The sequence below is a fragment of the Dendrobium catenatum genome, unplaced genomic scaffold, assembly GCF_001605985.2.
Source record: "Dendrobium catenatum unplaced genomic scaffold, ASM160598v2 fragScaff_scaffold_864, whole genome shotgun sequence".
NCBI lineage: Eukaryota > Viridiplantae > Streptophyta > Magnoliopsida > Asparagales > Orchidaceae > Dendrobium > Dendrobium catenatum.
Genome location: NW_021319326.1, coordinates 222,069 through 294,157, shown reverse-complemented (window position 1 = coordinate 294,157; position 72,089 = coordinate 222,069). Strand labels below are relative to the sequence as shown.

Here is a 72,089-nt window from a genome sequence, read left to right as displayed (position 1 = left end):
ATAGACAAAATTTTGGAGTTAGACATGAAATTATCCCTCAAATTATTTTTGTTTTTTTCTTTCTAGAATCTCTCATGAGACCTGTTTATGGTGACTATCTATGGTAATGTCAGGTGAAGTTTATAAAGAATTCCTAATGATATTGTAGTCCATAATTTGTTAGAGGTTGTAGAATTGTCCTATCTCTTAATGTTATTTTACTGCTATGAGATTGGATAGGTATCAAATATGTGCAAGATTCATAAAAAATTATCAATTTGTATTATTTATTTGTATTCATTTCCTGGTATCATCTTGGATACATATGCTTCACCATAACAAAAAAAAAAGCTTCACCATAACTATTAATATTAATTTCTTTGCAGGATGGCATTTGATGGAACATTTATTTATTCCTTTATATTAAAACATAAAAATAAACATAAATCTGTCATAAATGATAATTTAATACTTATTTATTAGAAGTAACTAATAGAAATTCAAGACATTTAAAGCATTTGTTTGATTTGAAATCATGCACAATCGAAAATCATATTGTACTTGACAAAACTCAATTAAACATATAAACCAATAACCAGAAATTAGAGATTAAAAAATTGAATATGGTAACAGATCGCTCAATAGTAGTAGTGTAACACTAAGCCTCACTCTTGTATAAGGATATAACTAACCTCAAGTCATATCATGGGACATGCAAGCTCATTTATGATCATTTTGGGTATTTTCTTTATATATCCTGCTCGCCAACTTACTATCTAGCAATGCTTGCAATTTGTTTAAGGAAAGGTAAATGATCAAGTATGTATCGTTGGCCTTTTTTATTATCGAATGGCTTCATGAATTATTCTTTGGTAGTCACTCCTTTATGTTGCATTTGGTCTAATTCTTGCTGAAAATAACTCTTCTGCCAACTTACACCATTACTAAACAATCTACCCTCCTTGCCCTAAATGATCATGCTTATAGATCATATTCTTCTTTGATTATCATAAAATTTAATAATTAATTTAGTTTCATCATGCTAATTTTCATTGACCATAACAATTTTGTTTTTATTGTTATTTTAAGCAACATTGAGCTATAAATTAATATAGATTTTTTTTTTTTGTTAACTCTTTGTTTGTGCATAATAATCATCAAAGTAATGCTTATCTATGTATTTCTTGGTTTATGTTTCAGAGTCCCTATTCAATGCTTTTGCGACAGCAGCTTTCTTCAAGTTTGTAGTTTTTTCTATTTTTGAGATGAGGTACCTTCTCGCTATTTGGAAGGCAAGTAGACCCTTAAGCAATGGTGAAGGTTGGGAGGCAATGAGACGTGAACTATCAGTCCTCTACAGCCGTTTCTGTAAGACTTAATTTGTATTCTTGCATGTGCGGTTCAGTCTTATTTCTTTCTGCATTTCATCAATGTCCTAAAACACAACTATTTGACTATATTCACATCAAGATTTATATCTTTGTGTGCATTTTACTTGTTTATTTGTTTGTTTATTATTTTTTAAATTTTTTTATCCAATTACAGATGGCATCCTTCTTGGCGGAATTCTTGTAATGTATGAGTTCCATAGTTTCCTGCGCCCAATCCTTTTCATTATGTATTCATTTTGGATACCACAAATCATCAATAATGTCATTCGGGATACAAGAAAACCTTTGCACCCTCATTATATATTAGGCATGAGTGCAACTCGTCTTGCAATTCCTTTATACATATTTGGCTGCCCAAGCAACTTTATGCGCATAGAAGTTGACAGGGGTTGGTGCATATCACTATGTATATTCATGGGATTTCAAGCATTGATTCTTCTCCTTCAACATTATCTGGGTTCTAGATGGTTCATTCCTCGCCAGGTATGTAAGTTTATTTGATTTATTTTTTAAATAAGCTAGGAAGGGCATGTTTAGTTACTTTTTAACCTTGGAACTCTTTCAACCCAATCTTACAGGTTCTTAGTTCAATAAATGGTTTCTGTATAATTTGTCTTTCAAGTATATAGGATATAAGTGCATGGAGAGGAAAAAAATTTATGAAAAAGCTATACCCTTCTCATTTAATGAAAAGGAAAGTTTACAAAACGATGCAAAAGAAAGAAGAAAAATAATGCAAGTAAGCTGGTCAAAAAAATAGAATTATGGCAAAATAAAAAATCATTTCTTGAGGATTAGTATTCAAGCGTTCTGTGCAATTATTTCGTTAATTTTATTGATATTATTATGTAGATGTTGTTGTTATAGTATTGATATTATTATGATTAACATGTTTGATCTAGAAGAATATAAGATTCGTAATATCAATCTAAAGGAACCTCTGTTTTTTTTGTTAGAAATCTATATAGCATTTCTTTCATTCCATGTTTGAGAAGAAGAAAACATTCCACAAATATCTAATTTTTTTCTTTGTATATTCTTTGTCAAGTTGAAAGCACAAAGCCCAAGCTAATAATAGGAGATGAAATGCCAGTAAGATTATAGTCTCTTCCAAATATTAGATATGAAGTGACAGCCAAAGAAGACGAAAAGCATCTTAAAGATTCCCAGATCAAGTGTCACGGAGACCAAAGTGATAATACTTTTGTGTAGAAGCTAAATATTGCTACTTATTTTTCTCATAAAAAGGAGTCATTCAAGAAATTCAATTTAGAGAGGTATAATCAATTTTCAAATCTAAGAGGAATTAATTTTTGAGTATCCTCATCAATAAGAAAAGAGTAGAAGGAACTAAAAAAGAATGTAGATGAGGAAAGAATCCAAAAGGGGATGTCCTTTTTTTTATTTGGCTTAAATTATTTAGTATTTGATAAGACAAGTTCCTTGCGATCCTTTGAATGAAATTGTGTGATATCTTTCCAAAGATCATGCCATGCTGGACCACTGAAGTGATAAGATGCTACAAAGGGGTTAGAATTCCTATAAAAAATAAAAAGTCTGTGAATTGAATAACGAAAGGGCTGCTGATTTTTCTCTCCAAAAGTTGGTAATTTTACCATGACGGGTGTTCAAAGAGTTGTTTGACAAAAATGAATAAAAAACTTAACAAAAACTTTGATAAAATTTGAACATCGAGAGACTTTACTTGACCAAAGGTCTAAAGGAGTCAGAGTAGTTGATGTAACTTTTATGAATAATAGAATCAGCAAATGAATCATTATTAGACTATATGGATTATCAAATCCATTGACCTAGGATGGACAAATTTATACTCTTGAGATCCTTAATAACAAAGTCCCTCGTATTTTTAGGTTTGCAGAGTTTCTTCCACGTAATTTGATTAATGTCACTACCTTTTTCGTTACCTCCTAAAAAAATTCCTTTTGATATTATGAATCTTTTTGATAGCCTAATTTGGAATCTAGAAGAAAAAATAAGACAAGAATAGAAGATGATATGGAGTTAATAAACACAATATTAAGACAATTTTATAGTAAAATTAGAGGTTATAGGATGAGAAAGATTATACTAGAGGGATAATATGATTAGCGCATATTGAAGATAAATATGGGGAAATAGATTTTAGGGAGTTTATTGCATATTTGAGCTGACGGCTCTCCCAAAAAGAATTATTGGAGCTGAAGTATTGATGAAGTTGACTCAAATAGTTGGTAAGTTGCTACAGACTCTTTTTGGGGCTGTAGGATTGATGACGTTGACCCAAATAGTTGCTAAGTTGCTAATGATGATATGATGTTGATAAATTATGCCTTAATAGCCCCAATTTAAAGAAAGTATTGTTATGAAAGTTATAGTTAGCGCTTGTTTGGTTTCTCATAATTGACATTTTCGTTTTTTTATTATTTGTTTATGTCAAAAGTTGAAGAGTCTAATAAATCTGATAAAATTATCATATTTTATATCGTTATATTATAAAATAAATATGCAAATGGACACACAAATAATTGAGGAACAATATAGAGCTTATAAATTTGTGGGCACTAAGGTAGGTTTTCACGTGCGTTGATTTTGAACATTGTAAATGTTGGCTATGTAGGGGCTATGGTTATCAGAGGAGATTGTTGTGTTGTACTGGCTGAAAGCAATAGTGATTGAAGTTTGCATGAGATGGATATGGCATAAGGATTGTTGGAGATGGTTGCAGTGTATACTTTGTGATGAGATTGCTATTCTGCATCTAAAAGGGAAGGAATGTGATATCAATGAGATTATGGTATTGTAATGCAGTTCTTGATGTGGTGATGAATATAATACAAGAGGCTTTTGTGTTGTTTTGAAGGAGATGGTGGCACAATAGAGATTAAGGTACATGTCTTAATGTAAAGATGACAACGTTACAAGAGTGGTTGTAGCCCACTTTTTTAATGACAGTTGCTCATAGGATTTATCTTGGCTTTAGAACCTCTTAGGGCTTCGAATCCTAGAGATCCTTAATGATGGTCGTTTGTAGATTTACCTCATCTTTAGTCTCCCTAGGTTTGGAAATTCACCTTGGTTCTAGGCTCTCCTAGGCTTTAAAAATTCCATATCTTAATGATAATCTCTCGTAGGATTTTCACGGGCTATATGTTCCTCCAGATTTGAAAACTCCTATAACTTTGAATGCCTTAAATGAGAGATATATAGGCTTATTTATAGTTTTTAAGAATATCATTTAAATCTTTTTTTATAACACTTTTAATAGCCATTGTTAATAAATAATTTTTATTGATCAAAATTTTGTCGATCATATTTTGAGGATTTGCTTCTTAAATTTAGGGCTGCTAAAAAGCGAGGATGATACCGCACCATTTTTGTTTCAAAATATTCGTCTCTATTTATTGCAAGAAGATTGCGAAAGAAAGGTCTATTGACGTTGCAATGGATTTATAATGTTGAAATATTCATAAATGAAGTACGCAGTAATGAGCACACGTCAGCATGATTTTAACATTTTGGTATGTTGCTCTCGACAACAGCTTTCCTAGGGATGGCTCAGCATTTTGGAGGCCAACAGTGATGGCAATGGTTGAGCTTTATGTATGTTGTATTCTAATAGAGTTATTGATCCAATTGGCTAGGTTGGTTTCGCCCAAGTTGGGATGGTTAGGTTCAGGGCCCTCTGGTCATTCACAATCACATAAAATTGGTGTTAATGAAATTGTTATGCGAGTTGATCATTTTAGCTATATTTATTTGGTTTCCAAGCTCATTAAGCATCTGAATTAATTATCATGGTCAATTGAGGACCAAAGGGGTTATTTTTAGTTGCTTCAGGATCAGTACCTCGCATTGAAAATTATGTTCCATCAAATGGGATCTGTATGATTGTCTATAGTTTATTAATATATTATATTCTTTTGTTTCACTCTAGGGGGTGGAAATTTATTTATGTAGGCAGAATTCGAACCCATAACTTTGCAACAACTTCTAAAGATCTTTATAAACTGAACCAAATGTTGGATATATAAATTTCTGGCACCCACAGTACAATATATTCTTCTCCTTTAATTACTTAAATTTTTTGCATATATGCATTCGACATAAATATAGGTACATACAATATGAAATGTAATTTACACATTATAAATGACAATAATATTTTAAAATAATTTATACACCATATTAATTCATATAGTTTTGTATTCTATATTATACATGGATAATATATCATATGAAATTAATAAATTTTTATCTAATATATGAGATTATATATCATATATTTTAGTATAATTTATAAATGTGCATTAATTTTTAATATAATGTATATAATTTAAATATTTATTGTAATATTTTATGTCATAAATTATATTATTAAAATTATGAATTAATTTACGTGGATGTGAAAGTGATGCTATAATTTCAAAAAGATAAAAGATTATCACATTTAATGATTCCTAGAATTGATGCTACATAGATTGAAGTATTTGCATGCCGTAATGCATAGAAGACATGCACATTCTTTTTAGCCCCTCTAAAAAAATCATTTTTATAATTTACCCTTATGCTAAAACTTAAAAACAGACACATCCCCCCAATTTACCCATTTTTGCATTCATTTAAGTGTCTAAAATAGGCATATACATGCTAGCTCTGGTCCCATAGGATATGCTTGTAATGGAGATAAATGAATTATATATAAAAAGCTAATGACACCGTCTTTCCATTTTGCCCCTTGCAGAATATCTCTTAACCTTTGCTTCGACAGAGTTGAGTGTGAGAGCCACAGTAAATGGCGTTCTCTATGCAAATGAAGGCTTCGTTTGGGACGATTTTTTTATTGCTTTTTAAGACATAGTTCATGTATTAAAACTTTATTTTAAGAAGCAATAAAAAAGTTGTCCTAAACGAAGCTGAAGCTTTTTAACCACCTCCATTAATTATATGGCTTTTGCGCATCCATAGAACCTGAAAAATTACAAAACTAGTCATATTTGCTTGTTGTCTGCCAACTTAGTTTCTTTACATGAAAATGTTATCACCTCAGTGTTTCTTATGTTAGCCATTTTCCAGATATTGCCCGAGAAATATAGCTATACAAGGAGACCAGAGAACAATACCACCCAAGCCACTGACTGTGTCATCTGCATGACAGCAATTGAACTGACTCAGCGATCAAGTGACTACATGGTACTGATATTTCCCGTCCCTCGCAATTTTCTTGAGGTTTTTCTTTTTCTTTTTGTGCAGATTATCAAAATGCATGGTCTTTAAATTTCTTAGGTGTCTACTTAGTCCAATTCACAAATTTTGAACCAAATTAGTTTTACCATAAACTTTGCCATTTCCTTGGATAGAAACTGGTAGATATGAATGCTTTCGGCATTTTGGATTTTTTGCAGTTTATCGAACTTCTTAATATTTGCTTAAACTAATGCAACTGATTATAAAAGATCATAAATGCCCGCCTTCCTCTATCAAATTTTGTCGAAAAAAATAAAATAAAATTGACGCATTATCAAATTGTGGCCAAAATAATAAGAAAAATTTGCAGTATGATCAAATTGATTCAAATTTGGTGAGTTGGGGTGCCAAATTGGAGAGATTATTCTGTGCGGATACCGAACACAGCTTGCCATCCAGAGGCGAATCAGGTGCAGCCATGTCATCCAATACCGAGCAGTACCGAGCTCGGTACCAAGTAGGAGGTGATGTGGCGTATTTTCATGGGGCTCTAAACGGCGTTCGGTGTCCGCACAGAATAATTCATCGCCAAAAAATTGGCACATAAAAAAAACCTTTGCTTATATTTTCAAGTGTTCAAAATCGCTTTGGTAATGCAGGTGACACCATGCGATCACTTCTTCCATTCGGGCTGCTTGCAAAGGTGGATGGACATAAAGATGGAATGCCCTACCTGCAGGCGTTCACTTCCCCCAGCATAGTAAACACCTCAGTTAACTTTACCCTCCCAACTTTTTGGCCTGCAGATGGCAATTGGATGCAAAAGATTTCACTCTGCAGTCAGAGGACCATTGAAGCCTTTCAAAAGAGCTTGGGAAAGTAAAAAGGGAAATCTCTCTCGTTTATAAAGAGGTCTAGCATAGCTCCACAACTGTACAGTTGCATTGTACAAAATTAGGCCTTTTAAACGACTCTGATAATGCCATCCTGTATATGATTATTCTTCCACAACAGTATTTGGGATGCCATAGCCGTGAAAGAAGTAGCTTAGCATCATCCTTCAAATTATGTTGGGATTTGTGTGGTTGAGTTGGGGGTTCAAAATGGTAAATAAATGAAAGAAAATGTTGTGAGCAAAATTTTGCATTCTATTACAGTTTAATTAGAAGGCTCTTGTTGTTGCAGGGAAACCTCTTGGTTATATTTTATGCATTAGCAAGCTTACTGTAATGTTTTAACGTATAATTTAATAAATATTTATCAAGCCTTAACTATGGAGTATTTCATAACATGTTATTTTCTTATAATAATACTCTCCGTTGAACTTATATATCAATTAGTTGTGTTTTATCATATAGGAAAAGTTAGATGGCCTAAGTTTTAGGATTTATTTAGGATGATTGTAATTTTTTTATAAAGATGGTTGTGAAGTTATTATAATGAAAGGTTTTGTTTGGGACAATTGCCTCACTAGTTTTTAAGCATTTTTTTAGTTAAAAAATTTAGAATTAAAAAAAGAAAAATGTATTAAAAAATTGTTTCAAAAAGCAGTAAGAAAAATTTCTTTAAAGGGGTAGCTTTCGTACTGCTTTGTAAAACGATTTTTTTGTATACGAAAAAGTTGTTTTAAAAGCAATAAAAAGGTTATCCCAAAAAAAGTTAAAGTAGCTCTTGATAATATTGTTAAGATAAACTTCAATAGAGATATTGGAAGGAAAATGATGTAATCGATAATAATATTAATACAAAGTAATGGTGAAAGAGAGGGTAAAAGGTTCAGAGGTTGCCAAGTAGTACAATGTGCTAGTTGCAACACATTTATTAGTCTTTCTTGAGCTGCTATCTAAAAAAATTAGGGGGATTTACATATGCATCATTTTATATCATGCTATTTGCATATTTAATACTAAGGTTATTTATAGGTGATAGACATGAAATATTAAAATTTTAGGTGTGAGATATATAAATAGCATGTTATAAAGTGGTATGTATATAAATCCCTCAAAAATATAGTAAGAGGGATATATATATTTGAATGGATGTGCAATATCATTTCTATAAATATGGGAGGGTGAACCGTCAAAGTAATGAAAGAGGATAGAGAAGGCATGGGAGAGAGAAAAATAATGGACAGTTACTTGTTATTTGGGTAGAGGCATCTAAATTTAAAACCCAAGATCTACTAGTAGAGACACCTGCAGTTGTTCTAGAGAAAGGGATGGCATGAAATGCTAAAATAGATGTTTGAGATTATTCAAATCATAAATTATAATGTTTCTAAAAGATAGCAATGTATTTGTAGCAGGAAATACTAGGAGGATTGGGTAAGGGCTAGATTGATTGTAGAAATATGTTGGATTGTGGAGGGATACCAAATCTTTTTACCAACATTTAAAGGATGGTTAATTCAATTGAAATAAGGGTGGGAGGAAATGCATCATGATTTTTGTCATGATTGCCACTAGTCTATGACATCCAAAGCTCTCCTCAACACCTCTAAAGCTAGTTTCTAAGGGGTGGATTGGTGAAGAGTCAAAGGTCAAGGAGTTGAGAGCTCAATGATGCAAAAAAGCTCCTAAAGAAGTGCCTAATGATAGGAACCATGGAGTTTACCATTTATTGGGATTAGGATCCCTAGAAACCCTGCAAAGAATGACTTAGATTGGAGATAATTTTAAAGATGAGAAAATCATCCTTCTGATTTTGCCAAATTATTTGATCAAAGTGAAATGCTTGCTATTTTGAAACTAGATAGGAAATACAAAGTGAAATGCTTGCTATTTTGAAACTAGATCTTTGAATTGATATTTTTACCCCCTGTGCAAATTAGTAATAACCCCCTGTGCTAATTAGTATTTTCACCCCATGTACTAATTTGTATCCCTCATTTATAATTCTCTGCTTGCTTGATAGCTGATAAGATCTCACTCAAACTCATACTTTAGCAATCATAAATCATAACTATTGCAATGAATTTAATAACGCAACTTCCATGATATAAGAAATGTTCATTGTAATATCATTATTGTGAAGTGAGCAATTTTTTTTTCTCACTAAGCTTAATGCTATATCTGGTCAATAAATTCCAAAATTCTCAATAACATTTATAAACATTTTTTATTTATCGATTTATTTGATCATCAAATAAACTTGATAATAAAATAATGCATTAAGTAACTCATCAATTTCATAAACTTATTTGCATATGCATCATTATGAATATAAAGTTTAATGAAATTGGCTAGAATCCACAAATTAAACAAAGTAATATCTATAAAAATTGATGAGCTAAATCTTATTGTTTGGAACACTCATTGCTTCATACTCCTAAAAAATAACTATTTCTCTCGAGAGTATAATTTTTGCATATGAAATGCTGGATCTTCTAAAGGAGTATAGTTCAGCTTGACTTGTATAATACAACAACAACTACTACTACATCAAGCCTTTTATCTCGTTACATAAGGTTGGCTACCTGAATTATTTTTCTCCATTGTATAATGTTAAGAGTCGGATTCTCATTTAAATCCTAATAAAGAAAAGTCATTTCTAATATTTTTAACCTAGTCTTTTGAGGTCAACATCTACCTATCTTAACATAAGTCAAATATAATATATCTACTCTCTTTACCGGGTCATTAGATGGCCGTCATTTTATGTGTTCAAAATATCTAAGGCGACTATCTCTAATCTTATCTTCCACTGGAGCTACTTCAACCTTTCTAATATATGCTTATTTCGTATCTTATTTCTAAGAGTAAAGCCACACATCCACCTAATCTTACTCATCTCTACAACACTTAACTCAATATTATGTTTCTCTTTTAATGGCCAACATTTTATACCATAAAACATTGTAGGTCTCACCACCATCTTATAAAATTTTACCTTAAACTTGACTCATTTAGGTCTCACCACCATCTTATAAAATATTCCCTTAAGTTTGACTCATTTAATCAATGAAGAAAATTATATTGAATACATTTTGCAAATAATTTTAAATATAAACAATAATTTGGGAGAAGTTCAACTCTAGAATAATAGTAGAAAATAGCTTTTATTCATTCTTGGTATAGAATGAACTAGCTTTATAGTTGGATGTACTTCTATTATCTCTCTTACTGTCTCCTCAAAAAATAGGAATGCTTTCTTTCTTTTAATTTTAAATGTAATAGACTAAGAGAAGTATGTATAATGAATTTATAGAAGTCATCTTAGCTCTATGCACCAACATGTATTTAAAAAAAAAAATTAGAAAGTGAGATTGGCAAATTATATACTCATTTCCTTAATATAGGCAATTGATATAAAAATATACACTTACATCTTTATTCATGAGCTACAATAAAAAATCTCTATTTAGGAGCATCTTTTTGCTCCTATAGCTTAGCATCTTTGAAACTCTCTCCGTAAGAAACTCAACACATCTTTTTCCTCAGTCTATGATGGCTTTATAAGCCAAGTATTATAATATTGTTGCATATCTATTTATAGTATATTGACTTGGAGCATTTTTCTTTAGGACAGAAGCCTCATAATGTATCATATCCTCCTTTAGCTCTCTTAGTTTTCTCTCCTATGATATCCTAGCTCATTAATATCTAAAAGACACATCCTTATTTTTTATCATGAGAACTATTTTAGTGAACCAGTGTTATGCTTGTCATGGCTGAGGAGGACATCATTGTTCAAATAATAAATGCATTTAGAAGGTAGCTTTAACATGATAACTAACGTACAACTGAAGTCTCACAGCAAAGGGATTTTCGATTTATACTATAAAATTTATTTTCAATCATAAAAGATAAATAAAAAATATTAGCAAAGTTCTAAGAATATGAGTATAGAAAGATAGTTGTCGTGGATTTTTGCCATGCTGAAGACCCATGCTTAATAATTTCTAAAAATAGAAAATGTGATGAAAAGAAGGTCAAGATGTAAACATGTTGAGTCGAGCTTGAGTCACCTCCAATTTGAGCTTAAACTTGAACAACTCATAAGTTGGCTCACAAGTGAGCTTATTTATTAAGAAAAATAAAAAATCATTCTTATTCAATCAATTATTACAGTAACATGACAAAAAGAATATGAAATTAAATTATAAATAATAAGAAGTCATTTAAAATAAAGATGAGATATATAAATTTTAAATTTTTTTAACAACTTATATAAAAATTATTGAATTCAATATATTTTAAGTGTCTTCTATTAACATTTTCTTGAACGAATTGATTCACTAGATGAGAATTCGAGCTGGAGCTAGCCCAATCTCTAATCACTAGCTCATCGAGTTCGCTTAACAAGTCATTTATCGAATTGACCCTGACTCGGCTTAACCAATTTGCACCTCTAATTATAATATAATAATCAATTTAAAAAAATTGCATGAAATATTTATCTATATGATCATCCTACCCAAATCTATTATTATTCTAATAGTAATGAGTATCCTTGTCAACTCTATTATGATAATTAGTTATAAAAAGAGTCATGCAAGTGGAGAAAGAGGATACCACTAAGGGAAAAATAATTATTTAACGAATAATACGGACACCAACTCAAATTATATGAGCAATAAATATTCATAAGCTCTTTCCGCGAATATTATTTTATTATAAATAAGCTTTGTGAGATGTGATGCCTAATGTGTCATGCTTTATTATCTGTTATCGATAGTTGTTGCTAGTTTGTTTTTTAATTAATTAAATATTTAAGATAGGTACCATCACGAGGAAAAAAATCAGCTTTTCCGCGCTCGTCAAGGAGGTGCGGAGCAGAGTGTAATGCATTAGGCCCGGAGAAAACGACGAGAAAGACGGAGAGAGATTAGGGTTTGGGTTCTGTTGTCTCTAGAGAATCAGCGAGAGTTCTCTGCAGGATGCTGGCTGCCGCCATTTCATGGCTTTTCTTTGTCAGTTCCATTTTCTGTCTTGTCGCTTGCCTGGTCTCTGCTGTGCCTAATGGTGAGCTATCCGTCATACATATATATTTGTTTCAGTTGCTTTGCTCGTGGATAGAAGAATGCTATATATATGCTGACTAGAAATGTGCAATTCCTTAAATGGGATTTTTTTTTCTTGGATTATCTGGTGGATTGCTAAGATTGGTTAATTTTCTTTCGTATTTGTGAGAAAAATCTTTCCTTGTATGAGGAGTAGGATGTGCAGGAAGAATCATATAATTTATCTGTCATTCTTTATTTCTTTGTTTGTCTTAAATTGCTTGAGCAATTGAGCTCTGGGCTTTGTTTCAGATTGTGAATATATAGTTTGAATTGCTTACTTGGGGATGTGGTGTTATGACATTGGTGTAATTCAAACTATGAAATGTGAAAAAGAGTAAATTTGATTGGAGCTGAAAATATGGATAGATGAGTTTAGTGAAATAGGCTAATTTAGGGTCATTATTGGCTGCAGAAGAAATCATTAGGTGGTCTTCGGGGTTGTGCAAATGAGTAGATTTTATTAATTGAATGTGGTGATTGATGGCCAGCTTTTGGCATCCTATGTTTGACCTCACCCTTGCAATTTTTCCATTTCATTGGCACACAACACTAGCAAATCTTTAGGCATTATCATGCACCAAGTTTCCACTCAATCATTGGTTATTACTTGGGATTTAATTGCTCTTGGACATTGTTTAGTCATGATAGAAGCCCACTAAAATACCATGGGATTTAGAAATGACATGACCATTTGATCTCAATCGAATCTTGACCTTAATGGTTCATCTCATCTAGAGCCATATTAGTTATAGTCATGTGTGACCTAGTGTTACAGTCTGAACCTAATCAACCAAAATCAACTAATGCTATTGAATGGTACGCCGAAGCTTTGTTCTCATTTTTTCTCTCTCTTTGTTTGAAGAATATTTATAATTATTTTGTTTATGCAGAACCATTTGCGATTCGCATTAGTTGTGGCGCTCGTGAGGATATTCGAACCAAACCAACAAATACTTTATGGTATAGGGACTTTGGTTACACTGGTGGAAGATACACAAATGCATCAGTTACAAGTTCTATTGTTCCACCGCTTCAAACACTTCGCTACTTTCCTCTATCTGATGGTCCAGAAAATTGCTACAACATCAACAGGATTCCTAATGGACACTATGCAGTGAGGATATTTTTTGCATTAGTGGCAGATTCAGACCTGCAAAATGAGCCAGTTTTTGATATTTCTGTTGATGGCACTCAGACATACTCTATGAAGCCAGGATGGAGCAACAGTGAGGATCAGTCATTTATGGAAGCACTGATATTTGTGACAAAGAGAAGTCTATCTGCTTGTTTCCACAGCACTGGTCATGGAGATCCTTCTATCCTTTCAATTGAAATTCTTCAAGTAGATGCAAATTCATATAATTATGGTCAGTCAAGGAGCCAAGTAATGATTCTTCGAACTGCCAAGAGATTGAGTTGTGGTACCGGAAAGGCGGCCTTTGATGAAGACTACAATGGTGACCATTGGGGTGGAGATAGATTTTGGCTGGGAACTCCATCTCTTAGCCAAGGCTCTGATCAATCTATCTCAACTGAACGAAGCATAGCTGAAGCATCACTTCCACCTAACTTTTATCCGAAAAAGCTCTATCAGTCCGCAATCATAAGCACTGATCGACAACCTGATCTAACATTTGAAATGGATGTGGATCCAGGAAAAAATTATTCAATATGGTTTCACTTTGCTGAGATTGACCCAAGAGTAACAAATGAAGAAGAAAGGGTATTTGATATATTGGTGAATGGTGATGTTATTTTTGAGAATGCTGATATCATTCGTATGACTGGAGAGGGTTATACTGCACTAGTCCTAAATAGGACTGTTGCTGTTAGTGGAAGGACTTTAACAATTATTTTGCACCCTACGAAAGGATATGCCATTATTAATGCTATTGAAGTTCTTGAGATTATTCCATCAGAGCTTAGAACTTTACCAGAGGAAGGTACGTGTGCCTCAGCAATATAATATGGTAATAACAAATATATAACTTTTAGTCATTAATCTTAATGAGATTTTCTGATCGCATATAACCTAAAAAATTACTAAATTATATAATATGCTAATAGAAAAATTATAACTGTTACTCCTGAATCTTATAACTTGAATTCAGGATTCTGATTTACACCAAAAAAAAAAAAACATAAATTGTAAATGAAAAGTACAATAGATAGTTGATCTTTGGACTCGGTTCCTTTTCTGCTAAGATCTACTTAATGAATGTAAAATTTGTAGAGTAGCACTTAACAATAGCCCTACTCTTGACGTTTTATTTGAAAATTTTTAATGGTTCAAGTCCATTAGAAAAACGCTTGGAATGTGACCCAGCGACATGCATGAAAGTTTGTTGTTGGCCTTGAGGACTAAGTTCTATTAGACTTTTGACATTTGCTTGAGAATTTCAACAAAGTTTTGACCATAACTTTTTGATGATGCTTTTAAATTTTGGTTGAACAGCACCAAAACTCACGATAAAACCAAAATTGAAAAAAAAAATGATTTGGTTTTAGATGCGTTTAAATCAAAATATATTTGAAAAGTACTGAAATCAATCTGAATTTAAAACCTTGATTAGCATGTGTTTGGCTTTCACGTTAATTATAGATGATAAAGATTTAAAAGTGCTGAAATCAAAGGAAATATTATTTGAGTAGTTCTTGATTACATGGAGAGTATTCTGATGATGTTTCTAATTAATGTTATTGTTATTCCATAGTCAGCACTCTGCAAACTTTAAAGACATCTCTAGGTCTTCCACTTCGTCTTGGCTGGAATGGTGATCCATGTGTTCCCCAACAACATCCCTGGAGTGGAGTGGACTGCCAATATGATAGCAAGAGTGTGAGATGGGTCATAGATGGCCTGTACTTTCTCAATCTTATGCTTTTCAATGTTTGGCTTATAGCGATCTCGTATTCTCTGTTATCTTGTTTGAAACGGCTTGTAAATATTTCTCTTTTCTTATTGAAATTCTTTTCAGGTTTTCTTTTGTTCATGCTTTTTTGCAAGTTTGTATTTAAAACATTGACATCATAATTAACATTTGGGCATGAAGTGTACAACAAAAAGCATTACACCTATTTCCATGGTTTCATTATGATGGGGAACACGCTTGCGGAGAAAATTGTGCATCTCTGAGAGTGGCAGTGATTTTATTTAATAAAACCCCACATCATAGCATTACCAAGTGAAGTCTTACCTTTTGTGCTTGAGGAAAGATTTTTTTGGTTTGCAATTTGTTTGCTTTCAAACCTTGATCCTATTAATTAGGGTCTGGTCCTTCATTTCTTTCCTATATTTCCTTCTGGAAGTTTGGGTGTTTGTATAATATAGATTAGGAATGCAACAATAATTAAAATATGACAGTATGTTTTATACTTTTATTACTCCACGTGCTAAGCAGGATAAATAAGATCAAACCATAAGGTCTTCAGGGTCAAGTTAATTGAATTGAGTTTCAAAAGACAGCACCATCTCATGCTACTTTTTACATATTAGTTTATATATATATATATATATTTCATGCTCCCTCAGTTAGCCTACAAATAGGATTGTATGTTGTACATTACACAATAAATAGAAATTAGTTCTCTCTCTTTCACTCTTTCTCATTTGCTTTCTCAAATATATTCAGAAATTTATGCTTCATCCGCTCATACGGCTCCCAAGTAGCATCATAACCAGGTAGGTTTTTCCACTTAATCAACACTTCATTACTTCCTCCCTCCACCCTTTGTACTCTTACCAACTCCGGTGGTTCCAAGATCACCTCCAAATCTTCTGTCAGTGTCATTGGTAATTCTGCAATTGAGGTGTGATCCTCTATAGCTCTCCTCAATTGTGCGTGGAATACTAGATGTATGGTTGCGGTCGGGGGTAGCTTCGATCGATAAGCCATTGCATCGATCCTTTCTACTATCTCAAAAGGGCCTAAGTACTGCGGAGCTAGGTTTTCATTCCTTCTACTAGCCACTGTCCTTTGCCTGTAGGATGAAGCTTCAAATACACCTTATCCCCTACCTCAAACTGAATATCCTTTCGGTGCTCATCAGCTTGCCTTTTTATAATCTACTGAGCCCTCAACAGATGTCTCTTCAATTCCTCTAGTATCCTATCCCGATCTTCCAAGTACTATTACTGATGTGCTATTCTGCCCAAAGTGCACCAAGTGAAGCGGATCCCTACCATACAACACTTTGAAAGGAGTTATCTAAGACGCCGAATGGTATGAATTTTTGTATCAGCACTCTTCCCATGCCAATCACTTAGTCCACAACCGAGGTGTCTCTGAAACAAAGCATCCCAGGTATGTCTCTAAGCTCTTGTTGACCACATCTGTCTGTCCATCTATCTGAGGGTGGTAAGCGGTGCTCCTCTTCAACACAGTTCGTTGCAACCTGAACATCTCCCTCCAAAAGTGACTAAGGAATATCTTATCTTGATCGGACACTATAGATTCTGGTATCCTGTGCAATCTAATAACCTCTCTAATGAAAGAGAACACCACTGCTACTGCCATGTAAGAGTGTTATAGCAAAATGAAATGAACATATTTGCTTAATCTATCCACCACCACCATAATAATTGTGAACCTCTCTAATTGAGGTAGCCTGTATATGAAATCCATAGAGACCTCTTCCCACACTCTGCTTGAAAGGGCCAAAAGTTGTAGCAGCCCCTAAAGCCATAGTCATATACTTGTTCCTCTGGCAAACCTCATACCTGGTCACCATTTCCTCTACATTCTTGTGCATCCTCTTCCAATATAATTCAACAGCCAATCTCCCATATATCATCTATACACCTGAGTGACCCTCAATACCACTCTTGTGAAACTTCTGTAGCAAGTGTGGAATATGAAATTGAGGTTTGTGGCAGCATAAACCTCCCTTGTTATAGAAGTTTCTCCCCATCTACGGAATAGCCAAGATGACTACTCTCATCCTTCAACATATCCCTTTCTGATCCTTCTCAGCTCCTTGTCCTGCACACTTTCTTCCTTAATAGCCCCCCATTCGAACATCAACGATATCAAAATGGCTAATTCCTGGAGCTCCCCCACGCATCTGAATAAGGCGTCACCCGCCTTATTTTCTAGCCCTCGACTATACTGGATCTCGAAATCATATCCCAACAACTTTGATAACCACCTCCGATGCTCCTTGGTCACCATCTTTGCTCTAGTAAGTACTTCAAGTTTTGATGGTCGGTCCTGACGATGAAATGCCGACTCAACAAGTACGGCCACCACTTCTGAATAACTAATATAATGGCCATCAATTTCCTCTCATAAATCGATTTTAGCCTAGCTCTAGCTGTCAACACCTGGCTAAAGTACGTTATAGGTTTATGATTTTGCATGAGTATTGCCCCCAGCCCATATTCTGAGACATCAGTCTCCATCACGAACATTTGGCTGAAATTGGGTAGTGCTAGGATTGGAACCGTGGTCATGAGAGTCTTCACTCTCTCAAAAGCTTGAGTAGCTACCTCTCCTCACAAGAAGCTATCATTCTTCAGCTGCTTTGTTAGAGGCCAGGTGATAGTGATGTATCCCCTCACGAAACTTCTGTAGTATCCTGTCAATCCTAAGAAACCCCTTAGCTCCCTCAGGTTTCTAGGTAAAGGCCATTTCAACATTGTCTCAATCTTGGCCTGATCAGCGTCCACCCCCCTTCTTGGGATACCATGTGCCTTAAGTACTCCACACTCGCCTGTTCTAAAAAGCATTTATTCAGATTGGCCCAGCTGATGCTCCTGTAACTCCTCTATGACTGCCCTTAGATGCTCCAAATGTTCCTCACTGGACTTGCTATATGAAAATATGTCATCAAAGAAAATCAGAACAAACTTCTTGAGGTACGGTCGAAATACATTGTTCATGAGGGACTGGAAGGTAGCAGGGGCATTGGTGAGACCAAACATCACCAAGAATTCATAATATCCATCGTGTGTCCTGAAAGCTATCTTTGGAACGTCTTTCTCTCTCATCTGGATTTGATGATACCTCGACTTCATGTCCACCTTCATGAATGCCTCCGCTCCACAAAGTTCATCTAACAGCTCATCTATTACTGCAATAAGGAACTTGTCTGGCACAGTCTCCTTATTTAGGGCCTGATAGTTCACGCAAAGTCACCAACTTCCATCATTCTTTTTGACCAGTAAAATTGGGCTGGAAAAATGGCTTACGCTCGGCTTGATGATCCCTGCCTCCAACATCTCTAGGATCAACTTCTTAATCTCATCTTTCTAGATCATGGGTAATGATAAGACCTGATACTGATCGGTGATACCACTTCCCTTAACATGATGGCATGCTCCTATCGGAGCTGCTATATAATCGGCTGTGCTGACACAGGGATGCCCCCCCCCCACCCCCCTCTATACCTTTCGCACTTTGTAGCTGCACCAGAAACCCACCCTACACCCCCTCCTGTATGGCTCTTACCATGGTTTTTAATGACACTGGCTTTAGAGAATCCTACATCTCTCTTAATCACCATCCTCCCTTCCACCATGAGCTCCATTGTCAGCATTCCCCAGTTCACCTTGGTATCTCCCAAAATCTGCAACCATCTCATCCAAAGGATGACATTAGTGCTCCCTAGCTCGAATGAGAGAAAATCACCCCTCATCTGGATCCCCTGTATGGTCAAGACCACTCCCCTACACACTCCGCTATCTCTCTCTATCTTCCTCATTCCCGACAAGGATCTTTCTGTCAGGTTGGGTCGACTACCTCCTCTAACTAAGTAGACCAGGGACCACGATTGCCCGGGATGACAGAACCATGGGATCTTGATTGGGTCCATCATCCATTCCCCCACCATCCACTTTAAGAGCAAGATGGTGAAATTTCTAATTTTAAATATCAAACTTTCCAAATTCCAAAATTCAAGCCCATGCTATTACTATATGCCAGATAATGCGTATTTCTACGTATCTGATTGACGACTAGCCTTAATCGAAAGTTCTCTCTCATTATCGAGAGGGGTAATTAACTATAGGAGTTTGCGCCTATAGGAAACTAGAACTCAGATCATAAAGTTCTCATAAAATGAGTGCGAAATCTTTGGGTAGTGTCTTATCTACAAACCCATCTGCCTTCCCAAAATTTACCCCGGAACTAAATCCGTTAAAACTCCCTCGACTGAAGAAAAGCACAGCTGGCGGAAACCGGGGCCGAATTTTCGGAGCCCACACTTACTAATATTTTTTCATTATATATAGGGGAAAAAATAAATTCATTTGAAAAGGTAGGAGAGAGACTAGGAACTTCAAAATTAAAAGCTTGCCTCATATTGTTGATATTGCGTGAGATGAATTTCAGTTGAAATTTCATAAAATAGGGTAAAGAAGGTCTTAAACCATGATCAAGATTAGCTTTCATTTAACAGATGGTAACTTCATCATTGGTCGTCTTTTAAGGGCTGCATTCATGTACATTAAGCTATGTTTTGGATATGTAGATGTACCGTATATGGGCTTAAATTTTGTAACTCAGAGCTTTAGCTATTCAGTTGTTCGAATGGATTTTGTTTTGAGTCGTTTTTATTTCTTTAGTATGGATAATCGCTTCATAACTTTTCTGCTTTGGAATTTGGTTCTCCTGCTTTTTTAACCATACATTATGTGCAGATGCAAAGGTTTAAATGTACTTCAGTCATTCTTCATTGTCCATTGAGTTGAAATTTTCTCTTCTTGACATGCAGTGGACTTGACAACCAAGGTTTAAAGGGCTTTTTGCCAAGTGACATATCCAAGTTAAAACATCTAGTGAGCATGTATGTCCTTGAAAATTTTTATTCAGTGAAATAGTGAATTATTTTACAATTTTAATTTGTTGTAGATATTTATTGTTTACATCATGCAGTAACAAAATGCTTTTTTGTAATAGTTATGAAGGGGCTGTTGGTTTGCAGTAAAGTTGGTGTAAAGTATTTCTTTTGCAGGGGTTTTTAAAATATAGATGATTGGTTGGATTAAAAAGGAATGCGGTGTAAAGTATTCTAAATATAATATAAAGTATTTTAGTTCATTTTTGAGATAAAATAAATTCACCTAGTTTTGAGTGAAAACTGCTTTCATCGCAACCAAACTACCTTGACATCACCCATCTGCTCTTCCCACCGCCATTGGCTACCACAGTTGTCATTGGTCATCACCACCGCCACACACTACAATTGTCTATTTTTATTAATATCCAATTTCTTAAATATTTTCAGTACCATAATGTTTAACTTACCATTCCCATTCTTCATACCTGCAGACTTGCTTCAACATTAAAGATGTGTGCTCTTTCTTAGGCATGTAAAAGCTTGTTTTTAAACTTATTTTTTTTCCATCTGGTACTTTCTGATAGAAACTTGAGTGGAAACAACATCCAAGGGAGCATTCCATTCTCTATGGGGACTATTACTGGATTGCAAACATTGTAAGTGCATTCCATTTTTAGGCTTGTTCTTTCGAGTTATATTCTTTAGATTTTATTGTTTAATTATTAACTTGTCTTCAGTTTCTCGATTTTATTTATCCTCCCTTGGTAAGGGCTTATTTCTCTCATACATTTTGTGGAGCAGCATACTCTTTGCTTAGCAAACTCATTATATCGTCTGTCTTTACTTTGTATAAGTGGACACAAGCTTGGGCTCCCACCAAATTGACTGTGTGTGCTGGTTTGTTCTCGACTGAATCATTAATTTTTCTGATCCAATGCTCTTGGTTGGGTTTAGGCACTGGAAAATCCACTAACCTGGCTCAGCTCAAATTGGCTAAGATAGATTTATGAGGTCGACCTCTAGACCAGAGAGGAAACTTTTTCCCTGTCAAAGAGCATGTCCTGAATGTCTATTTTTTTTTTCCTTTCAGTAGGGGAATTGCAAGTGCCAAACAATTTATCCAGCTCAAACCGAACTTGACCAGCAAAGTTCACTGCCCATTGGATCAATAAATTGTCTAACTTAATTTTTTGACTGTATTTCTAAGTTGGCACAAAGTCAGAACAGAAGAAAAAGATAAAAAAAAAAACAATTATAGTCCATAAAACATGAATGCTACAAAACGTTGGACTTCATTAGACATTTTCTTATTAATTAACCTCAAGGAAACAACAATTCAAAGAACTTTTATCATGACAATGTTTTCTTAATCATTTGACTTCCTGACCTATTTTCCTCTCCTTTGAAATAGACTCTCTTACAATTTTGATTTAAACATTATCAACTTCATCATTGCTAGAATTTTCCCAACTACTTGAGGCCAGCCGTAGAGATTCTTTCCTTATTCACTCAAGATTGAGTTAAATCTTGCTCTCGCATTAAAACAAAAATAAATGAAGAATATTAATTTAAAAAACAACTTTGCTAAGCATTTAAAGCTAAAAAAAAAAATCTCATGCTGCTATAGAGATCTATTGTAAATGTTATTATATGAAATAAGTTTTTTAGTGTATTTTTAGAAAACTACATTAAAGTTAGTTCACATAAATTGGGGAATAAAGGAATGGAAACATTATTCAATTTAGTACATATGAAACTCAAAATCTATTGCATCATCATCATTATCATTACCGTTATACCAATTTTTTAAGGTCAATTTTATAAATCCTCATTTATCAATCATCTTTGTCGAGTGATGCAAAGTTGTTTTAAAGTGATTATATTTATATAGGCAGCTTTAAGAACAATTGAAAAACAGATTGCTCATAATATTGAAAGCTAATCTACAACATCAACCCTTTATCCCACTATGTGGGGTCGGCTATATGAATCCTTTTTCTCTATTGTGTCCGGTTAAAGTGAATCATTGCAATATAATGACTTATGTCAATTGTTTATGCAGAAATAGCCTTTAAATTTTTTCTCTTTTAATAAAAAGTATGTCTCCTCATCATTGTGGGCTCTAAGGAAGAGTTGATCAATATTGCTTTACCCTTGCATATATGGAGCCTCTTTTTATGATTTGATTATATAAATACTATATCACAGTGGAGAAAGATAATAGAAGGGTCTTGTTCTACACCTTATGGTAGTTAGAAAGTGAGATTTCATTGCTAACCCATTGAGAAAATCCTCTTTATAAGGGAAAAAATTGATCCGAAGGATAAAAATGTTATAGCACTTTTCATAACCGCCACATTTTCTTAAATATTGCTAGCTCAACAATATATATTAATATTAGTAGTAAATTTTTTTCAAACAAAGAAGCCACATCAAAAAGAAATTATGCCACATCAAAATCTTTTCTATTTTTGTCTCTAGCTGCATTGTCATTATTATCGTATGATGGTAAGGTAACAACAACAACAACATCAAGCCTTTATCCCACTATTTGGGGTCATCAACATGAATCCTTTTTCTCCATTTTGTCCGGTTAAGAGTCAAATTCTCATTTAAATCTAATAAAAGAAAAGTATTCTAATATTTTCTAACCAAGTCCTTTTTTAGGTCGCCTCTACTTTCTTAACATAAGTCAAATATAATACATCTAATTTCCTAACTGGGTCATTTGAATGACCGTTCATTTTATGTGACCAACATCCTAAGGTGACTCTCTCTAATTTATCTTCAACTGGAAGCATAATCTCAACCTTTCACGTATGTACTCATTTTGTATCATGTCTCTAAGTAAACCCACTCATCCACCTGAGAATCCCATCTTTGTAACACTTAACTTAATATCTTCTCTTTTAATGCCAAACATTCTGCACCATTAAAGCATTGCAGGTCTCAACGCCACTCTATATAGTTTTTTCTTAAGTTTGAAGAGGTGACTTGTTCTATATACTATAACAAGCTTGATGCATTCTTCTCACTTCAACCATCCAACTTGAATTTACTTAAATAATATCCTCATCTATTTCTCATTCCAACAAAGACCCAGATAATCTAACAATGTGTACTCTCTTAATGACTTGATCTACTCCATAAGTCACCAATCTCCCATTAGATCTATTATTACTACAAAATACACTCCAATATTCAATTTTAGATCTACTCAAATGAAGCTATAAACTCTAAAGCTTAACCTCCCCAAATTCAAGTTTACCTTCAACTCCTCTCTAGCTTATCACACAAAAGAATATCATCAACAAAAACATCACCAGGGTATAAACCTCTTTGCAAATGTCAGTGAACTCCATAACTAAAGCAAAAAGATACGAGCTTAAGCTGATCCATGATGTAATCCCAACTGAATAGGAAAATAACTTGGTCAAACACCTTGTGTGTTTAACACAAAAAACAACTCCTGCATGCATATCCTTAATGACTTGAATATAAGCATTATTAACCCATTTCTTCTCTAGAACTCTCCATAGAACTTCTCTTGGAACTTTATCATATGTTTTCTCTAAATCAATAAATATCATATGTAGATCCTCCTTATTCTCTCTATACTTCTCCATCAAACCTCTCAATAAATATATAGCTTCCATAGTAGACCTACCCGATATGAATCCAAATTGATTTTGAGAAAAATCAGTATCCAGCAGCAACCTATGCTCCATCTCTCTCTCCCATAGTTTTAAAGTATGACACATTAACTTACTTGCTCTATAATTCGCACAATCTTTTGCATCACCTTTATTTTTAAAAATATGAATCAACAAACTCATTCTCCACTCACCTGAGATTTTTTTTAGTTTTCAAAATAATATCAAAAAGTTTAGTAATTTAAGAAATTCTTTCATCTCCTAAGTATTTTAACACCTCTATTGGAATATCATCAGGTCCAACAGCTTTTCAACACTTCATTTTTTTGAAAGCATCTCTAACTTTGGTTTTACTAATTCGCCATAAAAATAAAAATCTTTATTTTCATTTAGGATGCTAATGTCACTAAAGTCAATCGCATTCTCACAATCTTTATTAAAAAGTTTAGTAAAATATCTCATCCATCTTTGTTGAATATTCTCTTCTAATAAAAGGTACTTTTTGATCTTCATCCTTAATACGCTTCACTTGAATTAAATCCTTACCACTCTTATATCTTTGTTTGGCTAACTTATACATATATATTTCGTCCTCCTTAGCATCTAATCTATTATATAAATAATTAAAAGCTAAAATCTTTGTATCGCATATTATTTTTTTAGACTACTTCCGGGTCCCTTTATATCTTTCCCAATTTTCAAACTTTTTACATCTAAATCAATTTTTATAACAAATCTTTTTATTTTTATGTTTTCTTGCACATCTTAATTTCACCACCAACTATTTTTTGTATTAGTAGTTTTTCCCTTTGATACTTCAAGCACATCTTTTGTAACATTCTTAATACCACTAGCTAATTTTCTCACATAATATTAGCTTCCTCCAGCACAGACAAAATCTTAAGATCTATAATCTTACTCTAAAAAATATTTTTGTTAAAATTCTTTAAATATTTTCATCTAATCCTAGAACAACGTTTTACTTTATTTTTTTATTTTTTGCCCATTTATCTTAAAGTCCAAAACTAATAAGCGATTTTGGATGAGAATTTTTTTTAATATTTTATCTTACATGATAAGTTGAGAGTATTGTGCTACTCTTTTTCTCCCTGCTTCTCTTTTCTTTACACATTTTATTTTTAACATTAGTCATAGCAATGCCAATTTGAGAGAGTTAAACTTCTATATTGCTTATTATGATAGAGATACTCAATTCTTAAGTTTTAATATTGAGATATCGCTTATGTCACGACCCGATGCTCGATTTAACGAGGCGGGAAGTAAAAGTCGGATGGTAAAATTCATTAAACATTACACTACTTTCTCATTTGTACTGAAGAGCCACTAATACCCAAATTATAACTTACATGTTATCATTTGCACGTCGTCTTCTATAGACGAACTCTTCCCTTTATGTTATTTTTAAATCTTTGGAGATTTACCTGAAATATTTAATTAGTGGAATGAGTTTATATAGTAAACTCAGTGGGTAACAATTAAAATAATTTATATGCTTTAAAGTACAATATACATATATATTGTTATATACATAACATTTGATATTGGTTCATTAATTTAACATTTGAGGCATATTTATTATTTTCTTTCTTTATTTCATTTCATTTCATATACATATTATATCGTATTCTTTTCTTTACCTTTTACATACCATATCATGTTCATCTATAATATTTACTTTAGCAATTATTCTTTTTCCTTATTTTATATTGTACAGGAGCATCGTCTAATTGTATTAAAGGTACAACAATTTCTATTTCCTTTTTCATTTTCATAACATTTTCCTTATTTTTCGTGCACGGGTATGTTGCTTCCACAACCAGTACCATACGGGGGTGAACTCCTGTAAGCTTTGCATGCATAACATTTCCTTTTCCTTTTTTTTTTTTTCTCAATTATATTTATATCATTTCTTAAACATTTATTTATTTACATTCTTGTGTGTATAAGTATGTGTATGCCTTTTATTTTCACTTCTCATTTCTTTCACATGTCTTGTTCGTTCATATATACTTTCTTATCTCATATACGTCTTCTTTCACATATCCATACTTGTACAAAGATTTACTTCGTATAATAGTTTTCTAACATTATATAAATCATAAGCTTTAAACAATTAAATGCATGCTCCTTTCAATGCAAACTAAAAAAAATACAATAAAGGAAATTTCATAAATAACCACTTTGAATCTTCTAAGTCTTTGATTTCGTCACCACCTAAGGAGATACACAGTAAAGCAAGTTACATATAATTAATTTTATCAAACTTTTCAATAACATCTATTTAGGTGATTCTTACCTCAGCCTCAAATTTCGTTCTTGTTGAATTCCTTGAAGAACCCAACTCCTATAATTTGATCTCCTCCTTTCTAATTCATTAAATCCACACAATATAACTTTCATAAGAAATGATTAATTACAAAAATTTAACTAAAAATTTTACCATAGAAAAATCACTTACAATTGAGAATCGCTAAATTCTTCTTCTTTCCCAAAATCCTTCCCCTTGCCTTCAATTCCTTTCTTTTTCTTCTTTGAAAAGTATATCTAGGTTTAGATGAAATAACTTAAGACAATTTATATGAAAAGGAAATAAAAATTTTACAAACCTCCTTCCTTCTCCCTCTCGATCGTTCCTCTCGTTCGTTGCAATTTCTCCCAATTTAGCACTTCCTTAATGATAAGAATGAAACTGAATGGTTAATTCTTATCCTCGAAGGAAATCATTTGCTAAAATTGGAAAAATGAAGCCTATCTCGCTCTCCCGCATGAAGCCGCCATCCGCCTGTCGCTCTGTTCGTGAAACGCACAATACTGACCCCTTTTTGGGGTCGCGGATGTTAATAGACGGGTTGGCCGGTTCAGTTGAACCGGCCACCCAACCGACTATTACAGCTTAAGATGAAGAGCTAATTGGAATGCATCATCAAGAGTATAGATATCTTGGCTTAGCATTTCTAGATTATATCAAAACACAATCATAATCTAAACCTTGCAATGGTAAATTTAGGCTCTTGGGTGATATCGCACCAAATCATTATATTGTTGAAATGAGTTATATAAGTGGCTATGAACAGGGCAGTCACTTCGTTCAACTGTTTATTGTTGAATGCAGTGGAAGATACTTTTTCTTAAGTAGTTACTTTTGTTAATCCCAAGAGTCAAGTGATAATTGCCTTGACCTTTGGAGGTGTATTCCAAGTTCATTATGTAGGTTTTGACATGTTCGGACATCTTCACCTAGCAATCCTAACATGATAGTCCTTTGGTATTGTCATCTATTTAAACTAGAAGTTGATGTCTGTGATCTTGTTTGAGATGGCTTTCAGATCAAGTTGATCATCAAGAGTAGGAGGATCAATTTTTTACTCTTATAGTGATGTCATCGTCTTCTTGTTTATAATCATTATAACTCAGGAAAACATAATATTGATTATATCCCCTCACTAAGGTTCCTCAAAGTGATGAGGTTATTGCTCTTGAAGAAAAGATTGATGTGGATAGCTGCAATGACTTCCAAAAGGTTTGTTTTGCAGTGTAGTATGTCTTCTCTACAAGATGGTCATCCATATGGAAAGCTCAATTTCTTTTCGGTCGAATAGGGGGTGAAGGATGGGCACCTTTACCTTCCTCAAAGTTATCTAGTTGTTCAAGATCAATTTTAGGGTTATGTTTCCTAGGCTGTGGAGCGTTTTTAATTTATAATACATGAATTCTATTATGCATTTGTTGATGTATGAGTCGTGTCTTCAAGTTGTTCTTGAATACATTAAAATTTCATTCCACTAATTGTTTGATAATTGACTTTGAAAAAAGTGCTCACTGTGTAGTTATCATCGAAAAGAAACGGGAATAAGCAAATGACAAATATAAATTCAAAATATACTAAACAATAAAGAAATGATAACTTGCTCTATTACCAAAATATAATGCGGGACACTAAGGATATTGATTATGTCACTCGATCAATATCAATAGCTAGAGATCTTCACTTTAGAATTCAATTTCACTTTAATAATTGAAGGGAAATAAATTTCAATCAATTATTAGAAGAACAAAAATTTAAGCAGCGAAAATAAGTTTTAAGATAGCTTTTACATACTTATCGTCAGACTAAACCATATTGTAACATGAATAAAGACTATAAATTGATCATAATATAAGTTAATTTTGTCACCAATTTGAACTAAAATAATAACATAGAAGCATAAGAAATATTATAAGATGGGTCTTGAGAAGAAGAAAAAGAACAATAAAGTGAAGGTGTAGAGATATTCAAGGTGCAATAAAAAGTGTCGATGCCACTAACAATCCTTTGTTGTGCTATGAACCATCCCAACCTTCGAAGTGCTCCAAGAGCTTGTGCACGCTTTCACAAAAGAAGTCCTCTCCAACAAAAACATATAAGAATATAAAAAACAATTAAACTTTTATTTTATTTCTTAGTGAATTTTCAAGTGCAACTACACTATTCATAGGTGCGGAGGAGGAAACCAAAGAAAAAATACATGAAAATTATTAAAGGTTTGCCTGCTAAAGGTGGGAAGTCAAAAAGGCGTTTTATTGAAGGGGGAAATGAAGGAATTCTTTTAAAATGGTGGGTTCAGTTTAGGATTCAAAACATAAATGGTGGTGGAGTTAAAAGGCCATGATAAATGGTGCTATCAAGGGGGAGAATGAGATGGGAGTGGGGTCCAAACCTATACACAAAATGATTCATAAGAATTACAATTGCTCATAAATTAACTTGACTTAATGATGGGGACATCGGCAAGAGGTTTCGACGCTTTTATCAAAGGTGACACAGGAGATCGATGGCCATGATGGAGAGTCTTTACTTTTGATGTATTTTATGTATTAGCATTTTATGTATTAATCATGATATTTCAGTTTTTTCGTTTTTGCCCTTATGGGTAGTTGGTCGCTATTGTAGCCCAAGAGGCATTCTAGTATTTTGTTTTCTTTGTCATTTTAGAGGCCTATATATATGGCAATCTTCTTATGTCTGGGATGATTATTGATGAATGAAAAGTTATCTTGGTGATCTCTTTATGAGTTCCAAAACTCCTCTAGATCTCTTTGTGAGTTCCAAAACTCCTCTAGATCTCTTTGTGAGTTCTTCAGGAGAAAGCTCTTAGATCTCTTTGTGAGTTCTAGTGAATAAAGTGTGAGGTTTGTGATTCTTGATTTCCTTTTCTTCTCCACCAATCTCTCTCTCTCTCTCTCTCTCTCTCTCTCTCCCCCCCCCCTTCACCTCAAGAGAAGACAACCACAACCCATTGGCTTGGAAAACCCGACCCCCACCTTCTTGCCGCCGCCCCTTTGAGCCCAAGCCGCCGGTTGCCGTCCTACCACCGGCCGGCCACCTTGCCACCGACCCCCTTTCATCCGCCTGCCACCCCTCTCTTCTTCTAGCCATCATTTTGAAATTCAAATTTCGAATTTCAAATTCTTTCCAAATTGGGAAATCCAAATTAGGAAAGTTTTTTATGTAGAATCCAATTTTGAATTAAATCAAATTGGATTTAATAATTTTCTTTCCTAGTCATCATTACGTATTTGGAAACCCCCTCCCTTCCTCCACAATCTCCTCCTCCTCCTTGATGCCGCCGGCCCCTTAATGGGGTTTCCATTGAATGCTCATTCAATGCCCCTCCCCCTTATTTGAAATCTGAAATTGATCTCAAATAACTTTCCCTCCAATTTCACTTAAACTGAAATTGATTTCAGTTTTCTTCCTAAACCTCTCTCCCGTTCCCATATGGCCGGCCCCTTTAATGGGCCTTTCTCTCTCCCCAAATTACAATTAAAGCTCCACTAATTCTTCCCCAATTCCCTCCCCATTGCCGCCCCCTCCTCCCTTGGATTGATTTGAAGCTACCATTCAAATCCCTCCTCCAATTTCAGAAAATCTGAAACTATTTCAGATTTTTTTTGCAATTTCTCTTGGCCTCACCATCCTAGCCGACCCCTCCTCTTCTCCTTGCCTCCGTCGTTGCTCCTTCATCCATCGAAAAGGATGCATGGCGGATCCGGAAGTTGAGCACGGTTTCGCATACAACGAGCAAAGGGAGATCGACATCTTTCTCTCCCCCTTCTACGAACCGGATTGGGAATACGACATCACTGTTGAACACTACGTCAATCGGATCGTGTATTCCCTTGCCCACACCATTGAGCTTCAACGACCAAGGACCCTGTGGTCCCTCACCGGAAGATACGTGCCACCTCCACCTCCGGCTTCCTTCCCAACAACGACGTTCCTCGGCTCGTCTGTCCTAGTGATTACTTCATTTCTAGTGTGGAAGATCTTTCTCCGCTCAACCTAGATTCGTAGGGAAGAGAGTAGATCCTCAAAGGTGAACAACTCATTATTAACTTTTTGGATTTGTGTTACAAGCTTTTACATTACTTCACCTTGTATTTGATTGAAAGTGTCTTGGTTAATCTTCATGCAATTCTTTGCCTAAGCAAGTGGAAGACTGAGAATTCTTGTAACCTACTTTGAATTGACACATCATTTTATAAAGGTTAAACTTCTATTAAATTCTCTTGATAATCTTGTGTAACTCCAAGCATGTATCATATCACTTAAATTCATGAAAGAGAAAAAATATTTATGTAACATTTTAGTACCTTACCATACATGAAAACACTTATATATCAATTCTCATAGGTACAGCATGATGGATTATAATTACATTAGGTCTAGAATCTGACACGATAACGGTGATGATGGTTATAGTCATCGTGACACATATCACTTTATCTCTTGTTGCTTGGCTTAATTCGATTCTTCTTATTATTTATGTTGCCATTAATCAAGCATGGATTATGCTATATGTGGATGATAGCAATGAATTTTTTGTTGGGAATCTCACTTAAGTTGTTTATATGGAACAATCTCTTGGGTATTTCGCTCAATGGGAGAATTTATGCAAGCAAGCTTTGGAAGAATCTGAATGGGTTAAATGAAATCCTCTCACTTGGTTTGTCAAACTCTGCTAAATTCTAGATGATGTCAGATAGTAGTACTGCTGATCATTTTATCTTTATTCGACACTCTTTTTCTAGCATGATGATTCTCGTTGTGTATGCCAATAACATTCTTTTCTCATTGGAAGTGACACTTTAGGCATTGTTGAAATAAAGCATTATCTTCAGAAAATATTTGTAACCAAAGATCTAGAGCGCCTAAAGTACTTTATGTTATTGACTTTTCTTACAGTCATATAGGCGTCTCTATCTCAGAAAATGTGCTACAAACCTTATTGATGTAATAGGGCCTTCTTAGGTCTAAGCTTGCTGACTCGTCCATGATGAAATCTTTAAGATGCTTTTAGCTAATATGGTCGATAAGTTTACCAACATCTTTTTCACAAATTATTGTATATCCTTTTTGGTTGTTGTGGTTGTTACGCATATGCAAAATTCAAAGTATTGAAAGGTTGTTTTGAGAATTTTAAATTATATCAAGTAAACTTCTTGGAAATGATTAGCCTATCGAATAAATAGTCATCTAAGAGTTGATCCTTATGCACATGCTGGTTATATTGAATATGTTGAAAATAATAAGTTAAATTCTAAATATATTATCTTGTTCTCAGAAATCTTGTGACTCATAAGGTGTAAAAAGCAAAATAATTTTGGCTAAATATAGTATAGGACATAAGGCCATAGCTGGCTCTATTTGTCAAATAATGTTTGTACTAATTATTTTTTATAGTTTCTTTTACAGAACCTGTAATTTTAAATTGTGATAATCATGTTACCGTCTATATTGCTAGCAATCTACTCTTCTATAAAAAACTAAAAATTTCAAAGTTGATTGCTATTTTATAAAGAACATTGTTCTGTGAAAGAAGATCATCACTCATGTTGCTCATGGAAAACAAGTGGTTGATATCCTTAGCAAGGTTATTTGATCTGGTGGATTTTCATATCAACATAACAAATTGAATCTAGTTGATATATATGCTTGAGTTTACGGGAGAGTATTAATCCAAGAAAATGTCAAAATAGAAAAGTTCTATATATTTAGTGAGGAGTTCATGTATCTTTAGTTATTCCTTAGAACATTGTAGTATTGTACTCCTTTATTAATAGAGGGGTCCTGTATTGAATAATAGACCTAAGAAAGTAATTTCCCCAATAACAGAATGGATAAATAATATTAATGTTTTAATTTAAAAGTGAATGTTGAATGCTTTAGATCTTCTCCTGATGGAATTCCAAGTTGCATTGTAACAGCAGAGTAGATGTATTAGTAGAAAACATGTCTATTGCAACAAAGGATTTCAATCTTGCATTTCATTATTTTGTGCTCTTTCATGAACTAGTGCATAAATCAGTTAGTGTTCCATTTGATTTTTTTTTTTCCCTACCGTAAGGAAAATCATAAGAAACTTTGAACGTTCTGATCTTCACTTGAGCCTTGATTAAAAGATTTTATGATAATTTTTATTGCAAAATTGAAGAAATCCCAGTAAAACAATTAATTTCCTTTCCACTTAAAAAGAAGTAGAGAAAATTTGGAGAATTTAGAAGGAGATTGTCATTAGAGAAGTAACTGAACATTCCGTGCTGTATGGCAAGTGGTTTTGTAATTTGTATAACTGATAGATCAATCTCGTGAAAAGCATGAAATTTAGACAAAAGGTTGGATGATGTGATAATGTAAATAAATGGTATGTGATTTATTGAATCAGAATTTATATTTTGTTTTGATGGAACTAAACATGGAGCTGAGTCTTTTGATTGTTTCCATTTCTTCACATTTGCAGAAGAGGCATGCCTACTCATATGTCCGAGCTATTTTTGTTATGTTCAAATTATTATGATGAATCGCTTTAAAAAAGTAAATGAATAATTCAATATAACTCACTAGCATCACTTATTTTTGACATTTGAATTTAAGTAGTCATTGACACTATAAATTTATTTGTAGGGACCTTTCATACAACCAGTTCAATGGTTCAATTCCTGAGAGCCTTGGCCAGTTGAAATCATTGCGGATATTGTAAGATAACTTTTTGTCATCATGCTATTTTCATTATATAATAGACATATTGAGCTGATTAGCAGTAAATATCATTGATTTGGCTTGTAGGAATCTCAATGGAAACTTGCTCTCAGGAAGAGTTCCAGCCAACCTTGGGGGAAGACCTCTCCATGGAGCCAGCTTCAAGTAAGTTATCTTATCGTTAGCATGACTTGTGCTTTCGCAGTGATGACCACATTTGATTGCTAAGATTATTTTTATTAGGAGAAACATTGATGTTGAGTTTAAACTGGCTTCATGCCTAAAGGCTTAAGAAACAACAGATACATCCAATAGGAAAGTGATAGATAATAAAATTGAACCAATAAGTCTTAGTAAAGAACACTTGATCTTGTGCCTGCTGTTCTTGTGAAAACTCCTCAAGTAAAAGAAGCTAAATTTTTAAATATTGAGGCGCCTTTTGGTGTAATAGTTGAAATTTCATTAAAAAAACTATGCAATTAAGTGTGCTCATCTAATTCTGGGATGGGTGACCTATTGGGAAGTTACACCAACAGGACAAAAACCATGAGGCCCTTAGGCCAAAGCGGATAATATTTTGATAGTTAAGAGTTTGAATTGTTACAAATGATATCAGAGCAATACACCAATCGGAAGATGAGAACTAAGTGTCATACAAGACAAAGTGCTACACTATGGGAGCCATCTCTTGAACCCTGAATGAGATAAAGTGCTACGTGGCGGGAGCCATCACTTGAACTTGTAGAAGTTACCTCTGCCTAGTGGATGATTATAGGATAATGATACTGACGAGGACACCAATTATTTATGTGGGAGAGATTGTGAAACCCCTTAAGTGAAATAAGTTAAACTCTTAAACATCGAGGTGCCTTTTGGTGTAATGGTTGGAATTTCATTAAAAAATTCTGCAGTTAAGCATGCTCATCCTGGAGCAATTTTGGGATGGGTGACCTAATGGGATGTTACACCAACAGAGCAAAACCGTGAGGCCCTTTGACCAAAATAGATAATATCTTGATAGTTAATAGTTTGAGTTGTTACACAGGGCAAAATCGTGAGGCTTTTAGGCCAAAACGAATAATATTTGATAGTTAAAAGTTTGAGCTGTTACAGTTCTCAAGTCTTTTGTGTTTTCACAAGTGATCATCATCTTCACCGTCTTCAAGGCCACTCCAGAAAATGATGATTTCAAGACACTTCTCCAAACATTAACTTGTCATTAAGCCAACTGCTTGCGACATAGAGCTCATGAATCTTAATCATGGAAATATTATCTGGTTGCCAATATAATTCTCTTCCCAGCCCTTGTGTTGGCGGAGTCTCATGCACTAGTTGGTGGAGTCTCATGCACTAGTTATGCCTTTTTTTATATGACTGATCGTCCAGCTTGCATGCCAACATTGACTATGCACTTGAAGGTGAATCTTTCTAAAATGGCTTTTCTAGTCTTGAGTACATAGTCTATAATCTATATAGATAGCTTGTCGAGACCTTTCTTTTTCTCTGAGTTAGCAAAACATATATTACTTGCAAACCAAATTTTGATGTGTTGAGCGAGAACCACATGTGAAAACTCTTCTTCTTTCGACTCCATCGAACTAATTGAATTTGGTTTTTATTTGCACGAAGAGTCGCGTCTCTTTGTGTGGGGTTCAACTAATTCGCTTGATCACTCGCGTTCGTCCTACTCGCACATTCTTACATTTGCTCGCTCGCTCGCATGCGCTCACGTTTGCTCCTATTGCTCGCGTACTTCAGCTTGGCTATTTCGTTCGCCAGCCTATTAATTAGCTATACTGACCTGTTCGACTGACTGTCACAGTTTACCTAACTCGTAGATAAAATCATCCAACTTGGATAGGAAATAAATACAATCTATAAGTTTGTTGAGAGGAGTATTACCTAGTTAACAAACAATTGAAATGGAGAAATAATAAAATAGTGGGTGGAAGGAATATCAGTTGTCACTTGTCAAGTAATAGATTTCAACAACATCCACACCTCTATCAACCTTCTTTCTTGAGCTTAGGTCCTTCAAGACACATTGGGAGGGAAAAAATGTTATATAACAATAATGAGTTATTATAAAGCAGTGAATATATAATAGGCTTACAATAAATTTAAGGACATCCAAAACACCTGAGAGGGATTTGAAAGGATGTACGTTGCCCTTTTTAGAGGTGGCAGGGAATTATCAAGAACAATGATATATAATAGAAAATTCATATGGATAGATGAAAGTAGTCGGTGATTACTGATAGTTGAAAATTCATATGATAACAGATAGTTGAATCTAGATACGAGGACTTACTGGTAGAGATAACTGCAATGGACCTGAAGGAAATGAGATCATGAGATGCTAGGAGAGATGTTTGAGATTGTTGAAGCAAACGTTTATAGTATCCGTGAAAGATAATTATAGATCCAATGGAGGAAGCATAAGCAGTGGACAGGGTTGGACTGGTTGTGGAGGCATTCTAAGTAGTGGAGGGATAATGGAATCTCCTCTAGCAATATTAGGAGGATGATTAATACAGCTGTAATGAGGGCGGGGAAAAAATATTATGGATAAAAAACACAATTGCCACCCATCTGGCACCCATGTCTGCACCTCCCTTGACCAGCCCTAGAACAACAACCAAGGCTATTTAGTTTAGAGTAGAAAGTTAAGGAGTGGAGAGCTTTGAGTTTTTGACAAGACTAGGGAGGGAGTGGCACCATTGTTTAAGATCTTGGATCCATCTATTAATTTGGATTGCACACGCTATGAATCAAGGCAAAGATAAAATTGGCAGCAAGGAATTCTTAGTTTTGCTTTTGACAAATAGTTAGATCAAAATGGAAGGGTGGTCCTGAAGTAACTCGTCCCATATTTTTTCAGTAAGGTATAACGCTCGATCAACATGACATTTTGTTGAAGAGGGAAAAAAAAATGTGTAAACATGAGATATTACTTTCTTGAAAGCAAGGTATGAAATTACATAATATGGTATTAATGAGTTTTGCCTAAAGTTGTCTTGAGTTGTAAGTCTTAAAATTAATTATTAAATTAATAAAAAAGATGAAATAATAAATAATGTGCTAACATCAAAGTAAGATTATAAAATGTCGAAGTAAGATCATTAAAAAGTTATAAAAGGTTACAAGCTACCACTCCTAATTCAACATAAATCATTATGGATTCAAAAGTTTCCTCTGCTCACAACTTAGAGGGCTTTCACTAGAATTATCATTATAAATGATTTCTTTCTCTTATCTTGCTTCCTCAGCTGTGTGAACATCCTCCTAATTGTCCTCATTATCTTCAATCTCAATCCTCTTCTTTGCTCAAATAAGTAAACATCAATAAGAAAATTAATTAAATTTTAAAACAATGGCTATATTGATGGTTCTAACTTCTATTGCATAAAATTTGGGTGCAGGTGTGAGGGTTCTGTGATGTGCAGCTGTGAGTTTGAGGTCGTACTGTCTTTTAAAAGTTTGGTTTGGTTTGGTTTATGTGTGTATGTATATATGTATATATAAAATTTTATATACCCTAAATTTTGATGCTTATGCCTCTTCAAAATGGTGTCTCGATTGAGGCATACGCTAATTCTAACAAATGTGAGACATAGGGTTTTTTTTTTTTTTTTTAATTATGATGAGATGTGCTTCTAATTGCACGATTTTAAACAATGCTTAAAAGTATTGTAGTGAAGAAAATCTCACATCTAATTGGTAGCTTAAAACACTATAGTTGAGGCAATCTGGAGGAGATGCATCAAGATATCGATCTTTATTGCAAGGATCAAGAAGGAAGTAAAACACTCTCAACCATAGAAGATAATTTGTACTATTAAATTTTATATTGGTATTGATGGTGGAGGGCTTCAACTCATTGAGAGAAGCGTGAGAAGATATGACTGAGAGAGATATTGCCAAAAGTAATTTCAAATAATTGAAACTAGGTAATTCATGGAGTGATCATGGCTTAAGGTAACGGGTGAGCCACACTAAGTACCAGATAGTTGTGTTGGCATTACAGGAATGACAAATAGATAGTAAGTGGTTAGGTAATGTGCAGGTGGTTAACATGTCAGCTTGCATGTTTATGGGCTGGACGCAAGCGAGCTGGGTTGCATGGCGAGTGCCATGCATGATTTATGAGAGCATATTCTATAGTAGTGGGAGCATGGATGAGCAAGTTGCTTTCTTCATAAACCTCATGCATTGCTTTCGTCATAAACCTCATGTTTTTCTTAGGGAAGTTGCAGTTTTACAGGGAATGCAGGTCTCTGCGACATTCCCGGACTACCAACATGTGGGCCTCATCTATCAATAGGTGCTAAGGTTGGCATCGCACTTGGATCTCTCATTGCATTTCTCTTGTTTCTGGTTTGTTTAGCTTGCTGGTGGAAACGAAGGCAAAACATTCTTAGAATACAGAAAATTGCTGCTTGTAAGTTCACTAAACAAATCGAACTATTGATATGTCCCTTAACTATATATATGTGATAAAATGGCCACTCTTGCAGCAAGAGAAGCTTCGTATGCCAAGGCAAGGACGAACTTCGGGCGGGACGTGCAAATGACAAAGCATTCACCGCCGCAGCGTACTCATGACCAGTCTCGCATTGCTACTGAGGATAGCCCAGCTTTACTCTCTTGATTGAGGCGAATTATTAGGTCCGGTCACCTGACAGAGAAATATATTTGGATTTCTCTCTATCTACAGTAAAGCGCAGTTACTGTAGCAGCTCCGTTTTGACTGGAGACAGAGAGAAATCCGGATGTATGTCTCTATCAGGTGACCGGACCTAATAATTTTCCCTTGATTGGGATGTTTATTTGTTGATTATTACGCCAATATATTTGCTTTATCCCCTTCTGTAACTGTGCATTTTGTAGAGTATAATAACTGGTGCTTTTTGGGTCATCCTTTTTTCTGTTGTAGAAGGCATTTAGAGCGAGGAAAAGCGGGCAGCAGTGTTACTTGATTTTTACCTGCTTTCTCAAAATTTGTGTAGAATACAGATTCTTGATAATGAGATATATGAATAGATCCTTATAGGAACTGCGCAGGTAATAGATTGTGAATACTGATAATACATTTGAGGATATAATTAAGATTTCATTTAGGACAATTTTTTAATTGTTTTTTAAAGTAAATTTTTTTATTAAAAAATTATTTTAAGAAGCAGTAAGAAAGTCATTCCAATGAAGCTTCTAAATGAAGAGTATTCTTAGTGATTTTTTTATGATTTGGCTTGTTACATGAGTCTGAATTTCGTATTTTCAGATTTGAAAGTAAGTATAAATATCTTCATGGACGAAGTAAATAAATAAATAATTAATATTTTAATAATATATTAATATTTATTTATTTAAGTATTTTATTACTAACTAATTTTATAATCATAATTTTTATAGGTAATTTTTTAATTAATTATTTATATTTCAATTTATATTAATTAGATTAATTATATTATATTTTTATTAAGAAAATAATAGAATTAAATTATTTTCTTTCCGATTGCTTTGGAAGCTTAGGGTTGTTCTACTTTTCATCTCTCCATTTCGTCGTTGCTGTTCGACTCCTTGCTTCGCGTGAGGTGGAGTTTTGCTTGAGTCGCTTCTTCGGCTCCTTCTTCGCTACTGTTCGACTTCGCTGCAACGTTTTGCTTATTTGGCCCCTTTGACGACGTTCCCTTCCCATCGGATCGAAAGTCACGACATTTCGACAACGTTCTTCCTGTTGGATCTGAAGTAACGACGGGAGCTCGCTCGCTGTGAAGGTAACTATCTTTCTCCCTTGCGCGCGCTTCTTGGGCCAAATCCCGTCAATCCGCCGAACTCCAGGATCTAGTAAATCCGGGATTTATGGCTAAAGGAGGGAAACGGAGGATTTATTATGCCGTGAGATTCACCGGCTGCTCAAATCCCGTTTGTCAGGTTTTAGTATAAATCCTGTTGCCAAACAGCCCTTAGGGGCTGTTTGGAAACAAGTGGGATTTAACTTTAGTGGGATTTAGTAAATCCTGTAAATCCAGATTTAGTAAATCCGAATTGGGTTAAATCCTGAAAACTGCTTGGTATGCAATATGTTAAATCCTGTTAAATCCTGAGAAACTGTTTGGTAACATATTTCCGGATTTATGGCAGTTAGGGATTTAAAATTTAAACATATATTTATGAGATAAATATCATTGCATAACATCATTAAACAAACTTGAGTTCTCACAAAATGATCGAAATTTCAATAAAGATCAAATTACAAAGCAATATTGCCCAAAATGACAAATTAAGCATTTAATTAGAGAATGCATTTAATATGTAAATGTCTTCATAGCTAATTCTCGGGAGCCAAATTTTTTCACGATGATCGATTTCTTTGACTTGCAATCTGAAATAAAGAAATGAATGAATTAGTACAAAAGTTAATGTAGTTAGTGAAACATTACAGAAATTAAAATTCTTACCCGAGCATTCCATAAGTCAATGGTGATATTGTGCCTAATAGCTTCACCTTGAATTCTTTCTCCTATTGTCGCGTGTAAGTTGGGATCGTCCTCTGGCATATCAACTTCCACAGTTTCAGCATCATGTTGCATTTCTGTTTGTGACATATTGAAGTATAGATCATGTCCATGGTATCGACCAATGAAGTTATGCATAACCGCACAAGCAATGACAATATATGCTTGAACACTAATAGGGAACTGTCGCATGTGCGTCAGAACCTGAAACTGTTCCTTCCAAATCCCAAAAGTTCGTTCTACCACATTGCGTAGCTGTGCATGACAGTGATTGAATAACTCTTGCTCGGCAGCATATCGCCTTGTCGTTCTTTCACGATAATCTGCTAAATGATATCGATATCCGCGAAATGGGGCAATTAGTCTATCAGTATTTGCATAACCAGAATCAACCAAAAAATATTTGTTGCGGGGTACTTCAAACTGCCCTTGTTCTACTGCCCATCTAAGCACACGCATGTCAGCAGCAGATCCCTCCCACCCAGAAGCTACATATACGAACTGTCGATCAAACGACACCGTAGCCATTACATTCTGTGATGTAAATCCCTTTCGATTACAATATCGATTTTGTAAATTAGTACTTATGACAGCTGGAATATGTGTACCGTCTATCGCTCCCACTGCATTTTTGAAGAATGGGTGAAATTGTTCATTTGCACGTACGAATGGATGACAATCAACATCAGCTGAAGGTAAACTTATAAATTCATCCAACAAAGACACAATTGCCTTCAGAACCTGATTGAAGTACCTGCTAACTGTTTCTAATGAATGTTGAAAAAATTCGCATAATTGTCGGTAGCTGTGTGCATGGGCAACACCACGTAAGAAAATGCCAATTTGTTCCGCCGCTAGCATATTCTTTGTGTCAGATAGGTGACCACGGCTAACAAGCAAGTCTCTTAAGCTTATGAAAGCATCTGGTGGTAATCTGAAGCACTGGTAAGCTCGCCTGGATGACCAGATAGGACGTCAAGAACATATTGATGGCCGGTATATGATCTATCAAACATACGCCGTCGCACTTGAGTTTCATCATCAGTGTTCTCAACTTCTTCTATAATAGCTGGGAAAAGCTCTGCAATGGCATTAGTCACCTGTATATGCAAATCAATACTCTCGCAAAGTCTGTTTTGAATTTCACGGTCCAGGTTGTTAGCCATTGTATAGATTCACTGTATAGAGTAACATAGTGCGGCATATGAGATAGTGTTCAGTTCGGATAGGGAAGAAAATCTGGACAAAACCAATATGGGGTAGTATTTAATACAGAAGATAGAGTACAACAATGCAAACTGAAAAGATACTATTTAATAGAAGATGGCATCCAACAGATTTCATATTATATTGATTTTCTCAAATAAACCAAACCTCATTAATGAAAACTGAAATTGACAGCTAACATATTTCTGGAATAAAAACTAAATTGATTAAGCAGCACAACAATTCCAAAAACATGTTTTTGATTAAAAGCTAGACAATCAAGAAATGTAGAAATCAAACTACTAACACAGTAAAATAAAACAAAGTTGGGAATGGAATCATAGCCATATTCTGGAACCATTATACCGTAGGTGGTTTTCAATCATATATTCAATCCACTTATGCAACACTTCACCTTCCCATGTCATTAATATGGTTTTGTTATCTTTATTCTCTTTTAACACATCTTGTAGAAGTAACAACGCATGTGTCGTTAAGTTCTCCACCGAACATAGTTTCTGTAAACATTCGGCCATACTGTTGGGGTCATTCCTTTCAACGGTTTCTTTTAGTACAAAAGAATTTTTATTGGCCTCAACCAATAAATTGTTAAGGTTGTCTATTGGGCCTTTTCTCCTAGGTCGCCTTGTACCTTTTGCAGCACCATCACTATATCTTTTAGAACCTATTGTTTGACTATCAATAGGTTCTGAGTTTGGAGTTAAACCATCAGTTGCCTCAGGCATGTTGCTTGTTGGAGTTTCTCGCATTCAAAGGTTACACCATTAAGCAGTGAGGAAAGTCATCCTTCGAAGCTGGGTGCGGTTTCATCTTGTTCTAAATTTACTGTTGGAGATTTTGTCTATTGCTTCTAGCGGCAATTAACCCCACTGCAGATATTATCTTGCGGCAATGTTTTTCAAAGTATTGTATTGGTGGAATGGATTGCCGACGATATCGTGAAAGCTTTTGGTGTTACCTTTAGTACCAATAAAAAGAAAGTTAGAAATGAGTCATCCAATGTATGGTTAATCAAAGAGTAGAAATTGCATAATTACATATTTACCTGAACAATTTCCTCCAAAGCTCTTTCTGTAGCAATTGGTATGCTGTAAATTTCCCTTCATCCCGCCCCAACCACTTCGGAATTTGTTAGTTGATATAGTGTAGGAAATCAGGCTTTCATATTTTTTGAATCTAATAGACCGAAGAATCTGTGTAACTATGTACCCGAACGTCTATTCAAGACGGTTAACAGATTCAGGCCATGCTCCTTCCTTAAGTTACCATTGCATCATATATTTCCAGTGTACGAATTGTTCAATATAGGAACGCTCGGCTAGCACACAAACGTTGGGCTCTTTTCTTTCGGGGGGGGGGGCACCTAGCCAATCCTAGACGTGCTTTATAGGATTGCTGGAGATAGCTTCATCTACATGACGTTGGGAGCTAGAGCCAACCCTTTCCCTTTAAGAAACCTCTTCATTTCTATAAAAAATTAAGGCAACATGTGGTAAGATGATAATTCATTTGACCCCGCACTTTCAATGTAATTTTATAGAGTATATTCATGAGTAATACCCTTTCGTCCTTGAAAAACTCTCCAATCAAGACGGGAACCATAATTTTTGAGATACATGGCATTAGATGACTCGTTGTCGCTCACGGAATCATAAATATCTTTGTCAAATCCGGTGTAAACGGAATGCTTCATTCTGATTTTAATTTGCTTAACAACCGTACTACCAATCAATTATTTGTACAACAACAACATCAAGCCTTTATCCCACTACGTGGGGTCGGCTACATGAATCCTTTTTCTCCATTGTGTCCTATTAACCAATCAATTATTTGTAGCGTTAAAAAAATTGGACTTACAGATGTATGAACTACGGCAACTTCATTTAACTGAAACGAAATTTGCTTAACAAATTAATCTAGTATGGAAATAGTACAATACCAAAAGTTATGCAGATTTTTATACATCAGTGAGAAAATTTTAAAGAAAAAACACATGAAAAATTTTATTCTATCTACACATTGAAGGAAAAAAAAAATTTAAGCTCTCACCTAAATAAAAATCAGAGAAAGAAAAAATCGGAGAAAGGAAAAATCAGGGCAAAAAAAATAAACACCTAGTCAAGATGCTCTCACCTACCAAAAATCAGAGACAGGAAAAATCTGTTTAGCGCGTGTCTGAGGAAGCAGAGCAACAGTTCGGGGAAGAAGAAAATAAATGGGAGAGGTTTCAGTCGAAGCAACAGCCTGGGGAAGAAGAAGAAATATGGGAGAGGATGAGTCGGAGCAACGCTATGGGGAAGAAGAAGAAAAATCGGAGAGGTCGAGGCGACGGGGTAGAGCGATGGCTTCGTTCCTTTCGGCAAATAAGGGCAACGGTAGAGCTTGACGACACGGGCGCCGCGGGTAAGTTTTCCGCCTAACTTTAAATCCCGTTAAATCCACCGAACTGAGGGATTTAGTAAATCCGGGATTTAAGCCGTAAATCCGTAAATCCGGGATTTACCGAATCCCGGGATTTAACGCGCGCACAAAAATTGTTTGGCTGGATTTAGCTTAAATCCGACTTAAATCCCGCTGTAAATCCGATACCAAACAGCCCCTTAAAGTTGTTATTTCACAGACCCTTCTTACCTTTGAGATGCCCTCCTTAATTAGAATTGAGGATTTTAATTATATAATTGATTCTGCTGAAAGTTAAGCATAGATAACTATTATCATTACCTTTATTTGAACTACTTGGAGTAGTTTAAACTGAGTAGAGCTACAAAATAATTAGTAAAAAGATATTTTTTAGACCAGTGAGTTAATTACTGCCTCTTGAAACAGGAGATTTGTTTGTCTAGTGTTATTATTAAATTGAGATAGCTAGTGCCTGATGGCGTTTTAACTATTCGTATCATGACTTGGTCTTCAAACTTGTTCAGTTCGATTGTAATAATTCAAATTAAAAGAAGATAACAGAGAACCCCATAGAAGATTCTTGTGCTCCAAATCTCTTTGTTAAATTTTAAAGATGCCTAGGAGTCTTTGATCAGCAGACTGGTCTTGCCAAAACCTTCCCAACTCCCACTGTTTGAAGAATCTCTTAAGAAATCAAGAACATGCTCAAAGTTTTCCTTTCGCCGTTGCCAGAAAACCCTTTGGCACTTTAGCTTGTCTGAAACCTGCCGCTGTACCTTTTTGGATGATGACGACATGAGAGCCGTGGACCTTAGCACAATGGCTGAAACTAGGGGTGTAAACGAGTCGAGCCGAGCTCGAGTCACCTCTAGCTTGAGCTTGATTAATGAATTGAGTTCAAGCTCGAGCTCTATTCAACGAGTTCAAGCCCGCTCATGAGCTGGCTTATTTATTTATAAAGAGAGAAAATGATTATGATTTAAATAATTATTATAATAAAATGATAAATATAATGAGAAATTATTTTAAAAAAATAATAAACAATCACTTAATATAAAGAAATGAATATAATTTTCAAACATTTTTAACAATATTTTTTAAATGAGCCGACTTGCGAGCTAACGAGTATAGTCGAGGCTGGCTCAAGCTTGGCTAGTTAGCTCATCAAGCTCGGCTCACGAGCCATTTATTGAACCGAGCCCGAGCTGGCTTGACTCACTTACACTCCTAGTTGAAACTGATAATGGCTAGTGTCGATTGGATTTTATTCACTTTAGCATGACCAATTTTTAAGTTAGTTTAAGCTTGAGCGCGCAATCTCCGTTAATTAAGTGAACAATGACATGATAAGGCAACGATGTTGGAATTTGCATGCCACCATTAGAATCTTTGATCAAATGATGGAAAATATCTTAAATTTATGGCTATGTTGCAATCCTATGTTCTTTCAAAGTGTAGGGATTTCTTTTTTTAAGAATGACATGGGGTTTTTTCATTTTAATCTATCAAAAATGGACTCCATCTTTGAATAAATTTGTGTGACTTTTCCTCACCCCATACGGATCATTCCATAACCAATAACAAGCAATAGTTAGAGCATTACACCCACAATAATTTATTCATTCTAATGCCCTTTTGCATACTTATCTTTAGCTAGTTGCATTGCCATTTGAAATAGTTAGAGCATGAGCATGATTTGCATATTTATTCAACAATTATCACGCAACGGGTGTACGTCAACCGAGCCGGTAAGTTTCTATGTAAGTGAGTTGAATTTTGAGCTCATGCCTATAATCAAGTCGACTCAGTTTGACTCGACTTGAAAGCTTATCGTGCTACTCAATTTAAAAAAATAATATTTTAAACTTTCTTTTAATATTACATTATATTATATGAAAAAGGAAACAAATCCCAGCCAGCCCTAAGATCTTTTGCAATACTTGTGCGTGAGAAGGATTGGCGAAGGCTAGGGTGGCGAGAGCCTCTTCTTCATGTGTTTGGACTAGGACTGCGAGGTATCTCTCCTTCCCGTCTCCGACAATTCAGACGAATGCGACTCTGAGGCTCTTATTCTTGTTCGCTGGCTTACACTTGTAGGGTCTTGCTAGATTTCACATTTTGACAGTCAGTTTCTATGATAGGAGATAAGTTTGCACACTCCTTTTTTGGCATTTAATATGATTTTTGAACATTTTGAGGCAGAGAATCGTTTATAAGCAAAAGAAAACCAGTTTGTTCCATTTGAATAAGTACAGAAGGTACTCTCAAAAGAAAACCTGTTTATTTATTCATTTTTAGTGCCACTTGTGGTATTAAATATGCTTTACAAATATGTTTTTGCCCAATTCCTATTAATGTTAATTCAGGTTTTTTATTTTTCCTTCTTAATCCTTTCATATATGATCTCACTAATACAAAAATGTAGATCAGTTTGGTTAGGTTTTGTTCTGTTTAATTCAATTTTATATAGGTTTAATTATTCCATAGAAATGATTATTCCACTATTAATATATGTAAGAAGTAAATTCAATCAATATGAGTTTTCCACTATTAATAATATTAGTAAAACATCGAGTATCATGATATAATTTTGCGTGTTTTTTTGTTAGCGGTATTTGCAAGAAGTCTATTGTCCTCTCTAGTATTTGGATTTACTTGCATAATCTGATCATTGGTAAATATTGATTCTTCAATCCTTTAAATCGAGCTTTTGACATTTTTTTTGCATTTATGTCGTATTCCAGCTTAAATTTTGTTTTTGTATGTTGCTTCACCCATCTTCTCTTGAATTTTTGGACCTATGTTGTGCTAGAAATTATATTTGATCGAATAAATCATCTTCTCTTTGCTAGCTTTTAAGTCATATTTATAACAAAGTTTGTTTCTGTATCTCCATTTAGCTGCATATTCCTGATTTGTTTTTTGATGCTGGAGGTTTGTCCATTAGTCCAGCTTGAGCACTCTTTACCATCATCTGTTCTTTCTTCAAACTAGTTTGTTTTACACCCAAATAGGTAACCTCATTTATCTTACTTCTTGCTTTTGCTTATAATAATTTACTGCTATGCAAACAATTAATAGTAATTTGTTTCTAGTAATGTGTTTTTGTGATTACCTTCTAAGAAAATACTTTTAGAAGTTGAGGTTAATATTTTATTTTTCTTTTACTTATAATCTTTCTATAGAACGGCCAAATTGAGAGAATTAATGATCAACTTCAATCTTATGTTGGAAGTGAACAGTGAACAATGTTTTAAATGAAAATAATACATTCAATGATAATAATGGCTTTGATGATGAGAATGGAGGGGATAATGAAAATCAAGAAAATGATGTTGAAGAAGTTGATGAGGACAATGAGATTGAAAACATTATAGGTAATTTAACTTTTCTATTCAGACACATTGCGCAACAACGTCATAACATTAGCCACAAAAACTATCAGAGTATCAGTGACATGTATTCCACGACAACGTCATAACATTAGCCACAAAAATAATCCATTGTTTCCATTTAGAGAAATTGGGGAGCAAGAACACATATTTGGAGTTAAGCAAACGTGCAGAAAGCACAATAAATGGCCTGGAAAGCCTCCGCACATGTGCATTTTTAGTGCATGAAACTGCCTGAATTCCCTTAGGTAAGTTCTTCTTAGAGAGTTGGCATCATTGCATTATTTTCTAGAGGTGAACTGAACAAGGCCTTTGCCAACTTTCAGAATTTACTTCCTTGTCACACTTATGGTTTAGCTAACTACCTGAGATAACATTTTTATAAATTGGTGCTTATTTATAAGTTTCTTTTAGTTAACCAAACAAAAGACTCTTTGTCAATTATGGGGGCCTTCATGCCTTCATGTAAGGTATAGGCCCATACTTCCATTGTCTTTCTCAACAATATAGTTGATAGATTTGGGTTGTCTTCGACTTCACTTAAAATTTGACTTAGTAAGCACAAGCTATTTATCACAAAAAATGCATCAAAATGCAGTAGATCACATAAATGTGCATAAAACAAGAAATTGATCTCTGGGAAAAGCATTATAGTAATCTAATCCATAAAAAATCCAAGCCAACGGACCTTTGCAGTGAGCATGTGAGATTGGAAGATCTATTTAACTAAAGCTGAGTTTTTCTAGAGTAGGATTAGTTTCCCTTTTCTGTGATAGATTGGCACCCTCTATGTCGGGGAAGTCTCAGCGTAGTCCTCTTCTATGTAATTAGAAAACGGAAGGGATGGGAATCGCAGAGCCACGGTGATGTGGATCGTCACTTTCGTCGTATCTAAGCAGATCATCATAAATTGTATATTGTAGAAGAAACACTTATGATGGACGGAGAACTTACTATCGGAACTAAATCCTCATGAACTTCTTCACAAACCTCACCTCTGGTCCCTGTCAGTGCGATCTCCAGTCATGAACAAGGGGGATGTGGGACGAGGATTCTGGAAAGATGAGGATTTCGGATTTTAAATTTATTAATATTATTTGATATTAATCAAACAAAATGTCTATATAAAAAAATAAATTACTCTTTAGTAATTATTATTAATTAATTAAATGTTTATATTAATTTAAAGTTTAAACAAAATTTTATTCTTATTTAATGTAATTAAATAGAATCTATTGTGTTTTAAATAATTTTATAGATAACTAATTAATAATTAATTATGATATTAGTTATGCTAATTATAATTCAATTAACATGATTAGAATTGATAAGAATAACTAAATTTATTCATATTCAATCAAATAAATTATAGATTCATATTTTTTTTTTCTGAATTGGGTTAAATTTCAAAATATTCTCCCAATTATTGGTATATGGTAATTTTAGTCTTAGAATATAATGTTGCTCCAATTTAATACTTTAACTATACAGAATTGATCCAAAATGTTCCTTTTGGGACTAAATTTGGATCTATTATGTTAAGTCAAGGGACTTAACGAAAGCTATTTCTTTAAAATAGTTGGGGATCATTTTAGTCTTTCCCAAAGAGTCAGGGGATTATTTTGATCCTTATCTCAATTCTTATATAGAAATTGATTAAAACACAATTCCTACCTCAATCCATCCCTTTCTCTCCTGTTACCGGGTTGCTGCACCCTCTAGTTCGGCATCTTTTCTTATATCAGGCACATGGTTCTCTACTTGCACCTTTTCTTTCTCATTCTCTGCATCTTTTTGTTCTCTGTTACCTACAAAATTTTCAAGTTTTGCATTGTTTCGTGTCCAGTTTATTTTATCTGAAACCTTCATAATTCGTACTATGTGGCTTCAAATTCATTTCCCTGAAATAGTACCTCTACTTGAAGGGAGGCTTTTAATAAGATTAACATTTTGATCTAACCTTAATATCATACTAAATAAGTTTTACAAAAGTGCCTGAATATGTCAAATGGATATTCTACTATTGGGTGCTATTTTTATGTTCAAGAGTTGTTGCAAAGGGAGATGCCAAAAGTAATGTATACCTACATAAGGTGCATACAATTGTGAAGTCATAAAATATCCTGAAGACTCGATTTTCCAACATTCTAATTAAAAGATCTGTTCATCACTATCTTTCTACTTGTCGTTTAGTTTGTTCAATTGTATAAGATGAAGCATCTGTAGTTTCATTTTATTTTCTGCTCTTCAAGGGTATTCCTTCGAACTAAAAGAGAGTTGGAATCACTGATCTTGCTTTGGTTTTAGTTTCAGTTAGTTTTTTTTTTTACACAGCAGAAAGAAAAAAGAATCCGTTGCTTGTGTAGTTATTGAAACCATTTTATGGGGCCTCATCATATCTGTGGATGTGTGGTATGTAATAGTAAGGGATGAATATTATTATCCACGTATGCTGCTTTCTGCCTAACAGGAAGTTTTTCTCTGGGAGCGGTGGTTGTTGAATTATGGATGGAGGGCTACCCAACTTTAAAAGATGGAACATAATCTATCCTATCTACATCAATTCGAAGAAGACTATAGCTGAAGGACGGAGGATCAATGCTTCCAAGGCATGTGAAAATCCCACATGTATTGAGATCGGTGACTGTTGCAAACACCTCAAAATTCCCTGTGCTATTGAGGTACATCAACGTTCATCTTCTATTTATGTATTCTGGAACTTTCTTTTTTTTATCCTTCCTGTTTGAAATATGATTAAATTAGAATTTGACTTTTAACCAGACATAATGGCGAAAAAGGATTTATATAGTTGACCCCACATAGTGGAACTTTTATTTGGTCCGGTCACCTGACGTAGCTCTACGTTCGGACGCCAGTAAAATAGTGCCACGTGTTCTCACTATTTACTGTGCGGCCCGACAACCCCGACTCGGAACGGAGACGGGATTGCTATGTTCACGTGTTGCTAGGTATTGCTCGGTATTGGTCGATTTTGCTCGGCAATAACAAGAAATACCATTCTGTGAAGACCAATACCGAGCAATACCGAGTTTTTCTCGGTATTGGTCTTTACATAGTGATATTTTCATTATTGTCAAGCAATACCGAGCAATACCTAGAGCAATACCGAGCAATACGCGAACATAGCAATCCCGGGTCAAGTCGTCGGGCCGCGCGGTATTGAGTAAGACCGCGTGGCGACATGTTATTGGCGTCCGAACGTTGAGCTACATCAGGTCACCTGACCTAATAATTATTCCACATAGTGAGACATAAGCTTGATGTTGTTGTTGCCTGTTTGAAATATGATTGGTTTCATTTGCAGCTTGATAAAGCATACCCTCGAGATTTCATGCAGATAGGTCGAGTAAGGGTTTTACTGAAGAGGGAAGATGGGTCTCTCTACAACCCTGCAATTAGTTCAAGTAAGAGTTGGGAACCCTAATTTTATTCATGTTAGATGAAAATGCTCTTATTTTTGCTAATGGAAACGTTATGTTGAGATGCTTGTTTGAATGCAAATAGTTTAAGAATTAAAACTCAATTGCATTTGTCATGAGCAAGTTTGTCCATTGAAGAAATTATGTTTAACCTTAGGCAGGGCTACTAAGAGTTAGGATTTTGTAGTGCAACTAATATGATGTGTAGTATGATTTTTTGAGCATTCATTGTTCACAAGTTTTCAATTAATCCAAAGATTCATTTTCTTTAAATGGAAACACGCAGTAGTGGGCTTTAAGCCCAATTGATATTGAAATGATCTTAAAAAATTTAAAATTGCAATATTCGGAAAGCAAAAAAAAATCAAAAAATAGATGTCTCGTATGTAACTTTTTGGCCAAAATAAGGGTGTACTAAATTAGTAAATAATAAAATATATAGGCTAACAAACAAGTGTGAAATTATCAAAGTAGAGCAAAATTATGCCTCACATCATTACAAGTAGATGACTTCCCCCAAATTAGGTAATCAATTTGTATTGCATTTGAATGAATTACACATCCATTTACACTCACAAGATTGAAAACTAGAAGTGAAATTTTATTTAGGACTAAAAGCTGTGAATTACATGTCTCGTATCACTATTTATAGATTGCTTGTTGCTTAGGTTAAGGAGGTAAGGTTAGTATAAAATCTGTCTTAATTCAGTTTAAAACAATCCCAAGGTTAATTTTGAATTTCTCAAAAGATTTGAACTCAATCTTGTTCAAATTCAAGCCTAAAGCAATCCCTTGTTCACTCTTACTACAGTCCCATATGTTCACATGAATTCCCTCATATCAATTGGACACCGTACGAACTATATAGACCAATAACATCAAGCCTTTGTCCCACTACGTGGGATCATCTATATTAATCCTTCTTTCACTTGGATATATAATATTTTAAAGACTTCTCTCGAAACAGGTAGTATGCGCATGTAAAATATTATCAGCATTATCATCAACACAATCATCTTAATCCCAACCATTTGATTTGGGTTTCAAGAATATTTCCTTTTTTATGCTTTAATTCATTAGCTATTTTGTTTCCCTTTTGACGTGTAGAATTTTTCTTTTACAGAGAAGCAACTGATGCTTCAGGTGGCTGAGTTCGTGCCTCGACATCCTGGGAGAGTGAAGAAGCAGGAGCCTGCAAGTACAGCTTCTGCGTCTGGAACTTCAAAATCAGGAAAGGGTGGAAGAAAGAAGAAATGAACATTGAATGTTTGAAATCTAACATTGTCTTGGTGAATGCTAAATCATGTTTTTATGGGGCATCAAACCCTAAATTTTCTCATATTCCTTGCTTGCATGTTTCTCCCCCTTTGGGACTTCATAATCATAGCAAATAGATTACTTCTTTTAGAAATTGACCTAAATTTTCCTTACCAGACTGGCATAATATTTAAAACGTTGGGGCGAGGAGAGAGGAGCGCCAAATCTTTTAATAGGAAAAGCTGGAATTTGTGTGCTAGTCTTTTGGTCGAGTTGTCCTTAGCGTAACACAAATTTGAGTTACATTAAATATGCGGTTATAACTTTTTGGGGGAAGTAAAGAAAGCTTTGTTAGGTTTTGCATGAACTCTCCTTTCACCGCTAGCTGTTGACGCCAAGCTTTCCATTTTTTTTATTGGCTCTTCATATTCATTCTTCTTGGTTAGTTTTGTTGTTGTCACAGGCTATGGCCGGTTGACCTCATACCATTCTTGGTTAGTTTTATTGGCTCCTTCACCTTCTCATCATTCATCAACAACAACATCAAGCCTTTGTCCCACTACGTGCGGTCGGTTACATGAATCCTTTTTCGTCATTATTTCCTGTTAAAAGTCAATTTCTCATTTAAATCTAATAAAGAAATATTATTTCTATTATTTTCTAATCAAATTTTTTTTGGTCTACATCTTTCTTTCTTAGCGTAAGTCAAGTTTAATACTTCAACTTTCCTAACCGGTTCATTAGAAGGCCTCTGTTTAATGTGACCAAACGATTTAAGGCGACTCTCTCTAATCTTATCTTCCACTGGAGCTATTCCAACTTTTTCACTTATATGCTCATTTTGTATCATATCTCTAAAGGGTAAAGTCACTCATCTACCTAAACATCCTCATCACCTTCTCATCATTCGTTATCCCATCATCCGCAAAGATCAATGGCTTCTTCTTTGAATGATCTTTCCAGCTTCCAATCCCTCTTTTCCACTCCTGGTACCATCTTTCCTCAATGCATCCTCCCTATCGAGCTAAGAGTCTCTTCTTTTTTTCGCAACATTTCAGACAAGATCTCCTCTGCAAACGAAGCGCATAGTGACGCTCGTGATTGGGATCTCTCCTTAGTCGGATATGTTATGGAGAAGTGAAATTTTTCTATGGATCTCAGCTTGCTACTGCTAAATGGTTGTGGAATCTTCTCAAAGGTACCTTAGATTTACTCACTATATCTTCTTATGGATTTTCTTATTTCATTTCTCATGTTTAAAAAGATTAATACTTTGCGTGCTTTTAAATAATTTAAAGAGCCACATACATTTAAGGGTCTGTGGATCTCAGCTTGCTACAAGTTATCTTTTGAAGCTAGTCTCCCTTAAATAAAATTCATCTAGCTCTTGCCATAATCTCATAATTACTTCCATTAATGGTTATTCTTGTATGCCTCAATGGGCTTAAACCAGTTCACTCTCGAAAGGGAAAAGTAAGCCTGGGTTCATTTAGGGCTAGTTTTTTTGCTATTTTTTAAGATAACTTTAGAGTGTATAATATATAATTTCTTAATTTACAATTTTTTTGTAAAAAGTTATCCCAAATAAAGTTTAAATTTAGGCTTCATTTAAAATAATTTTTTCCCACTAATTTTTAGTTTTTACATGAATTTTGTGTGTTAAAAAGTAGGGGTGTCAAAGGTGTCTATATTTGACAATACCTGAAAATTCAACTCGAAAATTTTGGGTTTGGGTTGGCACGAATCTGGTTGGATTTGGGTTAGGGTTTTGATCCGTTTCAAAATTCAGGTCGGGTTTGGGTTGAATCGGAAACTTAGAAATGACCCGGCTGCTTGCTCTGCTTGCGTCGCATCGACGTGTATATCTGTGATGTCGTTGTTGTTGTCATGCCTCACCGCTGCAGTGCGTCGTCGATGCTGCGTCTCACCGCCTACTGTCGGTCGCCAGAGTTACGCGATTTCTGCAGCTGCCGAAATAGAAGCGGTTGGGTTCAGGTTCAAAAATCTAACTCGTTTGTAAAAACATGTAGAGTTCGAATAGTGCCGAGTTAGTTCCATGTTCGACTCGAACATGACCCGTGACCCGAAATTGACACCCCTATTAGAAAGTTATTTTAAAAAATAATGAGAAAACTATTCCAAATGAAACCTGAATGAAATGCTAATAGTTATGTGATTCTATTTCGAGTAGCATTACTCTAAAAAATTCTATAGGCTCTCTCTCGCCCTCTTCTCTTCAACAGTCTAAACCCATTTATTGATATAATTTAAATATCGAGTAAACTCTTTATTAATTCAATATTTACTCTTGTAATTATTATAACTTAAATTCTTTTTTAATTTAATTTTAATTGTTGATATAACTTCAAACATTATTTGTTTAATTTTAATAAATTTTATTAATTATCAATTTTTTTATAATTAATATTAGCCTCCAATCTTTAAAATTTCATGAAAATAATAATTTTGCCTTCCTTATATTATTGAATTTGTGTACTGTAGTCATCGATCTCACTCAAATATTCATATTAATCTCCATAATATTTATTTTAGGCTTAAATTTCTAATTTATTTGACGAGTAGCTTTACACTTTGTCCTGAGAGAAGCTACCTACGAACGAAGAAAAGTAGGCGGCGAGTTCATTCCCATTGGTCCCCACACGTGCTACTGCCTCATTGGTGTCTTTTACTCCGCCACCATCTTTGACCAGTTCCGGATTCTCCGCCGTCTCGTACCAAATTAACAGTACGGACTTTTAAAAAAATATAAATTTAGGCAAATTAAGTCAGACAAGATAATAGCTTAAGCTCCAAACCAACAGATCAAGACGAGTTATATACGGATATATCTTGCGAGGCAAATTTTTTGAATATTTACTTATTATGCAACCCGACTTGATAATAGATGAATGGATTAAGCTTAAGCTCATGTTCAATCCAAGATTATTTTCATTTGAATTCAATCAACTGGACTCTGACCCGTTTAATAAACGGATTAAAAAATACATATTTGAACCCTAGCCGCTAGCAACTCAAATGAATGGAATCAAATATGATAATCCATTTTTATTTTAAAAAAATTAATGATTTTTTATCAATAGTTTTTATATTAATAAATAAAAATAAGGCAATCATATCAATAAATAAAAAAATTTAAGAAAAAATAATTTAAATGTGTCATTTCGAGTTGAAAATTGGGATTAGCGAGTCAACTCGAATTTGACCCATTTAATAAAAGGGTAAAATTTTAAGTCCTAAACCCAACCCATTTAATAAAAGATTCAATTCGAACCTAAATTAATTTCTTAGGTCGGGTTGGGTCAAGTTGGTTGGTTTGATTTGTTTTTTTATTTTTATTTTTACTTCCTTAGTTTTGGCTACTAATAAACAAGTTTTGAGCTCGAATATTACATATGTGATGTATTTAAATTTACATTTATTTCACTCAAAAAATCTCAAAAAAATATTTTACTTTTTCACATCACTTCTAAATTTGATAGATTATTATTAATATTATTTCTTATTTTAATTTTATGATAAAAAATAAATTTTGTATTATGATAGTCCTATGAAAATAATTGAGTTTTTTGAACCAAAAAAATTCATTTTTTTTAAATTATTTCGTACAATAATTTTTTAATTATTTTTATAAATAGGATTTAGTGGTAATACACTAATACTAACATAATAATTCCGCAACAATAATAAACATTAGCCGAAGAACAATAAATATATGTCGGTTGAACCGGTCGGTCTGATTCGATTTTTAAAACCTGGCTTACCACTTTATTTCATTCTATTTACATATTTAATACCCTAAACTTTAATATTATATTCTTAATACTTATATAAAATTTTAATATCAAATTTAACAATCCTATATTTCATTCTTACGATCCATAATATCCTATAAATTTTAATATTTTATTTTATGTACTTATATTTATTATATAGATGATAGACATATAATATTAAAATTTTAGATATTAGATATATAAATAGTTTGAAATAAAGTGGTATATATACAAAACCTTTTTATTTTTGTGTGCGCTGCTCTCTCTCTTCCACTTCTTCTTTCACGGTCTGCGTTTGGGAAACGGGGTGGGGGAGGGCGCCGCTTCATTTGACGCGTCGTAGTGGTTGGTCATGTAATGAATGGTGACGTAAGCCCTACTCAAGTGTTGCAGAACAACTGAAGTACGGATTGGCATGCGTGCTTTGTAATTTGTGTATAAGATTTTCACGCTGAACTCTTTTTTGCGATTCATGTTGTGGAATTGTGATTTGGTTTAATTTTACGTGATGTAAAAATTATGCTATTAAATATTTATTTATTTATTTATTTTGGTTAACGATTATGGAAGGTCTCAAAATTTTTGATATTTTTCTCAAACGTAATGTTAATGTTCCCCTTAGTCCCCCAAAAAAAAATAAAAAATAATTATAAGAGAGGTTTATTTAAATAATTTGACCCTCTAAGCCTCTTACTTTGTCCTCTTTTGCCTTAACCACTGGTATCACATCACACTCACACAGCTCTCAAAAATTTCAAAAATATTCTTACAATTAAAATTTGTTCTAGGGGCAATTGATCAACTAATCAGGCAGGTCGAATCCCGCCAGGGAGCACTGCCCCTTGGACTCCTGACATATCTACAAAGCGTATATAACGATTAAGGATATGAACAAATAGGTACTCCACATCACAGAATAATTATTATTTGCTTACACTAGGCGTCGTCCGGAGGCGAATCAAAGTACTCCACATCACTTTTATCGTGTACCAGCTGACGTGGCGCGGTGGCGTGCTCTGATTCACCTTTGGACGATCTGGTGTCCGCACAGAATAATTTCTCCTTGTTTGAAGCTGTATTTTAGTTTTTTATTTTTTGGATTATAATTTTTTCATTATATGAATGAAGCTCGGTTATGCTCTGAATTTTCTCAAAAAAAACATTCAAGCATACTAATTTCTAAATATCTTAAAAAAGTGTAAGATATTCTGATTTAAAATATAAGATTTTTTTTTCTGTAGAATTTTGATTTCTAGACATAAATTTATTATTGATAATGACTCCAAATTAAGAGCTTTAAAAACGAGAAATAAATTATTTTAAGAAAGTTAAAAATAAAGTTCCACCTCAAGGTGAGATTGTAACCATAGAATTCATAAAATCATATGAATATTAAATATTTTGCTAAAAACAATTCAGTGGGAGTGTACGACGTTGGTGATAAAAAACTTAAGAATATCTCTCTAATTTCAAACATTATGATGTACAAAAGTATAAATTTAAATTTCATATATCGCTTACATTAATTTTATATTTTGCACTCCTTATTAATAAAATAAATAAAAAAATTATGCCAAAATATTCTTACTAAAGAATAATCAGCGACTTTCAAATTCTTGATTTATTTTAAAGTAAATATAATAATTAAATAAATTATAATATACACATCTTTAAAAAAAATAAAATTATAATATATAATACCAACTCACGAATCATAAAGCAAATCTAAACGCCTTGGCACATTTACATTATTAAATTGCTCGAACCGTGAAACGCGTGAGCATCGTTCACGTTCCCGCCCGGAATTCGAAAGAAAATTAAAAATAGCAAATAAAAAACGAAATTTCCGCCCGCATGCCCATTTAGCGCGGGCTCACGCATAAAAATCACACATCAATCTCCATAATCGCCGCCCCGCGAAAAACGCCGACACCTCTGCTGCTCCTCTTTTCCCCCGACCTTCCCTCATTCTCTCTCTTCTCTCTCTGTTTAATAAATTCAATTTTGTCGCTTCCTATTAAAATTTTGCTAATTTACAACGAAATTAATTTAATGTGTGTGATTTTATAAAGTGTCGGCTACATATTTTTTAAATTTAATTATAAGAAATAAATATAATTTACAGCCAGAAAATAAACTTTATTAAAGCATGCAAACTTTAATTAAGAAAAATCATTAAAGACAAATTATTTTTTTAATTTAATAATTTTAGTATAATCCAGCACATTTTACACAAAAAATACAGCAAAGCGGACACCCAACTAAATTTATGCATTGTATTCTTATTAAACTTGTACGTATAATTATTTAAATGCTGATAAATATAAAATTTAAATAGATATCTATAATATATTGTATTATTTTGTTAATATTTGAAATTAACAAATAGAAAAATTAATAATTAAAAATTCTATATATCTGAGTATCAATATCCGTTAAGTGACTCTTGTTGATAGTAGTTTTTATTTACCTACATAAAAATTAAAATAAATAGTAAATAAAATTTATATATTTAATATTATTAATTTTCTCTGAGTGCAAGTTCTCCAAATTAATAAAAAAAACTATTAACAATAAATTCTAGGAATGAATACTACTTGGCCCTTAAAATTAAAGAACATCTATTTTTTAATATAATTAAAATATAAAACAGTCATTTGATTTACTTTTTCAGTTTTTTTATTTAAGTATTTATTTTAATATTTATTCAAATCCAACAGCAGCCGTCGTTGTGGACCTGGACGGCAGCCGGAGCCTCGTCCACGTGTCGTGATCTCCGTAACGGATCTCGATGAACAAGTCGTCAACACGACTCACTACCATGTTCGGCGGCTTCCACCGAAACCCAACAAAACCATAATTTCTTTATATCTTATCGCGAGATGTTACTGTATCGCAAGAGAAATTGACAGCGAAACGTTAAGGAAATTTTATACGAAGTAAAATAACAGCTTCAATAAATGAAAAGGAGGATAACAACGCTGAGGTTGGGATCTATGGGAACAGATCTTTGAAGCTTTCCGCGAAAAAAAAGAGTTAAATTATTCACAATAACTTCGGTAATTCTTCTCTAAAACATTAAAGAAAACGAAGCACGCCTTTCTATTTTTTTTTTCAATTAAATAGAAGACAACATTAATTGATCATAGTTTAGAAGATGCTGGCGGTTGAATGCAAAGGGGAAATCATGTTTCCGCCGGGGGAGGAAGGTTCAGATCGATTTCAATTCCGAGGCCAATCCTCGCCGGCGGGGACGACAAAGGTTGAGCATCGACGACGGAGGAGGAATCCGAATCGCTCTGCACGCCGGAATGAGCTGGTGCGTGGAAATTCCGAGCCATCATCGGCGATTCAAGCGTCAGCAGGCCATGATGTTGCCCTCCGGCGACCGCCACTGTGGCGGCCAGGTTACCCATCATATTTGATCTGACAAACGGATCGAAGAAAAGGAACGGCGGGGCCAGCGCCGTAGCATTCGCCGGAAATCGCTGGAAGGGGAATCGCAGCCCGCCGCGGTTGATCTGATCAAGATCGAGATGAGGAAGCGGCGTTGCTAAAGGCGGCAAGGTAGATGCGGCATCCCGGCTTGACGATTCCACGGTGCTGCTCTGGCTGCTAGGGCTCAAATAAGGCTCTGCGCAGGGGAAATTGGTCTTTGCCTTTGATCCCCTAAACTCCCTGGCGGCCGCGTCATAAGCCCTAGCGGCCTCTTCCGCCGTATCGAACGTACCCAGCCACACCCTGCTCTTCTTCCCCGGATCCCTAATTTCCGCCGCGTACCTCCCCCACGGCCTCTTCCTCACCCCTCGAAAGTGGACCGCCTTCGCCACATCACCGCCGGCAATCCTTCCGCTGCCAGTCCCCTTCTCCCTGGGAGCCATCGAACGCCTTCTCAGTCCTCGAACAAATTCGAACAGAGGATGTGAGAGAATTAGACAGAAATCACTGAGGCAAAATGCCTTGGGAAGGAATGCGGGGCGTGTTAGTTATTTATAGCGAGCGAGAGATACAGATGGACGGCTGGATGTGTGCGAAGAAGGAGCGGCGGAGCGGAGAAATTGAAATATTCGGGGCAGTCAATGCGTGGTTTGACCGCCTGTAGCCGCCTCCTACGTTGGGATTCCGTGCCGTTATTGATCAATTGGCACCCATAACGTCACCCGCTTCAGCTGTGGCTGTGTGCGGTGGATAAATAAATGGGTCTATTTCATAAATTATTTAATGAATGAGACTGGAATTTTTATTTTTATTTTTATTTTATTTTTTTTCAAAAAAAAAAAGACGCAAGAGCCAGCCTAATTATATTAACTTGTTCGGTAAGAGTGGCGTGATGGAGCCGAAAAATAATTTTTGGTGTTATATGGTGAATGAAATATAATATATAAAATTAGATGAGTGCATTTTCATCTCCATTTTTTCCCGATGGGTTCAAATAATTAAATAAATTTTTGAATGGACATAATATACATTTTTAATTGATTTATCATATAGTATATATTTTTTAAAATAAATTCAATTATATTGAGATCTATATTGATGGAATTTTAATTTGAATATCTTGATCTAAAAATTTTACAAAGATAAAGAAAAAAATTATGCTAATATATCATGAAGTAATTTGTGTAATGGTGGGCTTGGCACTCTTGGATTTATGTCAAGATTAGTTCTATTTATGATACAGATGGAAGCATTAATATTAGTGTAAATGTGAAGAACTTTAAGACTATATCGATTGAAATTGTGTTGGGATAATTTTTAGTCTATATTTTTTTTTTAAGTATTTGAATATCTTTATATAGATTGTATTAGGATTATTACATGCTAAAAATTTACTGTAATAGAGTATTTAATATTTTTGTTTTCTAAAAATATTTATCATATATATACAGAAGTCTGTAAAGGGCATTAGAAATGTTTATGTGAAAAACTCAAAAAGAAGAAAAATCAGTCATGTGATGATTGCAACGATTGCTAATTGTGGTTGTCAGCGGTAATTGCAATATATGCAATAGAGTTTTTTAGCACTTTCAATTCTCACACATTCCTTTTTGCATAAATGAAATCATATTTATAGTATTTCTGAGAGGTCATTTAATAAAGTTGACCAAAATCTAAAATATTCAATTGAATGATCCATATAGATCTTCTTGATCATATATTTTTTTTATCTAACATTTAAGTACTTTAATGATGTCCGAAATAAATGGTCTTCAATCTCATTGGATTTATCTCATTAAGTTGTTTGATTTGAATATAAGCAACAAGATTGGGAGATAGTTTGGTTCTTATAATATTATGGAGATTTTAAATATATTTCAAAGTTCTTAATTTATGTGCATTTGAACTCAGATCAAATCATTTGTGGTGTTGATATGTTCATCTCATCGAAGTATTCAATTTGATTACAAGTTTATTGAAGTCGGAGTTCGAATGATCTTTAATTTAATTCTTGTTGAAGTTTTTCAATTCACATATTACCTAAAGTTTCGTGCAAAACCTAATCGAACAACCATGTTCAAGAGATCGTCGTCAAGCGATAGCAATCCAAAGACCAGTCTTATGATAATATTATTCGAAGCCAGTCAGCCAAACGTTATTAATGACCACGGGCTAAAATCCAAAATAAATATGGCATTAAAAAAAGATGCTAATGATGAAACAAGCTCCAACAAATCATAATCATCTAAAGAAAGCATAGAGCATCCAATAACAATCAATATAACAAACCCTAATAAGAAATTGATTTGTAAAATAAGAAGTAAATGCCAACTTGGGATGCTTCAAGTAATTGAGGATGTCATAAAACAAGCTTTGATTTTTAATTCTTTATAAAATATTTTTAAGTCTATTGGAAGTAGATCTCTCAATTTAATAATTCATTTCTAAATAAATATTTAAAAATTATAAAGAAATTAGCAATTTGCAAGTTTATTGGTTTATGTTATTAACAATAAATTTGTTTTACCGTCAACAAATCCTATTGGATCCTTACCTGTATAGAACCGGTCAACAAATCCATAGGAGAAATATTTTATATATGTTTTCTTATGTAAGTTTAAATTTCATTTTTTTCTTTAAATGTCTCTATTAACAAGTTGTTAATAACAACCATGCAATAGTGTTATGATTATGGCCTCTTCGTTTGACACAATTTTTTACTATTCTTAAAAAATTTCTGTAATAAAAAGCTGCTCTGCATTATAAGGGTAGAATATTATTAATTGGAAAATTTTTGAATCTTTGGATTTTCTTTAATACATGAATAATTAATTAAAAATATTTTATTCTATAGAAAATTATTTTGGTAAGAAAATAATCATAATATTCTAAAATAATTTTTTCTTATGAAAATTTTGAAATAAAAGGAAAGTTAGATAGAAGTAAAGAGGAGAGGGTGTTTCTAGTTATTATCGTAGACTTTGAAGAAAAATGAAAAATAAGAAGTAATCATAGCTAAAAATAATTAGAAATTAATAAGTATGCTCGAATCAAAGTTGTTAAGGAGGAGAAATTATTTTGTGCAGAGTCTGGACGGGAAAAATAGCATGGATTGTAAGTGTTGTACAAAAAATGGATACACATTATGTACTAATTTATACACAATATGTACACTCACATATCTGAACGATTCTTCGCGTCTGATCTCTGCATAGAATAATTTCTCCAATAAGGAGAAATGGAATTTTCAGAATTTTAGTATGGGGATTTATTTAGGTATTTTTGTCGTGAGTGAAGGGAATTTCCAGAATTAGAAATAGAATTCGGAGAAACTAACGAATTCTTACAAGGCTAAGAAGATTTTTCAAAATGTTGGGTATGCATAGGATTATTTTAATTTTTTCTTCTTTTTTTATAAAAAAAATCTATTAATTTAGTGTATTTTTAAAAATAAATTAAATTATTTTTAAAGCAACTAAAAAATAAATTTTAGTAACTTTGAATATTAAAAAAAAAACTATTATTCCGAACCGCCGCCACAATGTCAGAAGTTCACTAGGATCCAATATTGCCGCCAGAGACCACCGTTGATCTACATGCTTTAATAATGCATAGATAATTAGAAATTGCGTATCTCTATATTACAATAAAAAATGCTTTTATAATTTCACCAATAGAAACTTTTCATCTTTTTTCTAACAAAAAGAAAAATCCCAAACTCTAATTTAGGCTCAATTTTAGATTCTTGTAGTTCTATTGCAAAGATGATTATAAAGTTCCTGTTAAAAAAAAAATTTCAAAAGTTGTTGTAGAAAGCAGTTACATAGCATAAGAATTTCTTAAAAGTAACAGCAGTTGTCAAATAGAAATTGTCGTTGCGATCTGAAAACGAAGCAGTAAGAAAGTTGTCTCAAATGAAACCTTAATATAATATAATATTTTTATTAGGATGATTGCAGCTTTTTGTAAAAGTGTTACAAGCAAAATGACTTTTTAAAAGCCATTATAAAAAGTAGATTATTAGCATAAATTTTTTAAAAGTAATAGGAAACTAGCCATAATAAAATGCATTTGTAGGATGAAAATATAGCAAAAAGAAAATTGTTCAAAATAGATATTAATGTTTCGTTTGGGATGACATTCTTACTGCTTCTTAAAGCAGGTTTTTTGTAAAAAAAAAATTAATTTTTTTTACTAAAAAATTGCTTTAAGAAACAATAAGAAAGCCGTCCCAAACGAAGCCTAAATCTCATATAAAGCTTGTTTAAATTAGGCTTCTATGCTAGGAATTTAAGGCTTCGTTTGGAACAGCTTTCTTGATGCTTTATAAAATACCTTTCTAGTATAAAAAATTTTAACTAGAAAGTTATTTCATAAAACAATAAAAAAATTGTTCTAAATGAAGTCTAAGAGAAGATAAGGTAATGTTTTGATTATTAATCTAAATTTTCTTTGCTTATCTAACTGCCACAGAAGCAAAAGCATCATCAACTATTCTTAGATTGAACAACTCTCTTAAGTCTTAACTATGTATTGATTTGATTGTGTGGTTTGCAGAAAGTGGAAGAGAGGAGAAGATGGTAATGAATATGTTAGAAATGTACTCTTGAATTAAGAATTATATGTGAGAAAAAAAATAGTTGAGAAATTCAGAGAGAAAAAAATTTAGAAGGAAATTTTAAGATTTCGATTTCATTTGTGGTAATTTTTTACTGTTTTTTATAGCAATTTTTTAGTATAAAAATTTTAACTTTTATACTTACAAAATTATTTTAGAAAATAATAAAAAAGTCAAACGAAAGTGACACCAAAAACTGCCGGATTTTTTTTTTTTTTTTGATGACAAGGAATTGTCCGCTGTCACAACCGACTTCGTCGAGCGCATGTGGCGGTCCCAAACCCATAGCCGGCGCTTTGGAGCCCCAACTAATGGGCCGACTGCCGCTCGAGAGAATCGAACTCGGAATGGGAGGTTTTCAATCGAACACACCCACCAACCGAGCTAAGCATCGGTGGGTAAAACTGCCAGTCTAAATATCCCAAAAAAATTATGGCACCTCTTAACAAACCGCCAGCCTACACGTGGCACAAAAGTGACACGAAAATGTATAAATATTCTTAATATTATTTTTTGGGTAAACTTTTTTATAATTTTTTGGGTAAACTTCTTAATATTATTAAAACGAAAAAAATCTTTTTAAAAATGCCGATGAACAACTGTTTGTTTCCATCTACTGAAAGCCGCTCAACAGCCGACGCCGACCAAACGCGTCCTACGTGTCATACACTACTAACGCCACCCAAATTCGAACCGCCGTTGAAAACGAAACGGAGCGTAGTCGGCGGTTCCGTTCCATGTGGGCCCCCATTTTCGGTGGGCGGCGGGCCCCATGTGCCGCACGCTACACGCGGCCGTGAAGCAGCCATTTGGGGCCCACCACCACGTCTCCCGGTTGCCTCAACTTTCCAGCACCTAAATCCGACCGTCCTTTCGTACGCGTGACGGCGGACGACGGCGACGACCGTCGTCGTCTCCTCCGCTGGCCCTGTAGCCATCAGTGTGGCGCCTACGACACCTTGTGCCGCCCTTTCGGCAGCTGCCGCCAAGTTACCTAGTAAGTGGGTTTTTATTTTTATTAAAAATATTTTAAATTTTTTTTGATGGAAAATTTGATCGAATCTGCCGCCGTGCGACCTGGTGTATTTTAGGATGCGGACGCTGACGGCGACACCCACGTGCCATGTTGCCAAGCCAGTTTTTTTTTTTAATATTAATTAAATTTATTCATAAAACCTCCCATTCAAGAAATTAGCTACAAATGAACCTAATCTAGCAGGAACTTTTATTTGGTCCGGTGCAAGGACCTAGAGGAAGATTCGGTTTTGCCTAAAAAAGTGCAAATACCGAGTTTTTTGAAAAAATACCGAGTTTTTCAAAAAACTCGGTATTTGCACTTTTTGACCTATTTTTGCCTAAAACCGAACCTTCCTCTACATCCAGTGAAAGGACCTAATAATTGCTCATCTAGCAGAGCCTTTGACATGTTTGAGTTCAAGCTCGACTCAAAGCTTTTCGAGCTTTTTCGATGGCTATTCGAACTTGAACTCGTTTAAAATTATAATGTTCGAGTTCAATTCGTGAACATATTTGAGCTCAATTTTTAACGAACTTAGCCAAACGCTCAATTATAATTTTATTTAAATCAAGCCGTAATGGCTGAGCCAGCCAAATCACAACCAATGGCCCGGCCTACTGAGCCCAACCCGCCACGCTTTACTTGTGTTCCCACTATGTTCTTATTATATAATACAAAAAACCCTAAATTTTACGATGTGAGAAAAATTGTCATAAAATTGAGCTACTTATTTTTTTTTTTTTTGAGCGGAAGCCGAGGCGGGAGAGGAAAAAAGTAGTGGGAAATATGAGGCTGTTAAAATTAAAAATATTAAATTAGTTAGATTACGAAAAATAAAAGTTAAAAATATGTCCAATGAAAATAGTTAACATTAAAAATATTAAATTAGTAAAAACAAATTATTAAATTAATATATATATTGGCATAGACAAAATATTCAAAATTTAGGCTTTGTTCGAGACAACTTCTTTCATGCTTTATTTTTTAGATCGTTATTATAATTTTTATTTGGTCACTGTATTATCATAGATTTTACAAAAAATTATATTAGAAATCTACTTTTTAGAGCCGTTTTAAAAAGTAATATTTTCTACAGCAGCTTTACAATCAATAAAAAAGCTGTATCAAAAGAAGCCTATTTCTAAGACCATCCAAGCTCTCATATAAACTTATAGTTAAACTAAACATCTCAACAAATTGAACCCAACGACCCCAATAGTGGTCCAATATGAAATCAAATAAGGCCAGGTTCAAGGCGTAGTTAGAAACTTCATTTGGGATAAATTTCTTATTTTTTCTAAAGCAGTTTTTTAGTACAAAAAATTTAGTTCAATATTTTTTTTTGTACTAAAAAATAATTTCAAAAAACAATAAAAAAACTATCCTGTGATGCTTATGATATATTAGCTTATTTTGAGGCTACTACATTATTATTGATGGTGAATACCATTCACTATTAGAGAGCTGAATATAATAAAAAGTCAATTTATGATAAAAAATTATATTAATTTTGAAACATCTTATTTGAACCCCAAAAAAAAAAAAAACTGAGGTTTTTTTATAAGAATCAATATAGAAAATATCAAACGAGTATTATTTATTAGCGAAGATATATTTATTATGAAATAAATTGCAGACTACGTGACAAAAAATTGGTAAGAACAAATCTCAAATTTATTGAATTTATTTTGATTTAATTATAATATTATATTCATCTCAAAAAAATTATTTGAGTTTTTTTTGTAACCATCATGACTTATCTATTTCCAAAATAAATAAGTAAATTGTGAGAGCCATATACATCATAACCTAGTGGTGGCTAAGCCTTTGCTTTGTGGCTATCTTTGATCCAAGAAAATACTTGCATTTGTTCTTAACTCAAGGAGGCTTGTCATTTTAACAAAGAAGTTGTATCAAGCAAGCGACTATGACCTAAGGACTCCCCATAGTGGGGAGACTATGACTAATCAGTCAGTTCTAGTGGCTACTATTTATGAAGTTGTATCTAGCGATTAGTTGCTCAATTATTCGGCTATGAATACATGCCAAATCAGCTACTTCTTAAGAGCTAAATAAGCGATTACACTAAGATTTTTGATAATGACACAACTATTGTATTTTTCTATATATTCATATATGTAGCTATATATTGAAAAAATACCCTGTCATCCACGACTGTGAGGGAGGAGAGGAGATGGGGAAGGTGAAAAAAAAAGAAAGAGAAACTTTCACTAAATTCACACACATATATATATATATATATATATATATATATATGAGAATTGAGATTGTATTACTATGGTACAAGAATAACAAAATATATGCGGTGTTGCCAGTGATGCAGCTGATATGAAGTTGTAATACCCACTCAAGATGTGTTGTATATGTTTTTGATGGACATCTTGAGTGTGGAGAGTGATCAACAAGGCAGAGATTTGATAAACATGTGAGCCAATTGATGCGAGGATTAGATTGGAATGAGCTTGATGGAACCATCGTTGACTTTATCTTGAATAAAGAGAATCAATTTCTATGTGTTTGGTTTGTTCATGAATGTTGGGTTAGTAGCTAAATGAATAGCGCTTGACTACAAAAAAATATATACAAGAGTCGGAGTTTGTGTATGTACCTTGAACTCTTCGTGAGTTGAGCTATCCAAGTTAATTCACTAATTGTTGTGGAAAGTTTGTGATATTCTGCTTCTTTGCTGAAGAGCTAGAAATAGTATTTTGCTTTTTGGAATTTTTAGGATACTAGTGACTCTCTTAGAAAAATGTGGAAACCACTAACAAATTCCCTGGTGTTTGGAAAAGATCCTCAGTCAGCGTCCAAAAAGGTGTATGCATGTCAATATGTAGAGGTTTTACGAAAAATAAATTCTCTGTCATAGTATAGATTTGAGATAATGGAGGAAGAAGTTGGCGGCTACAAGATGTGGTGTACATGATTGTGCTAAAAATTGATTGAGCTTTTGGATGGTGAATGTGAAGTCAAGTCTTAATAATGTAGGATGTAATAATCATTCAATGAGGCGTGCATGTTTTTTAGCATTTGGTAGGATATCTCACTATGTTGCATTAAGGTGGCTCCGAAAATCCATAGAAATATTGTTAGGTTTACAAGCAACCATACACGCATCTTTTAAGAGTTATAAAGTGTACGTGATGTCTTTGAGAAAGAATGATACATGTACTTGATCGTGTAATCTCTTGTCCAAAGAAATATTTGAGTGCTAAGATCTTTAAGGTTGAATTATGTACCGAGAAACTTCTTAGGAAAGTCTACTACTCCATTGGATTGCTCCGCAACAATAATGTTATCCACATACACTAATAAATCTGTAGGGTTAGAACCACTTCCTTTAGTAAATAATGAATAATATGATTTTTATTGTTTAAAACCAAACCTGATAAATGATTAGGCCGGAGAATTTAGTATATCATTGTCGTGAAGCCTATTTGAGCCCATAAATGAATTTATGTAGATGGCACGTAAGTTTCTGATTTTTTTGATAAACCCCCCCTTACTAACATAATTGGGTGGTAAATAAATATAAACTACTTCAAGTAGATCCCGTGAAGGAAAACAATATTGTTGTCTAATTGGTAAGCATATTATTATATATATATTTTTTGTATAATCATATATATAACCAATTCTATAACACCCAAAATACTCAAAATATTTCAAATTTTTTTTGAGAGGGCAAAATACCCAAAATATTCAAAATATTTCAAAATATACCCTCTAAAATTTAAAAAAAAAAAACTTTTTTGAGGGTGGGCATTTGCCCCCCCTCAGTCCAATGGGGTCCGCCCATGCTCGAACTCAAGACCTCTTAGTTGAAAGCCTAAACTCTCAACCAACAAATCAAGTGAGCTGTGTTAATATGTTTCGATTAATTGAACATTTCGGGCGTCAGCAAGAAGAGATGTGGTTAGCTAATCGAACACGTGTCGAGAACATAGTGGCTTTCAAGCTCATGTGAAAGAGATATACATATTTTTGTGTCGACAATAACTTTGCAGAAGAAAATGGAGACTTTTGCATGATTCTTGTCTGAGGTGACATATCTGCTCATGTCAATTTAAATGACCACTCAATTAATGATTTTAATCTTGAAATTCAGAAATATAAATATACGCAGTTTTTTTTTTAATTTAATTTTTTTATTTTTGCATTTGGGACTAATTTAAGTAAATTCACACACGTCACATTATCAAAGTTTTGAATTCAAAATTTTTTGGTTGATAGCCAAACTTATCAACGAGCATGCCAAGATCAGTTGTGTACTTTGATTTATTGGCTGAGAGCTTTAGTTTTCGACCAAGATGTTTTGAATTGGAAGCCTACGTATTTGATTTGTGTATGAATTTGTCTTAATTGATTTAAATATGCTTATTAAAAAATTTAAAAATATGAGAGATCATATTATCATGTTATTTTATAGGTACATATAAAAAAATTAATTGTGTTTGGACATAAAATTTATTGTGAAAATGTTTTTTTTTTTTGGAATTTTAGTATATATAAAATTGTAACTATTTTCTTTAAGATAGATAAATCATTATGCAAATATATGATCTATAATTATAAAATCATCACTATAATAAATATAATTTAATGTTTTTTTCTTTGGAAAAATTCTATTTTTTTGGAGAGGAAGAGGAAATATTAAAATTTAAAATAATCTAATAAAATAGGTGATAATTATTAATAGTTCAACAAAATCATTTCGTATTGCCTAAGGCAAATAAGAGTTTTTTTTTAATCATTTTACTTGTACTTCTAAAATAGACATTTTATTTTTATTAGTTTGTTTTATTAAATTTTCTGTTGGCATGACCATATTTGCAAAAAAAAAAAAAAAAAAACAAAAGAAAAATTCTTCCATGTAAAATGTTTTTTATTTTAAATTTGTTGGCTCTTATTTTGAAAATAGCATTCTACCAATTCATAATAATTTTACTTGTTAACCATTTTGAGCGCTTGTGTTTACTTGCAAAATTTTAAAATAAGTAAAATTTACCTTCTAATTTAATTTTGAATTATTTAAAAATAATTAAATTTGTCCTGCTACCTACATTATTAAGCTTTATGCTACATTCATTTTATTTTAAGTCAAACAAAAATTGATTATTAGTATTTAATTTACATCATCCAAACAACTTAAAATATTTCAAAAACAATGAATTCTATTTATTTACACTATTTTTTCAGCAACGAAACAACCACTTCAGAACTAAAAAAAACTAGGTTACAATTTATACTATACAAAGCTTAAAATTTAGGGAGATTTACATACATACCACTTAATACTATGCCATTTACATATTTAACACCTAAAATTTTAATATTACATACATACCACCCATAGTTCATTTTCATATCAAATATGAGTGGTAGAAATGAAATATATGAGTGGTAGGAAAGAAATGTAAGTGGTATATTTGATATTAAAATAATATAGAGTGGTATTCATGTAATATTAAAGTTTCAGGTGTTAGATATGTAAATATGATATTATAAAGTGGTATGTATGTAAATTTCCCTAAAATTTATTAAATTTACACAGTAAAATATTAATAATATCAAAATAAATATAATAAAATTTAACTCATATAAATCATATCAAAATATTACTATACAATTACTTTTATAGAATTCATTCCTCAGAACTTCGGTTTCTTTCAAACTAATATTTCGTTTAGGATAATTTTATTATTGGTTTCTGAAACAACTTTTTAATATAATTTTTTTTCAAAGAAACAAAAATAATAATAATAAATTATCCCAAATAAAAACTAAAATGATTAAAACTTTCACACCAAGAGAGCTATTTAACTTGATTAAGCTTGTTGTTGTCCAGACCATATAAATTAATTTAGGCAGTGCATACTACATTTTATGTGAAGACTAAATTAATTTTCCTTTGCATATCCTTAACCATTAATACAACCAAATTAAATAGTCAAAAGTATAATAAGGACAAAAAATATGTTAAAATATCTCAATAAAAAAAATTTCAAGAAAATTTTGAAAAAATATTAAATTTACTTAAAAATTAGAGTAATATAACTTTTTTTTATGTACAATACTAATCTTAAAGTAAAGTAAATCTAATAAATTTCATGTTCATTTTATACAATTTATTTTAGACAGTAAGAGTACCATGTTCAATTTTTTCCATATAATTCAATTAAATATTTATCTAATAATATACTTGTTGCATGTTAAAGAGATGTTAAATAAAATTTAGGTAAATTTACATACATACCACTTTATAACATCCTATTTACATATCTAACACTCAAAATTTTAATATTACATACATACCACCCAATACTATTTTAATATCAAATATGCCACTCATATTTAATATAAAAATAAAGTATGGGTGGTATGTATGTAATATTAAAATTTTAGGTGTTAAATATATAAATAGAATAGTATATAGTGATTTGTATGTAAATCTACCTAAAATTTAACGTCCTAATTTTGCACGAAATTCCAACACAAATAAGAGATGACCAATTGCTTAACCTAAGTATTTAAATTTTAACTATATAGTTGGCACTAAATATAATAAAAAAATTAATATAGTTAAAAGACTAATCAAAACACAGTAGCCATCCAACACTATCCTTTGTAAAATTTAAATAGTGCCAAATAAAAAAAAAACATAGAATTCATAAATTTTGAAAGGATTAAAATCTAAAAATTTGTTTATAATATAATTCTTAAATTATTTGAATATTTAATACAGTTTATATTCATTAAATTATAAGAATGATGAAATTTTAAAAAGTTTATATTTAGGCTTCGTTTGGGACGGCTTTTTTATTGCTTTCTAAAACGGAGTTTTAGTACAAATTTTTTTTTTTTTTAATTTTTATACTAAAACTCCGTTTTAAAAGCCGTCCCAAGCGAAGCCTAAATCCCAAACGAAGCCTAATACTTCGTTTGGGACGGCTTTTTTATTGCTTTCTAAACTGGAGTTTTAGTACATTTTTTTTTATTAAAACACCATTTTAGACAGCAGTAAAAAAATCATCCCAAACAAAGCCTTAATCTATAACAAAGTTGAATCAAATTCATAAAAAAAAGTTCCCCCCACTAAATTTTTTTTTGCCCACGTAGTCCATCTTTCCTCTTGCGTACATTCATGCAATGCTGAATGTCTGACTCCCTCTCTTGCTTTCTTTCGATCTCGGTGGCCGCAAGACATTGCCATCCTTCTTGTTGTCCAGTCAAGGTGCTAAAGGCCACTCTGCAACTGAACCCTAGATCTAGACTTGAAATAGAGATTGCAAAAAAAAAGTATAATTTAGGTTCATTTTTTGGGGGAAAAGTAGAAGAGAAGGCTTTGTTTGGGACAACTTTTTTTATTACTTCTTGAAACAGCTTTTTAGTACAAACATTAAAATTTGTGTATTAAAAAGCTGCTTCAAAAAGACCGTCCCAAACAAAGCCGAAATCTAAATAATATGAATGGTATTTGCCTGTAAAATCTTGCTCATGGAAAATCGTTTGGGAGCAAAATGAAGTTGTCATTTTAGATCATATAAATAATTTTCATTCCTTCTTTTTGGATTTTCGTCTACCATTTTTATAAAAGTCTGGTTCACAGTTTGGTTGATACAGTCTTTTCAAGGTGTTCCAAGTTGTAAGAATTCATTTAAGAAACTTATATTAAATTAATATAACAAAATTTTACTTTGAATTTTGTTATATATTTTTTATTTTATTTTATATTTACTTATTCATACACTTGAAAGCCACACACAACCACCACCTCCTCTCAAATTTTGTTGTATTATTCTCATCTTTATGTTGATGATAAATATTTATGAAAGAAAACAACAACAACAACAACAACATCAAGCCTTTGTCCCACTATGTAGGGCCGGCTACATGAATCCTTTTTCGCCAAAGAATTCATGTCATGATTATTCGA

The 72,089-nt window shown here is 33.5% G+C and overlaps 5 protein-coding genes across 9 annotated transcripts in view; 3 read left to right on the top strand and 2 right to left on the bottom strand.

Moving 5' to 3' along the window:
* Nucleotides 1-7,744, top strand: part of LOC110096345 (transmembrane E3 ubiquitin-protein ligase FLY1) — a 31,890-nt gene extending 24,146 nt beyond the window's left edge. The window contains exons 11-14 of the mRNA XM_020822245.2: nt 1,180-1,347; nt 1,525-1,853; nt 6,444-6,560; nt 7,214-7,744. Of these exons, the coding sequence (XP_020677904.1) occupies nt 1,180-1,347; nt 1,525-1,853; nt 6,444-6,560; nt 7,214-7,315 (716 nt within the window). The 3' untranslated portion in view covers nt 7,316-7,744. The remainder of the gene's footprint in view (nt 1-1,179; nt 1,348-1,524; nt 1,854-6,443; nt 6,561-7,213) is intronic.
* A 4,449-nt stretch (nt 7,745-12,193) lies between these two features.
* Nucleotides 12,194-37,776, top strand: LOC110096361 (receptor-like protein 4). 2 transcript variants are annotated; one of them, XR_003701561.1, is made up of 9 exons: nt 12,194-12,517; nt 13,449-14,501; nt 15,273-15,420; nt 20,272-20,343; nt 20,922-20,993; nt 32,956-33,027; nt 33,118-33,195; nt 37,295-37,471; nt 37,548-37,689. XR_003701561.1 is itself a non-coding variant. In XM_020822262.2 (9 exons), the coding sequence occupies exons 1-9, from the start codon at nt 12,433-12,435 to the stop codon at nt 37,679-37,681; spliced, it is 1,899 nt and encodes a 632-aa protein (XP_020677921.2). In that variant the 5' UTR covers nt 12,199-12,432; the 3' UTR covers nt 37,682-37,776. The 2 variants fall into 2 exon arrangements, 1 of the variants encoding a protein (XP_020677921.2); XM_020822262.2 differs by having other exon boundaries at nt 12,199-12,517; nt 37,287-37,471; nt 37,548-37,776.
* A 768-nt stretch (nt 37,777-38,544) lies between these two features.
* Nucleotides 38,545-51,428, top strand: LOC110096364 (signal recognition particle 19 kDa protein). Of its 4 annotated transcripts, XM_028697074.1 has the most exons (6): nt 38,545-38,807; nt 45,077-45,190; nt 45,273-45,299; nt 49,038-49,248; nt 49,893-49,992; nt 51,131-51,428. In XM_028697074.1, exons 4-6 carry the CDS (start codon nt 49,072-49,074, stop codon nt 51,262-51,264), a joined length of 411 nt encoding a protein of 136 aa, XP_028552907.1. In that variant the 5' UTR covers nt 38,545-38,807; nt 45,077-45,190; nt 45,273-45,299; nt 49,038-49,071; the 3' UTR covers nt 51,265-51,428. The 4 variants fall into 4 exon arrangements, with proteins under 4 accessions (XP_028552907.1, XP_020677926.1, XP_028552906.1 ...); XM_020822267.2 differs by lacking the exons at nt 45,077-45,190; nt 45,273-45,299 and adding an exon at nt 46,110-46,189; XM_028697073.1 differs by lacking the exon at nt 45,273-45,299.
* On the bottom strand, nt 38,814-41,540 carry LOC110096363 (putative nuclease HARBI1). Its single transcript, XM_020822265.2, has 2 exons — nt 39,492-41,540; nt 38,814-39,415 (listed from the first exon to the last, which is right to left on the bottom strand). Exons 1-2 carry the CDS (start codon nt 40,407-40,409, stop codon nt 39,386-39,388), a joined length of 948 nt encoding a protein of 315 aa, XP_020677924.2. The 5' UTR covers nt 40,410-41,540; the 3' UTR covers nt 38,814-39,385.
* A 6,575-nt stretch (nt 51,429-58,003) lies between the features above and the next one.
* On the bottom strand, nt 58,004-59,031 carry LOC110096335 (ethylene-responsive transcription factor 4-like). Its single transcript, XM_020822222.2, has one exon. The coding sequence runs from the start codon at nt 58,937-58,939 to the stop codon at nt 58,244-58,246; it is 696 nt and encodes a 231-aa protein (XP_020677881.1). The 5' UTR covers nt 58,940-59,031; the 3' UTR covers nt 58,004-58,243.
* Between the last annotated feature and the right edge of the window lie 13,058 nt (nt 59,032-72,089).

Excerpts from the sequence above, each read along its gene's own strand:
- LOC110096363 (XM_020822265.2), bottom strand. The coding sequence starts at position 40,409 with ATGCTAGCGGCGGAACAAATTGGCATTTTCTTACGTGGTGTTGCCCAT. Across the intron at positions 39,416-39,491 it reads TTGACTTATGGAATGCTCGG|ATTGCAAGTCAAAGAAATCG; the intron begins GTAAGAATTTTA and ends TCTTTATTTCAG.
- LOC110096361 (XM_020822262.2), top strand. The coding sequence starts at position 12,433 with ATGCTGGCTGCCGCCATTTCATGGCTTTTCTTTGTCAGTTCCATTTTC. Across the intron at positions 12,518-13,448 it reads GGTCTCTGCTGTGCCTAATG|AACCATTTGCGATTCGCATT; the intron begins GTGAGCTATCCG and ends TTGTTTATGCAG. Across the intron at positions 20,994-32,955 it reads ATTACTGGATTGCAAACATT|GGACCTTTCATACAACCAGT; the intron begins GTAAGTGCATTC and ends ATTTATTTGTAG.
- LOC110096335 (XM_020822222.2), bottom strand. The coding sequence starts at position 58,939 with ATGGCTCCCAGGGAGAAGGGGACTGGCAGCGGAAGGATTGCCGGCGGT.
- LOC110096364 (XM_020822267.2), top strand. The coding sequence starts at position 49,072 with ATGGATGGAGGGCTACCCAACTTTAAAAGATGGAACATAATCTATCCT. Across the intron at positions 49,249-49,892 it reads AAATTCCCTGTGCTATTGAG|CTTGATAAAGCATACCCTCG; the intron begins GTACATCAACGT and ends TTTCATTTGCAG. Across the intron at positions 49,993-51,130 it reads CAACCCTGCAATTAGTTCAA|AGAAGCAACTGATGCTTCAG; the intron begins GTAAGAGTTGGG and ends TTTCTTTTACAG.